The sequence below is a fragment of the Coptis chinensis genome, chromosome 2 (assembly GCF_015680905.1).
Source record: "Coptis chinensis isolate HL-2020 chromosome 2, ASM1568090v1, whole genome shotgun sequence".
NCBI lineage: Eukaryota > Viridiplantae > Streptophyta > Magnoliopsida > Ranunculales > Ranunculaceae > Coptis > Coptis chinensis.
Genome location: NC_141457.1, coordinates 75,675,429 through 75,747,517, shown reverse-complemented (window position 1 = coordinate 75,747,517; position 72,089 = coordinate 75,675,429). Strand labels below are relative to the sequence as shown.

At 36.6% G+C, this 72,089-nt stretch overlaps 1 protein-coding gene and 1 pseudogene across 1 annotated transcript; one reads left to right on the top strand and one right to left on the bottom strand.

Annotated features, from left to right (window-relative positions):
• The first annotated feature begins 61,707 nt into the window (after positions 1-61,707).
• On the top strand, positions 61,708-63,985 carry LOC147517880 (uncharacterized; annotated as a pseudogene).
• Positions 63,986-66,488: 2,503 nt separating this feature from the next.
• Positions 66,489-67,947, bottom strand: ELF4-L4 (ELF4-like 4). Its single transcript, XM_086589938.1, has 2 exons — positions 67,806-67,947; positions 66,489-67,110 (listed from the first exon to the last, which is right to left on the bottom strand). The coding sequence occupies exon 2, from the start codon at positions 67,070-67,072 to the stop codon at positions 66,725-66,727; it is 348 nt and encodes a 115-aa protein (XP_086446064.1). The 5' UTR covers positions 67,073-67,110; positions 67,806-67,947; the 3' UTR covers positions 66,489-66,724.
• Between the last annotated feature and the right edge of the window lie 4,142 nt (positions 67,948-72,089).

The window sequence follows — 72,089 nt, the reverse complement described above, 5'->3', positions numbered from 1 at the left end:
TAAAGTCAGGATCAACTTCAGCAAAATGATTTATGGCATCTTTTAACTCCAATGCAACCTTAATCATGTCACTTAGAGAGTTCCACCTTGTGACAACATCTTGAACCAACTTTCTGGGGGTGATTCTAACTTGCATACAAACGGCTTCAAATATCGATTGTCGAAGTGGTGAACGTTTGAAGAAATTGCTGCACCACGTATCTTCTCAATCTCTTATTCAATGGCTTTAAGTCCATCTTGCATAGTCAAATTTAGAATGTGTGCGCAACAACAAACTTGAAGCAACTTCCCATCAAGAAGAAGAGATCCCTTTAACTTGAGCTTTTTAGAAAGCTCCCAAACCATAACGTTGTTTGAAGAAGTGTTATCTAACATGATGGTTGTCAGCTTCCTATCAAAATTCCAGGCATACAACTTCTCCATTACCTCATTTGCAACGTTCTCTCCCATGTGTCGACCTTTGATAGTACAGAAACATATGATTCTCTTATGCAACTTCCATATATCATCAATGTAATGAACCGTGACTGCCATGTAACCAACATTTTGGTTAGAACTCCATAGGTCTGTGGTTAAGCTCACATGACATTTTAGTTTGTCGATGTTCCCATATAAAACCAATTTCCTTTTCATATATCTTTAAACAATCAGCTCTCACAATATTGCGGGATACTGTCTTAAATGTTGGATGCATCGTACGTAACACCCTATTAAACCCAACATGTTGTACCATTGAGAAAGGATACTCATGTAGAATTATCATCTCAGTAATTGCGTCATGCGTAACTTCTGGATTAATTAAAGTTCAGGAAACCCACATAACCTTGACCGTTCTTTTCTTCAACCTTCAGATGTGCTTGGTTAATCAACCTTTGCTTCTTCTTGAAAACCTTACATGCCTTGTTAATATGTTTATGCAGAGTACTAGTCCCATTAGAACTACCACCAGCAAGTTTCCTATTGCAGTATTTACATTTAGCTTTAGTTATCCCACCTACTTCAATTTGGTCAAAATGATCCCAAACATTAGAAGTTTTTGTTCCAGTTCCAGTTCGGTGCTTCGTAAAGATACCATTATCTTCTTCAGAAATAACAATAACAACCTCTTCATCATTTCCTTGAGCCATTTTGAAACTTTGAGCACTAAAAATAGCTACATATAAGAAGAAAAAAACAATTGATTTCTCTTAAGTGAAGTGATTTAGATAAATTATTTTGAAAAGATGGATCTTTGCTTCCATCAAAATTTAAAAGTGAAAAATGATATAGAAATAAATACAAAAAACGAGTGTATGGAGTGTATAAGAGTTAAATACTAAGAAAAAGAAAAGAATATTGCTCACCGTTATCGAACCATTGTCCTTTCTTTATTGATCAAGGAAGAAGAAGGATTTCTTTGTAATTTGAAATAAATGATCAAGGAAGAAAAAGCTTTTCGTAATCAATAACATTGTTAGAATTTTACTTCACATAAAATGGCTACAGGATCAAGGATGGACAAAGGACGGACGGAGTGTAGTAATGGAGTGAGACTATGTGAGTAGTTCAGTAGTGTTCTATCTCTTTCTTTTCTTTTTTCGGTAGTACCAAAGAGGCAAAGAGTATGTAAAGGTGTGTTTTAGTCACGACCTTACAATTCAAGGGAATTAGGGAAGATGGAGGTTTAGTGTTGATTTGACTGAACTTCGTTCCGTGGAGCTGAGCTGCATACGTATCGAGTTCTCTAACGAACTCGAATCAAGTCGGACGTAGTTCGTGAAGATAGTTTTAGAGATGGAGCATCTCACATGGAGAAGATGGAAAGTGGAGAAGAAATATCGAATTCTCCTCTAGTTTACTTGGTCATTCCTTTCTCATTTAAAACACATGGCCTTATTTGGTCCATCCCCTTTAATATGGAACTTCAATGAGCTTAAATGGGGGATAAATGAGTACATGGCTACTGTTACAGAATGGCTGTAACGACTATCCTTCCTTCCCTAAGTGTTACGAGACCTGGCAAGTCTTGACGTGAGCGACCTGGCAGGTCTTGACGTGAGTGACCTGGCAAGTCTTGGTATGAGTGACCTGGCAGGTCTTTGAGACCTGGTTGAGGTCTTGATATGGTTATGTGATGAGTTGTGATAGACATGTGTATAATATTCATTGGTTGTGTATATTAGTCCCTCACACAGCCCCCTCACATTAGGTCGTTCCTATTTTGTAGGATGATCTGATGAGAGATTAAGTCCACACGTGGGAAGCACACGAGTTACATAATGATTGCCGATACAAGTAATGCTACTTTGACAAGTACTGAATTGATCCTAGAAATGTAGGTCCTCAACTTAGTGAGAAAGTTGTAGCTCGATGGAACCCTGGAGCTCGAGTGAGCGTTCTACACGTTGTTGATCCTAGAAGTGTAGGTCATCAACTTAGTGAGAAAGTTGTAGCTTGATAAGAGCCCAAAACTGTATTTCTAACCCCTTAACATTATGGTTTTTTTGACTAATTATGTGATTAATAAGTAAAAGTTAGTATTGTTATCGTGCTCTTGTGTATTTCAGGCATTGGAGTCGAATATGTGAAGAAATGCGTCCCTTTTACGATATAAAGGAGCAAAAGTTGGTTGCTAAGAAGTTCTATAATTAAAAACCAAGATTTAAGGAGAAAGAGCCTTTTTAAAGCCCAGTCAAAGCTGAAAAGTCAAAGTCAACGTGGGCAGAAATAGCGCACAAAAGTTAACAGAACTTCTGCAGTCCTTATCTTTGGACTCAGACCTTGGAATTGGACCTACCATACGTCAAAACAACCGGCTCGGAACAAGCTTTCTAATGGTCTAAGTCTTGACCCAATCAGAGGAGCAGAAGTGGGAAAAAAGGCTGTTGAAGTCATTTCTAGTGGAAAACCCCTTTGTGGACTAAAGTAATAAGGTTTTGGGCTCGATTTTCCGGCCCAAAACATAGCTCCTAAACCCATGCACGAAATTGTGGATCTAGCTTCTTCTCTATAAAGAGGACTAAGACTTAACTCTTAAGTAATTAGTTTTGAGAACAAGAAAATAGTTTTTTAGACTTAGTTACTTAGTTAATTATGAAATACTTAACTTCTAATTCAATACTTAGTTAGTTTGTTAGTTTTGTCTTAATTTCATTTTATAAATTCAGTGTTAATTCAGTTTAATTCTTAGATTATTTCAATTAGATTAATAAAGTAATTGTTATTCTTTAAATAATGTCTTGTTCTTTTTGTTCTTGTTCTAGAAATGATAGTTTAATGACTAAAGGCTAAAACCTCCATTAGAGGGGTTTGAGGAAGCCTTGGTTATGACTTGATTTTGTTAGCATAGTGATAAGTGCTCAAAAAGTGCAATTTAACTCTCGATTATGTCTCTTGTTTAGCCATCTTAGTGGACTAATAGTGTTTGTAAGTTATATTTTATGATTCTACAGGTGAAAGAGAGAATTTTGTAGAATATTAGAGAAAAAGGAGTAAAACAGAGCAATTTGGAGCATTAAGGATCACATGGGAAGCCCGTCGACAATCATGGAGAAGGCCAAGGAATTGAAGCTATCAAAGATGCAACTTGGACCTATTTTAAAGCCTATTTGAAAGCCCAAGGCCAAATGATTCATTGCTTGGACCAAAGCCCGCAAAAGAGGATAGAAGGATAGAGCAGGAGAGACAAAATAGACTTTCGCGTCTGGGACACATGGATCGCGCGTCCAGACACATTGCTCGCGTCTAGGATGCATGGATCGCGCGTCCAGATGCATTGCTCGCATCTGAGACGCATGGATCGTGCGTCCAGACGCATGAAACGACACTGTAGTCAATTCCTTCTCAGTTTTGGAGACGAAGTTAGACTCTGAAAGAAGTTTATTTGTATTAGGAAACAAATGGCGGTTTGGAATGCTTCTAGAACTCATTGTAACCCCTATAAATAGAGGACCTAAGTGCCTCATGTAATTTGCCAATTCACTTATATTCTTGTCTCCAGAACTTGAGGCAGAGAGAGATTAATAATAAAAGATTCGGTTTTAACTAGCCTAGTCTTAATAAATTAGTTTTTTCTAGTCTTATGTTCTTCGACTCTTTTTCTTCTCGTTCTTCGTGTCTTCCTTCTTTATGGAAGTCTAATTTTCTCCTTAAAGGGAGAAGATGAAGCCGGTGCTTAAGGTTTGATGATTCTTCTGGTTCATGGTGTTCTTCAATCAGGTTAGTTCTTTGTGTTTTTAGTTATTAGTTTCATTGCCCAGACAAGGGGATAGAAGTATAGATTAAGGTTTTTATTTATTGCAATCGAATATCATGCTATTTTAGGGTTTTATTTATTACAATTGAATATAATGCTAGAATAGGGTTTTATTTATTGTAATTGAATATTATACTATTATTCTCTATTTTTCTTCTAGTTGTATAGTGTTTTAGAGTAAGGGAAGTATTCCTTATGTTTGCCTTAGATGGTGATTCATTGAATCGCTGTCCAAGCTCACATAAAAGGAAAGAAGATACTAGTAACATTAAACTCAGGAACAACCTTGAGTAGAGTTATTCGTTAACGATGTTTCGTACAAGAGGGCATCGGCACTCGCTCGATTGCCTAATTGTAGTCTACTTGTGAGAACAACCATGAAACAAAAGGTCATAGGTCAAAAGTATTGGTGGATTATAATCTCTTGAATTCCCTCTCTTATAAATTCTCAATAGTTTAGTTAGTTTAGTTTAGTTTAGCATTAGAATCTATAATATCTATAATCATAGTTTTTAATTCCTCAAACCCCCTTTCCAGTCCTGTCCTTCATATAAACATACACTTAAAAGTGGAACGATACCCTACTTATCCTTTACTTATTGAGGGATAATTAGGTTTTGATACGCTTTTATTTTATTCAACGATCATCATCTATCCACATCCATACACCATCTCACACACAAAAAGAGGGAAGGTCAAATGGCATCGCTGCCGGGGATATAAATAATTGTAGCCCTGGAAGAAGGTCAAATGGCACCGCTACCATTTTAAGTTGTTTTTGTTTAACTTTTTCTTTCAAGATTAGAATTTTGGATCTTGAGGTAATTTTAGCCGCATCATCCATCCTTTTGAGAAAGTGAGAAGCTTGAAGGACATCTCGAAGACAAGATCTACCATCCAAGTTATTTGAATCTTCATTCTTTTTATTTCATTCTTAGTATAGTTGCATCGTAGTTTAGTTTTATTGCTTTCTAGTATAATTGCGTTTAGGACATTTTCAACAATTGAAGTTGTAAGCTAACACAGCGAAAAATCAAACTCTAGTATATCTTGTCTGAATCTTGACAAACGGACTATCGTCTGTGGGCCGTGATACTTAAGCAATCCACGTGATTCACCATAACCCTAGAAGAGACAGCTTTAGAGAACGGGCCAGATACTAGCTGCAAAGCCCAACCCAGTTGAAGGAAAGCAGTTTTGCATATTAGTATAATTTAGAATAGTTGCATATTAGTTTAATTGCATTCAAGCATAGTACGATAGTTTTTCATCATATTCGCATAGCAAGAATACTAGACAAGATTGATACAATGGCCGCATGCAATGATGGAGGTGTTGTGAACATGAATAATCCTGAAGCTATCCCACTCATGCAAGCACAACAGAGAAAGAAGCTGAGCGAGTTCTATTCGCCAATCATTGGAGACCCACCCAGCAGTATTGTTTTTCCAGAGACAGAATCTAACCAGTTTGAACTTAGAGCATCAGTAATCTCTATGCTTCTGAAGTTCAATGGTTCAGACAATGTTCAGCCTTATGTCCACATGAACAAATTTCTATTAGTCCTTAGAACTTTTAAGAACCAGAATATCAGGGATGAGAGTATCAAGTTAATTCTTTTTCCACTCTCACTTGAAGGTAAAGCATCCGAATGGTTAACTGCACAGCCGATCAACTCAATCAACAACTGGGAGAAGTTGAGAACAAAGTTTATGAACAAGTTCTACCCACCCTGGAAAGACGGATGCCATCGCACAAGCCATCAGCAATTTCAAAGGGAAGGTGACTGAAGAATATCATCAAAGCTTGGAGAAATTCAATAATCTACTAGTCTCATGTCCACATCATGGTTATGATAATAGCACACTTGCTCATTTTTTCTAACGAGGACTCTCGATGATGAACAAGCAAATGATACAGTCAATGCACAATGGCAAGTTTACATCAATGGATGGAGAGGAAGCTTACAACTTTCTTGAGAATTTAGCTGAAGAAACACAACAGTAGACTACTAGCAACGAGGATGTAGCTAGAATGGAGAGGGAGCCAAAGCAATTTGGTTACCAAGCACATGAACAATCAGATCAAGAACTAAAGTCTACATTGGCAAGCCTGGTGACCAGCATTGAAACTCTGAGTAAGAAATTCAACCAGTTCTCTATGAATCCCTCCAAGATCAACAAGTCTCAAGCTAAATCTCTCCCAATCATGCAAGCTAGCCAATACTGTGAAGTCTGTTCGGACACTTCTCATGCAACTCTAGAATGTCCTGGTTACTATCAACATGCATCAGTTGGAGAGTACAATATAAACTCATTTCAAATGCCCAACCAAGGTGGTAATAACTTTCAAGGTAATTATTGGAGACAGAACGCTGGACCCCCAGGTTCTCAAGATCAAAGTTATATTCCACAGACAAGTCAAGCTTCACAATTGGTTCCTCAATAACAATTATACTCTCAGCAGAATTCCAATACAAGTGGAGAGTTAATGCCTGATCCTAGGAGAAATTATGCCGCACCTGCCAACTTGGAGAATGATATTACTTTGCTATCACAGAAAAATCAGAAGTTTGAAAGTGTTCTAGAGCTTATTGCACAGTCTCAGCTTAATCTCCAGCAATCTCAGGCAAGTCAATGTTCTAGAATGGAGTCTCTAGAGGCTAAGGTCGACCAACTTATAACTGCTTTGTTTGTAAAGACATAAACCATTAAACCTAGCTTATTGGAACCAATATTGAGGAGTGAAGATGTATGCCACATTGGGACAACTGCTAGTACTGATCACCTCCATGATCATGTTAGCTCAATTACTACTCTCAGATCAGGATTGAAGATAGACAATAAGGTTGACTTACTTTCTCATGATAACATTGCTACAGAGCAATCAGTCAAGATTTCAAATAAAGTTCGAAAGGAAGTGGGGGAAATCCTTTCCACTCCCATTTGTCAAGATAACCAAGACAAGATATGCAAGAATGCCAAAAAGAAAGAAGAGCAGACACATGCTGATGTGTTTGTACCGAAGGAACCTTTTCCTATGTATTTTGCTCAAAGCAAAAAAGACAAGCAATTTTTAGAGATGAAGGAGGCATTTGAGAAAGATAACATCAATATCCCATTTCTCAAAGCGATCAAGCAGTTGCCATCATATGCCAAATTCTTGAAGGATGCATGCAACATAAAAAGAAGTACTCATGTTCCAAAGCGAGCATTTCTAGCTGGACAAACAACATCTATTATCCATCAGCAAGCTCCAGTCAAGCTCAAAGATCCAGAAAGTTCTACAATATCATGCAAGATAGGAGAAAATTCATGGGTAATGCTCTTTTAGACCTTGGTGCTAGTGTTAATCTCTTGCCATATCATGTGTACCAAGCGTTGGGCCTAGAAAACCTAAAGCCTACAAAAGTCAAATTAAAGTTAGCTGACCGTTCTACCAAAATTCCCAGAGGCATAGTTGAGGATGTTCTTGTTCAAGTAGCCAATTTCTACTATCTAGTGGATTTCATTGTAATAGACACCCAGGAGGCCTTTGATAAAATTCTAATTATTCTAGGCCGACCTTTTCTCGCTACCGCAAAAGCTTTGATAAATTGTCACAACGGTGAAATGAAGATCAACTTTGGTAAGATGTCCATGGACATAAATATCTTTCACCTGTGGAGAGGTGTACTTCCTTGATAGCATGATACAAGAATCCTTCCCATTTGAAGATACAATTGAGAGTGCTCAATCTACATAAAACTGTGATGAACCTGAGAACCTCACCACAGAGGCATTGCTAGCCATGTTCTTGGAATCTCTGCAGAAAATTCATGATTTAAGTGAGCAGAATGGAAAATTGACAGAGAGAGTATCATATCTTGAGAAGATGAACTATAAGGATGAACAATAGACTTCTGCCCAAAAAAATCAGTTACTAGAGAATCAGGTTAAAGAAGTTTTGGAAAAACAACAGAATCTAGAAACTGAAATGAGTCTTCTGAAGCATAAAATGGACCATATTGATAAGAAGCATTGCACTGTTGAAGCCTTTTCTACACCATCATTGTCTGAACGAGAGAAGTATGTGAACCAGTCTACCGCCCACCCTAAGCGCAGTCAGCCAGACATCCATTATCATCACTGTGGTGGTAAAGGGCATATCAGATACTATTGTCCTATTAGAAAGAAAGATTTTCGTCAATCTTCTACACAAAGGAACCACAAGGCCTATCACACAGGAACTACAAGGCCTATCACACAATCATTAGACCTGAAATAGTTTAAGGTAGAGAAGCAACTTCACTAGCAATCTTTTCAACATACCAATGAGTATTTTGTCAGATTTGGGTAAGAAAATCTGATCTCCTCACTCCAAATTGATAATGCATGATATATAGTCTTAGGGATCTTACTTAAAAAGACCTAAAAAAATAAAATAAAAATAAAAATAAAAAATCTTGGTAAAAGGAAATGTTCTTATTTTTGGGAATTAATTTTGATATTCGACATCAATAGTAACATATTCCCTTTTTCTCATTCATTTTATTTACTTAATTTTTATACATTGAGGACAATGCATATGTTAAGTTGGGGGAGGGTGTACTTGAGAAATGAATTTCAAATATTAGTTTTCAAAAACAAAAATATTTTTATTTCTATATCAGTAGCATGAGAAAAATGAATTTTAATGACGAGTCTGGGATATATATTCTATAATGCTTAGTGTTGAGTTTGATAGATAGTTTATATTGCTGATTTCATTACCGCTTAGGCTATTTATTATGTTCGGACATAGTTCTTGTTGATAGAATTCTTTATCAAGGCACCACCATAGTACTTGGTCAGTTTTGTGTACTTTTGCTAGAAGAGAGATTTAAACCCCTATTAAACTGGAAGTAAAATTTTTAGGCTTAGCCCATGAGACTTGAGCTTTATACCCATTCTTTAGAGAGTTCTTACGAAAAATCCAGTCTTAGTGACTCAACATCTTTCAGTTCTTTATGTCGTTGTAATATAGTCTCATTATTCGTTGATTTGGTTAATCATGAAGTGACATCAACTGGGGAGATAGCCATTAGGTCTTGTAGTCTATTCGAAATAGAGTATCATACTGATAAGTCAAGTAGTGAACCCATTCAGCCTTTATCCCACCTAGTAGGACCATCATGTTAAACCTTTTTTAGCCTTATAATAAGCCATTTTTTTTCATAAAACGGACTTTATCCTTTACCCAACTCCAGACAAGGAGTATAGCCAAAAACCTTTATTAGTCATACCCATATGTTTCTGAGAATATGAGGGGAACAAGGAGGAAGAAAGAGCACAAAAGGAAGATTACAAGGAAATATCAGAGAGATACAATGAAGACCATCATTATGTTCTAAGTGAAAGAAGCTAGTGGAAAACAAACATATCCAGTACTAATCAAGGATATACTACTGAGCTAAAAAAAAAAAAAAAAAAAAAAAAAAAAAAAAAAAAAAAAAAAAAAAAAATTGAACACAATGGATGGAAAAGTTATGACAAAAGAAGAATTTTCTCTGCAATACAAAATTTGAAGAAATCTTACAAAGAAAGAAGCAAACCCTTAGTGTTTTCAGAAACAACCTTAGAATCCTTTTTACCTTTCCTTCATAAACCAATACCCAAGCCAAGTTACAACCCATGACTTATCACTACAGTATGATACGAAGTCTAGAATAGGTGAGAGGATGCTAAAGTGAAGGACCCGACACTTCATATGTGATTGACATTCTTTCCATGAGACTATTGTCATCTAGAAGTCTGTTTTTCAAGGTAGTATGTGGGATGTTCGTATTCATTATTCTTTTCCCCACATACATGAGGTAAAATAGTAAACCATCTTCTGAGTGATTCTTTTCTGAGAGTATGACCGGTAAGGATTAAAAGTCAAGATTATCTGTCTAAAGGTAAACTAGGGATTCCATTTCTTGGATAGGAGAGTATAGGAGATTGACTAAGTACACATATAAGCCTTGATTGAGAATTTTGTCAATTTTTAATATCTCCCATCATAATCTATGAGTCTTTGCAGCAATGTAGTTAGCAATGGAGACCGTCTGTTGGAGTAAGCACTAAGTGGGTAAGGAATTTCTCTCTCTGAAAAATACTATCATTCTTGAACATGCTATTGATTGATTTTGTGGGTATATCACCTGAAAACCCTCACGAGACTATAACTCGTCATTTTTGGGGAACTTAAAGGTTTAAAGCCTTGTTGCATATGGTAAATGCAATCGCGATGCCTGTGAAAATGAGTTAGGATTTTATTTTTGTTATTAGGATGTGATTTTGATCACTTATCTATTTTTTATCTTATTTGCTAAGAGACTAGCAAAAGGCTAGTTGGGAGTTGTGATAAGTGCTCAAAAAGTGCAATTTAACTCTTGATTATGTCTCTTGTTTAGCCATCTTAGTGGACTAATAGTGTTTGTAAGTTATGTTTTATGATTCTACAGGTGAAAGAGAGAGTTTTATGGAATATTAGAGAAAAAGGAGTAAAACGGAGCAATTCGGAGCATTAAGGATCACATGGGAAGCCCGTGGACAATCATGGAGAAGGTCAAGGAATTGAAGCTATTAAAGATGCGACTTGGACCTATTTTAAAGCCTATTTGGAATCCCAAGGCCAACGGATTCATTGCTTGGACCAAAGCCCGCAAAAGAGGATAGAAGGATAGAGCAGAAGAGACAAAATAGACTTTTGCGTCTGGGACGCATGGATCGCGCGTCCAAACGCATTGCTCTCATTTGGGATGCATGGATCGCGCATCCAGACGCATTGCTCGCATTTGAAACGCATGGATCATGCGTCTAGAGGCATGAAACGACACTGTAGCTAATTCCTTCTCAGTTTTGGAGACGAAGTTGGACTATAAAAGAAGTCTATTTGTATTAAGAAACAAATGGCGGTTTGAAATGCTTCTAGAACTCATTGTAATCCCTATAAATATAGGACCTAAGTGCCTCATGTAATTTGCCAATTCACTTATATTCTTGTCTCCAGAACTTGAGGCAGAGAGAGTTTAATAATAAAAGATTCGTTTTTAACTAGCCTAGTCTTAATAAATTAGTCTTTTCTAGTCTTATGTTCTTCGACTCTTTTTCTTCTCGTTCTTCGTGTTCTTCCTTCTTTATAGAAAGCTAATCTTCTCTTTCAAGGGAAAAGATGAAGCCGGTGCTTAGGGTTTGATGATTCTTCTGGTTCATGGTGTTCTTCAATCAAGTTAGTTTTTTGTGTTTTTAGTTATTAGTTCCATTGCCCAGCCTAAGGGATGGAAGTATAGATTAAGATTTTTATTTATTGCAATCGAATATCATGCTAGTTTAAGGTTTTATTTATTGCAATTGAATATTTGCTAGTGACATGCTTTTATTTATTGCAATTGAATATAATGCTAGAATAGGGTTTTATTTATTGTAATTGAATATTATACTATTATTCTCTACTTTTCTTCTAGTTGTGTAGTATTTTAGAGTAAGGGAAGTATTCCTTATGTTTGCCTTAGATGGTGATTCATTGAATAGTTGTCCAAACTCATATAAAATGAAAGAAGATACTAGTAACATAAAACTTAGGAACAACCTTGAGTAGAGTTATTCGTTAACGATGTTTCGTCCAAGAGGGCATCGACACTCGCTCAATTGCCTAATTGTAGTCTACTTGTGAGAACAACCATGAAGCAAAAGGTCATAGGTCAAAAGTATTATTGGATTCTAATCTCTTGAATTTCCTCTCTTATAAATTCTCAATAGTTTAGTTAGTTTAGTTTAGTTTAGCATTAGAATCTATAATATCTATAATCATAGTTTTTAATCCCTCAAACCCCCTTTCCAGTCCTCTCCTTCATATAAATATACACTTAAAAGTGGAACGATACCCTACTCATCCTTTACTTATTGAGGGATAATTAGGTTTTGATACACTTCTATTTTGTTCAATGACCATCGTCTATCCACATCCATACACCATCTCACACACCAAAAGAGGCAGGTCACATAGATATATTTGTAATGTTCTATTCTACTCTAGAAAGTAATTAGTTCACTATGAGAATGGGTTTGATTGCTTCACATGCTAGTTATTAGTTGGTAGAGATTACCATGAATAATTAGGGATTAGAAATACCCAACCTTTACTTGAAAACGTAAATATTAGGATTTCAATGTATTCTATGCTAGTTTATTAAGTCGAATAAAGGTGGAATCAGATTCCCCTAATTTCTTCTCATATTGTCAATTTAGTATTGAATTTCCGTAGTTTGATTTATATCATCTTGATTAGTTAATTCACCATCATAGTTAAATTCAATTCCATTACTCTCATGATTTTATTAGAATACATGAATTAGGAAATCTTCACATCTAAACGAATTAGGAGTGGAACGAATTCTCTGCTCCAAATATTACATTGATAACGAGAGTAGATAATTTTGATTATTAAGCATGAATTAGTTTTAGTTTTACTTACATTTGAGTTTAATTATTTATTCGTAGGTAAAACTATCGTTTTTCCTTTTATCAAATGGCGCCGCTGTCGGGGATCGAACCCGAGTCACCCGCGTGACAGGTGGGAATACTCACCACTATATAGAGGTAGGTTCTTTAGAGCCATTACTATACTAGTACTTCTACAAAGGTAGGTTCTTCAGTTACTACTTCGGTATCTAGTAAAATACCAAGTGTAGGGACTACTGGTGGGGTAACTACAGGCATAGTTATGGCGTTATCAACCACTCTGCCAGAACAGAGAGTGGTAATGACATTTAGCTCACCTACGTTTTCATTTTCATTACTAGTATTACCGTTTACCTCGAAGGCTGTGTTTGGTATTTTAGGATTAGGCATCGCTTGACTTGGAAACACACCTTGTGGTTGTACTTTCACTTTGGTTAACTGCTGTAAAGAAAGTTGGATGGACTATAAAATCTATTGTTGGGTTTGCATAAAGGCGTCGAAACGATCCGATTGTGGATGTGTAGTTGTTACAGGTGGTGTGACAGGAACTATCTCACGTTGATTATTAACAGGTGGGTTGTGATAGTTATGATTAACCGGAACGATATCTCTATTAGCATTAAAATTATTATTGTTATAATTATTATAATTACCTTGTCCTTGTCCTTGTCTCGGCGGAGCCTGATTGTAATTGTTTGCTGGCCTAACATTTTGATTATTATACGCTGGAGGTGTAACTTGTTGAGTATTTCTCCAACTGAAGTTGGGATTTTGTCTCTAAGGTGCGTTAGGTTCGCAATTAATGGAACAAACATTGTCCGGCTGTGCGGATGGATTTTTATAGACTAGAGGACAATAGGAGTCGGGATGCGCAGGACTCAAATAGAAATTACAGGGAATAGAGTTGACATTCATGACAGGTGTAGGCTTTTGTTGAATAGAAATAGCTTCTACCTTTTTAGTGAGGGATTCAATTAGAATTTTAAGCTCAAGATCGGATTTAACCTCAAACATACTGGCAGCCTTAACTGTTGAAGAAGAACTAGCGGAGCGGGGGATATCGTCATTACCCCCCAGTTATTATTACGCTTTGTTTGATCTTCTAAAAACCTATAAGCCTCTGAGGCTCTTTTACTGAGGAAACTATCCCCATTCATTATATCAAGGACCTCTTTGTGATGGTGTAAAAGTCCCTTGAAAAAGGCACGAACTAATGTGTCTTTCGCAAGGTTATGATGTGAACACTCTATAAGAAGATCAATGAAACAATTCTAGGCATCTGAAAAGGATTCATGAGGATTCTGGTAGAAAAAATGAATCTTAGAAAGCATTTCATTTGTCTTCAGTGGTAGGTGATAAGAGCCCAAAACTGTAGTTTTAACCCCTTAGCAGTCATACTTTTAGACCAATTATGTGAGTAATAAGTAAGAGTTAATACTGATTACGTGTTTTTATGTATTTCGGGCTTCAAAGTCAATTATGCGAGTGAATGTGCCACTTTGATGAGATAAAGGAGCAATGGTTGGTTACTAAGGAGTTAGGTGATTAAAGGCCAAGATTCAAGAAGACAAAGCCTTTGAAAAGCCTGGTCAAAAGATGAAAAGTCAAAGTCCACGCGCGGTAAACAAATTGCACAAAGGCAATGAGAACTTCGAAGACCATATCTTTGGACTCGGACCTTGAATTGAGCCTATCTTATGTCAAAACGACCGGCTCGGAAAGAGCTTTCCAATGGATGAAGCCTTGACCCAATCAGAGGAGCAGAAGTGGACGAAACATCTGTCGAAGCCAACTGCAGCTGAGGAGCCCATTTTGGACTAAAGAAATTGGGTTTTGGGCCCGATTTTCCGGCCCAAAACATGGCTCCAAGCCCATGCACGATTTTTGGATCTAGAAGTATAAAAACAAAAGCTTGACTCTTTGTTAATGGCAGTTAGGTTAGGAAGCTAATGTTAATGGAGTTTAGGGTTAGAAAAAGTTAGATCTAGAATTAAATCTTCATTTTAATTAGTTTTCATTTCCCTTGTTTTAATTTAAAGTATTAAAATATTGTTATTGCTTCATTAGATAAATCAAGTAGTTTATTATTGATCAAATTCGATTTTGTCATTTATCTATTGCTTAGATCTAATTTCATTTCTTGGTTGTTAGTCATTTCGTAGTTATTGATGTTAGATTTTAATTATTGTTTGTTAAATTTCATAAAGTTAGAATCTTTAGATTTAGTTGTCTTAAATTTATAATTATGTTTAGTTTAAACACCAAACACATCACTCTCACCATTGTTCCTTGTGTTTGAATAATTGAATTCTATTTAAGTCTTGAGGGTTTAAGAGTGGAACGAAATCCTTACTCGTTGTATTGCATGATTTTGTTTTGAGAGTAAGAATAATTGATTTAAACGTAAGAACGGTAGGATTACGTATTAGTGTTCTTGTAGCATTAATATGTAGGATTTTATTGTTTTTACGGTTATCAAATGGCGCCGCTGCCATCTTAATCTCGTTCATGACAAGAATTCAATTGCTTGAATCCAAGGGGCAATCCCCCATTCTCTACCCACCCACCCTTTTAATTTTTCATTCTTATTTCTTGATTTTCGGAACTGTTCACTGTTTCAGGCATAGGGCTCATGGATTCACTGAGAAAAAACACTGCGGTGAAGGTATTTCTAAATTTTCGAAAATTCTGAAAATTTTCATACATATTATTGAATGTGTTGTTGATTTACTGGAATATTTTCAGATTTTTCAAAGTTGGTTTACCTTGTGAAACAAATACGATCTTTACAGTGCTGCATTTCAGTTTTCACACCGTATGTTCTTGAAAAACAGACGAATAAGGTTACTTAGGGAGTTATAAAAATTCTATAATTTTTACAGGAGTATCTATCCTAAGTCAGAAGTTTTTAGTAAAAATTTGACAAGTTTTTGATTTGTTTTGACCTCCTAAATAGTAGAGTGTTTCCAGTGTGTTTCTGCAGTGTTGCAAACACTTAATATCTGAAACACCAGCCAATAAGGAGAGGTTTTAGGACTCCAATTGCTCTAAATTTTTTACAGGAACAAGTAGGATCTGTCAGGAGTCTCCAGTAAAAATTTGGCAATTTATTGTGTCCGAAAACCGTTTCGCAAACTTTGAAGGGCTGTAGAGGGACTTTCACAGCTCCGATTGATCTGAAATTTTACAGGCTACTTGATAGACGTCTTAGCAAATTACTGTAAAAATTTCAGATTTTTTGAAGTACGATAAAAGGCCTAAAACTTGAAAACTCTGGAGCGCGACCAGCGCTTCAAACCGCTGACCAGCCAAAACACTTGGACATTCGACAAAGCGAGAGGGCACTTTCAGCAACTCAACTCAGCGCCCTCAAGGGAAAATTCAGTGTGAACGGCCCAATTTTTCACAGAAAAATGCAAATTTTTATTCCTTAAAGTTATTTAGTGTTTCTAACTTGTTAAATACACTGAAATCGCTGCGATACAAGACGCTTATTCAAACGCCGTAGCAAGGAGGCATTCAGTACTCCTTCTTCCACTCCCTTTCGCCTCTTCTATCGAGGAGTTTTAATTCTAGTATAATCGGGCTTGTTTTTCGTAGAAATAAATACAACATGCCTATCTAGAATTTCACACACTACACTTGCATCAATGGCTAAAGAACAAGAGACTCCTCTCTCGATTTTTATAAAGCCCTAAACGATGGCCCTAAGTCGTGCATCGTTCTTAGACTTAGTGGGGATTTTGAATCCCCCTAATATATTTAACTTGTTACCGGTTTTCATGGTTTAGACCACGAGAAGCCTTACCAAAGACATCGTCGTAGGATAGACCAAGTTCTCACTACATTCCATCATCCTAGCGTAAGTCCGGATCAAGTTAAACTTAGGGTGTTTCCTTTCACCCTAGCCCGACAAAGCGGCGTCTTGGTTAACGCCCAAACGCCAAACTCGTGGACTCATGGGCTCAACTTGTTCAATTGTTCATGGAACAATTTTACCCACCACTAAAGATAGATGAAATGCTTCAAAAGATTCATTTCTTCCGCCAGAATCCTAATGAATCCTTTTCAGAGGCCCGGAATCGTTTCACTGATCTTCTCATTGAATGCCCACATCATAATCTTGCGAAAGACACGCTTTGTTCGTGCCTTCTTCAAGGCTTTTTTACATCGTCATAAGGAGGTTCTAGATATCATGTCTGGGAGTAGTTTTCTTAGTAAAGGAGCCTTGGAGGCTTATACATTCTTAGAAGATCAATCTAAGAGGAACAACAATTGGGGAGGTAACGATTCCTCCCCGCTCCCTCTCCTTCTTCTCGTGAGGTTAAACATGATCCCGAAGCTTAAAACTCTTATCGATGCCCTCACTAAAAGGTAGATGCCATCTCTGCTCAACAACAACCCACTCCAGTCATGAACATTAACTCTACTTTCGTTGTAATGTGCATTTGTAGTCTTGAGCATTCCGACTTCTATTGTCCTCTTGTCTATGCACAAACACCACCACAACCATCACACTTCAACCGGTTAACTCAACATCAAGGACAAGGGAACTTAGGTGACCGAATAGAGGTTTAGTACCTATAACCCGTAACTATCAACATCAAGACATGAACGCCAACAAGCTTTAATTCCAATACAACTATCTACGACAAAGTAGTAGTGACCTTGTTGGAGAAACAAAATCAAATTATGCAACAAAACTCCAACTTGATGAAAGATCAAAGATGATCAAAACTCTAATATGATGAAACAAACGATGCAAATGATGCGTCTTTTGTGCCAAAAGTTTATTGACATGTCTTCTAACCAAAATAATAACCAAACCGGGCGTGTTTCCAAGTCAAGCGATTACTTTAATCCTAAGTCAACAAACACCGCCTTTGAAATAAAAAGAGTTTTCTGGTAATGGTAATATAAACCAAGGGGACCTACTGGGCAGTCACTACCGCCGTTCAGTATGCAGTAGTTGATAACCAAGTGACTATGCCTAAAGATTACCCGCAAAACTAAAAATAATGCCATACCAAATACTATAATAGAAACCGAAGACCCTACTTTGTAGAAAGTACCCGGTTAAACCACAACCAAAAGGGAATGACATTACAAGACCCAATAATAGAAAGTGAAGACCCTACACTGTAGAGGTTCCAAGATGGACACCTAGTTGGAAAACGGCTAGAGATAAAGCAAAGACTAATAAAACTTTTATCCCTTCGCTAAAAATAGTGATAAAGCACCATATCCCCAAAGACTAGTTGTGTTTAAAAAGGCCGAGAATTTTGATGAGATTAGGGAAGTGTTTAAAAATTTGACTATAAACCTACCTTTTCTAGAAGCTATAAAAAGTCTACCTGGACACGTTAAGTTTCTAAAAGAGTTGTGCACCAAGAAAAGGAAAACCAACATACCCCACGAAGCATTCTTAACTGAATAATATCCCTCTTTATCTGAACATAACGGAATTGTTAAGTACAAGGACCCTGGTCGTCCTACTGTACAATGCACCTTAGGTGATACCTTCATAACAACTGCTTTATTAGACACGGGGGAAGTGTTAACTTACTCCCTTTTTATTTATATAAACAACTAGGTCTAACAAAACTTCAACCAACCAAAATGACTTTGCAGTTAGCCGATCGTTCTATTAAGTATCCTAAGGGTGTAGTTGAAAATATTCTCGTTAAAGTTCAGGATTTTTACTATCCAGCCGACTTTGTTATTCTTGACACAGAAGTTGCTCATGATTCCATTCCCATCATCTTAGGGCGTCCTTTCTTGGCAACCGCCAATGCCCAAATTAATTGTCGGGATGGCTCAATGACTCTTTACTTTTGGAAATCTTTCGTAGAAGTTAACATTTAACATGTTTAGACAAACACAGGGGACAACTAGGTTTGCTTGTAGAAGGGAAGTGAAGTCCATTGAGAGTTTTGTACCTCACATTAGTGCGGCTGACACTTTAGTCCCCACACTAGTAGATACCCCTCTTATGGAAGAAGACAAGGATCACAATTTCTACTCCCTAGATGTATATAACATCAAGGAGGAATTCCTTCAACTCTTTTGCAACCCTTCTTTGCCGCCTCGCGAGTTCTCTCCTATTGACATCCATTCATCTCTTGATGCCATGACGGAAGAAGAATTTTTTTAGCCTCTATCCCGATTGATTCTTCTTACCCACCTATTGAGGAATGTCTTGCATATCTCAAGGCCTCTGATGATATAGACCTAAGAACACTAGTTGAACACCATTCACCCACCTCACATCCTCATGTCACTCATTCACCTTCCATCACGCATGTCCCTCGCCCTCTACCTTTTCAAAGAACCATTGAGTTTGTACTTGACCTTGGCGTTTCCTATGCTTCATAACTATCTAAAACCAACTGGTGAAGAAGTAACACCCAAGGACAAGCCACCTGACACTTTTTCATTTTTTCCATTTTTTCCTTCTCAAAATTATCCACATCCAACGTATCTTCCACAACCATCAATTTTCTCACGTTCATTTACTTGGCATCCCGCCAGTAGGAGGACAAAGAAGAAACCGTATGCTCGATTAGGTTTTAGATCTATAAGGCTTTACTCTCATTCCACTAAGCTACATCATAGGAAATCTTGGTGCTTAATTCTGTTTGATGGTGCATTCCATGTTAATTATTTGTGGAAATACCCACAACTTTTTAGATTATTGATATATGGGAAACCTGCATGTAAATACATATATATCACTTTAAGTCTAGGGAATCGACTTTAAAAGACCCGACGTTTTAAAACAAATTTTACAAACCTGTTTTCAAAAATTTGTTTGGGGGTGGGGTGTTTGGTTTTTCCATGCTTGATCACTAAACTTCCTATTCTTACCCCCACCTCGCCCCTTGTAAAAAAAAAAAAAAAAAGCGTTTTTCCACTCCAAGTTTTACCTTCTTTTTGCTCTAAACTCGGTTTCAACTGGCGGCGTGCTGCGCCCTTTTTTACTTTTTGAAGAATTTTGTCGAGCGCCGACCGCCCATATCGGACCTAGAAGCGACCGCTTCATCATCGAGCGCGACCATACCGACTCACTGGACTCCAGAGCGACCCGCCCTCATACCAAGCGCGACTCAAGGCCAAACACCGGAATTCTAAATACACGAGCGACTTCGGCGCCCTAGTTGAAGAAGGCAGCGCCGCGACTTCCGTCGACCCGAAAAATTCCAGTTTTCAGCGGGTTGTTCCCGGTTCATTCAGAAACTGTTCTAGAGCGTAGTTCGAGATGACATCTCCTATAATAATAATACCGGAACAGTCTTTCAAAGATTTGTTTCAAAGCACTACTTATGGTGCTTGGTTTCGCGAGGTGATCACACACGTAGGGTCGGGAACCGCTTATGGTTCTTGCTAGCATTTGTTCTTGGACTTGCCATGCCATTTGAAATACAAGACCCATGATGCTATTGGGTAGATAATATGCATGTCTACACTTATGACTTTTTGCATGAGGCTTATGGGTCCGCATTTTCCGGTAGAGGACCAAGGGACATATAACGTAGCCCTTGGTAGCTTGTCCCTTAATGTGATACGTAATGTTCTTTATCATGCTAAACATATTAGGGGAGTGACATTTTTCTTTGCGAATGATGCCACTTGCAGCGTCTTCCTTGCTTTAGCCCGACGGACGTATGTGCCATGACCTTCCTTAACTTTGATGTCTAGTTTAGCTCGAGCCCATAGCATGAGGCATAAGTATCTTCTTATGCCTATATTAGTTTGCCGTATTATACTATGTTTCTTCCTGTTTTTTGTGCCCGTTTCACGGACTAGGTTGGGGTCGACATTGTGAGACCCACCAATTCTATTATTCGATCTTTATGTAATGACTTGGCAAGGGTGGAGGATACAACTCATCATCAGGTTGCACCTTACACCCCATCCGACCAAGTGGCGCTTTTAACAGGTTAGGATCCGTAGATGATAAATGGCGGCAAGCTTTGCAAATTATAATGGCATGGCGGGATGCAAAGGAACCTCACTTCTTTATAGAAGAGGAGGATGATGAGTAAATTTGGAGTGGAGGTAAATTTTAGTTTCGGTTAGTGTCCGCTTATGTCCCAAGCAATTTAATTTGTTAACCCCATAATGGGTGGAACTCTTATAGAGTTCGTCTTTTTTTATTTCCTATATTAGTATGTTCTAACCTTGTTTTGCGGATGTTCCGAAATTTCGCATTTCCATGGTATTTTTCTACCCTCTTTATTTAAATGCTTTGAGGACAAAGCATTCTTCTTGTTTGGGGGCATAGAAATACCGTAATTAAGGCATCTGTTAGGATATAGATATGTATAATATGCATTTGTTTTCAAGTTAAAAATTTCAAAAATATAAATAAATAAGTTTATGCTATACACTTAGGAATATTGGTATTGTTTTTTCTTTCTATGCTCTTAACAATCTAGAAGTCTCAATGTAGCTTTTGCATCGAATAATTGTTAGAAACTTAGGTTAATATGTAGGTAATAATCTTTGCATCTATCTATAAATATATTACATGAGTACCTATGATTGTTAGTAGTAAGTTTCTGAAATCTAGGCTAGAGTACTTATTCTACAAATCCTGTGAGAATATAGCCTAAAGCCTTATATGAGCGAAATATTTGAGAAATGACACAAGGGAGGAGTAAAATCCGGATAGAGAAATCACACGTCCACTTGCTTGATCACTATGCCATATCCTAAGCGAGAATTTAGGCCCTCTTTGGATCGATATAGCCAAAAATTCAAACCTATGAATTATTTTCGCTAAGTAAGCCCCTCTAAGCCTTTCTTTAGCCTTCCATAAACCACAATTCCTTTACCTTTACAAAACAAAACAAAATAAAAAAAAAAATTCAACTTACCCAATCTAGAATAAGTCTGAGAATAGAATGAGTGAAGAAAGAAGAAGAGAAAAAACCTGTGTAAACAAAAATTAGTTAGTTGCTTCAGAAAAAGAAAAGAAATTTCCATCCAAAGAAAAGAAAAGAAAAAGAAAAATAGAAATAAATAAAAACTCCAAAAATAGAATAAAAGGGAGTCAAAAGCCAAAGAAAAGAAAAAGAAAAATATGGCTAATGATGGAAACAAAGTATAGAAGCAAAAGAAAATAACAAGGTTTTCTCTAAGTTATATAATATGAAGACTCTATTATCTCAGACTTGTCCTTTTGTATATCCATTTCCTTCCTTCTTAAACCATCTCCTAATCCCCGCAACACCTAATAAAGACCTCTAGCTCAATTAGGAATAGGTTAGTGTGATAGTAATTGGCAGTTGTGTTTGATCGACTCCGGCTTCCGTGTGTGTCATTGAGATTGTAAGGTAAAGTGTGCCCCATCGCGATTAACCGGAGTAAGTAAAACTTGAGCGGAAAAATCGAGTGATTTTTGTCTTGACTTTTATGTGAGGACCTACTTAAGGACGCTTATTCGAAGTTTTCAGAAACGGACTGCTAAGCATTTCATAGCATTACTCATTGTATATATGTTTATTAAGTAGATGATTGATTATTATGCATATATTAGCTTAGGTTTCGACATGATTATTCTGTATTCAATTGCTAGTGAGATGTATAGATAGTTGAGACATAAATGAGGAAACAATAGTTTATTTCTTAGTCGTTGTAGTATAGATGAAGTTTGTGAGTACCTTCATCGGAAAACTCTCACGAGGCTATAACTTCGTCCACTAGGGAATTCCTAGTGGTTTAAGGCCTTGTTGCATGTGGTCAATGCAATCGCGACTCAAAAAACGAGTAGTTAGAACTCCATTTTTGGTCACTTATTCTAATTTCTCATCTTTGCTTGAGGACAAGCAAAATGCTGTTTGGGGGTGGTTGATAAGAGCCCAAAACTGTAGTTTTAACCCCTTAGCAGTCATACTTTTAGACCAATTATGTGAGTAATAAGTAAGAGTTAATACCGACACGTGTTTTATGTATTTCGAGGCTTCAAAGTTAATTATAATGCAGGAATGTGCCACTTTGATGAGATAAAGGAGCAATGGTTGGTTACTAAGGAGTTCGGTGATTAAAGGCCAAGATTCAAGAAGACAAAGCCTTTGAAAAGCCTGGTCAAAAGATGAAAAGTCAAAGTCCACGCAGTAAAACAAATGCACAAAGACAATGAGAACTTCGAAGACCATATCTTTGGACTCAGACCTTGGAATTGGGCCTATCTTATGTCAAAACGACCGACTCGGAAAGAGCTTTCCAATGGACCAAGCCTTGACCCAATCAGAGGAGCAGAAGTGGACGAAACATCTGTCGAAGCCAACTGCAGCTGAGGAGCCCATTTTGGACTAAAGAAATTGGGTTTTGGGCCCGATTTTCCGGCCCAAAACATGGCTCCAAGCCCATGCACGATTTTTGGATCTAGAAGTATAAAAACAAAAGCTTGACTCTTTGTTAATGGCAGTTAGGTTAGGAAGCTAATGTTAATGGAGTTTAGGGTTAGAAAAAGTTAGATCTAGAATTAAATCTTCATTTTAATTAGTTTTCATTTCCCTTGTTTTAATTTAAAGTATTAAAATATTGTTATTGCTTCATTAGATAAATCAAGTAGTTTATTATTGATCAAATTCGATTTTGTCATTTATCTATTGCTTAGATCTAATTTCATTTCTTGGTTGTTAGTCATTTCGTAGTTATTGATGTTAGATTTTAATTATTGTTTGTTAAATTTCATAAAGTTAGAATCTTTAGATTTAGTTGTCTTAAATTTATAATTAGGTTTAGTTTAAACACCAAACACATCACTCTCACCATTGTTCCTTGTGTTTGAATAATTGAATTCTATTTAAGTCTTGAGGGTTTAAGAGTGGAACGAAATCCTTACTCGTTGTATTGCATGATTATGTTTTGAGAGTAAGAAGAATTGATTTAAACGTAAGAACGGTAGGATTACGAATTAGTGTTCTTGTAGCATTAATATTTAGGATTCTATTATTTTTATGTTTATCAGTAGGTAAAAATGTTCCATAAACAATTGAACAAGTTTGGTCCATGAGTCCACAGAATTAGGCGCTTGGGCAGTTAACCAAGACGCCGCCTTATCGGCTAGGGTGAAAAGAAACACCCTCAGTTTAATTTGTTCCGCACCTACCGTAGGATGATGGAATGTGGTAAGAACTTGTTCAATCCTATGCATATGCTGATAAGGTTTTTCATGGTCTAACCTATGAAAAACTGGTAACAAATTAAATATATTCGGGGGGATTCGGAAATCCCCCACTGGGTCTGCAAGAACGATGCAAGATTTTGGGCTATCGTTCAGGGCTTTGTAAAAGTCCGAGAGAGGAGTCTCTCTTTCTTCAGCCATTATTTCAGGTATAGTGCGTTGTATACTAGATAGGTTTGTGTGTTGATGTTCACGATAGATTACGTTAGTCGTTTTTTCTCTACCTGACCTTAATCTCATATAAGGCTAAGTCCAATATTAAAGAAACATGACAACAGTCAAAACAACCCTGATATGCTAATATAAATCCTCTAACAAGAGATGCGAGGAGTGGAAGAAAGAAGTACCTGAATGCCCCTTTGCTTCGCCTATGAATATCGTCTTGTATATGTGAGCTCAGTGTATTTAACAAGTTAGAAACACTAAATAACTTGAAGAAATGGAAGTTTGTACTAACCTGTGAAAATCGGGCTGTTCAGAAGAGGGCGCATGGCGCGCTCAAATTTTTCTTTACAATGGCGTCGAGCTCTTGCCTGACTCGAAGTCCAGGCACTTTAGCGTAGGGTGCGCTTCAATTTTACCTAACAAGGGCACGGGGTGCGCTCGTGCCTTGGACGATGTCCAAGCACTTTGGCGCGTGGCGCGCTCGGATTTTGGCTTACCAAGGCGTGAGGCACGCTCAGTGTATTCCTGCAAAAAAAAATTAGTTTCTGAGCCAGACAAACACAGTAAGAACCAAATAAGGGTGGGTGGGTTTAATGGGATTTTGGTAGGATTAACACTACTAAAGGAATTGAATCTAAACAAAACTAAGATGGCAACGGTGCCATTTGATAAAAGGAAATGCTAACTTACAGAAGACTGTGGAGACAAATGTCCAATGCGAGGATGAGCATTGGGTAGAGATGAGGGAATTTATGGAGGGACAATGGCAGTTCCGAGATGAAGTTCTAAGACGCTTGCCACCTTATCAGAGTTCTATTTCTGACGACTCTGAGAGGCATGAGTGTCGTCGACGTAGGACTGACAACGCTGGACCATCTTCCTCTCATGGCAAGTAGTTTAGTTGTTTGGTGTTTAGGAAATTTCCCTGTTTTAATAGAATTTTATTTCGAGTTGTTTAGTTTATTAGTTAGATTTGGATTATATAATCGTTTTCGACTATTTGATTGTTAGTTGAATTTTTAATTTAATTTGGTTTTTTTCCAAGCATGCGATGTTTTTTTTCACGAATCCCACCTTCCCGAATTGTTTGGGGATGATATTATTAATTTTTGCATTGCTTTTATCTTATCCACCGTTTTAGAAGTTAAATTTTGCAAACTGTGAAAATACGAGTTGTTGAGAATATTGCCAATATTGGTGTGGCTAAGATTATATATTATTGTAGTGATGGAATTTTAATGAATAGAATTAGGAAGTTGCTATTTTTAAATTCAACCAAAAAGCTATTGGTTTATATTTGGAATATGCACCTAACTTGTTTTCGTTTTGGTTTTAGAATATTCTATTTCTAGCAATTGCCTTAATAATTTTGGCAACTTGTGGATGTTGGTTTTAGAAAATAAACCTCTATAAATACTTGATTCACTCTACACTTACAAACCACACCTCTCACCTTTCACTCCTCACTTTTATCTTAGTTTTTCACTGCAGAGCACTCAAGGTATACGGAGCGCACCCCGCGCCCTTCACAACCCAATTGTGAGCGCACCCTGCACTGTAATGCCTGGAACTCGAGTTAGGCAAGAGCGCGACCCGCGCCCTTGAAAGGCAAAATCTGAGCGCACCCTGCGCTATAGTGCCTGGACCTCGAGCAAGACCCTGTGCCCTTCACAGGCCAATTCTGAGCGCACCCCGCGCCTTAACCTTCGCAGCTACTTAAATTTCTGATTTTTTGTGAGTTTTTCCAAGGTTGTTTCCAGCAGCTCTAGAGTGTGTTGTTTGATATGAAGTCTCCTACACTCATACCAGAGCAGTCTTTCAAAGATTTGTTCTCAAGCGACACGTACGGATCTTGGTTTCGCAAAGTGATCATACAGGCAGGATGGCAGTCGCTAATGGTAGGTTCTGATGAACTTTACTCTCCTGCATTTACTTTGTATTTTTATGAACATTGTAAATTCTTTTATCGGATGGATGGAGAACACGTGTTCTCCATCACCATTGATGACGAAACAATGGACATAACCAAGTTCTTGTTGGCTTTTGTTGTTGAGCTTCCTATGCCTGTTAAGATTCAAGACTCATGGGGCTATATAGTTGATAATTTCTCTGCCTACAACTATGAGCTTTTGCATGAGACTTATGGGGCCAAAATTTTCCGTGTAAAGGACCAAGGGACATATAACGTAGCCCTTGGTAGCTTGTCCTTTAACGTGGGCACGGTAATGTTCTTTATCATGTTAAACATATTAGGGGAGTGGCGTTTTTCTTCTGCGAATGACTCCACTTGCGATGTTTTTCTTGCTCTAGCTGAGGGACGTTTGCTATATAACCTTCCCAAGACATTAATATCTAGTTTAGCAAGAGCCCAGAGTATGAGGCATAAGTACCTTCTTATGCCTGTTTTAGTTTGTCGTATCATGCTATGTTTCTTTCCCGCTTTTTGTGCCCGTTTCACTGATTGGGTTGGGGTCGACATTGTATGACCCACCAACTTCATTATTCATTCTTTTCGTGTAATGACTTGGCTGGGTGGAGGCTACAAACTCATTGGGTTGCCCCCTACACCCCATCCGACCAAGTGGCGCTAAACAGGCTAGCGGTTGTAGATGATAAATGGCGTGAGGCCTGGGAAATCATCATGGCGTGGCAGGATGCGAAGGAACCTCATTTCTTTATAGAAGAGGTTGATGATGCCTAAATGCTGGATAGGAGGTAAGTTTTTATTTTTGTTCATGTCTGTTTATGTCCCAAACAATTTACTTCTTGTAACCCCATAACGGGTGGAACTCATATAGAGTTGCGTCTGTTTTTATTTATCTATATTAGTATGTTTTAACTTTGTTTTGCAGATGTTCCAAAATTTTACGCGTTTCCATGGTATTTTTCTACCCTTCTTATGTCTATACTTTGAGGACAAAACATGTTTTTATGTTTGGGGGTGGCATAGAAACACGCATAATTTAAGGCACCTGTTAGGATATAGATATGTACAATATGCAGTTGTTTTCTAGTAAAAAAATCAAAAATTCAAAAATATAAATAAAAAATTTATACTATACACTTAGGAATATTGACATTGTTTTCTTTCTATGCTCTTAATAATCTAAAAGTTTCACATTAGCGGTTGCAATAGAATAGTTTTTGGAAACTTAGGTTAATATGTAGGTAATAATATTTGCATCTTTCTATAAATATATTGCATGAGTATCTATGTTTGTATTGACTATAAGTTTCTGAAATCTAGGCTAGAGTACTTATTCTACAAATCCTGTGAGAATATAGCCTAAAGTCTTATATGAGTGAATTATTTAAGAAATGACATAAGGGAGAAGTAAATTCCGAATAGAGAAATGACACGTCCACTTGCTTGATTACTATGTCATATCCTAAGCGAGAATTTAGGCCCTCTTTGGATCGATATAGCCAGAAATTCAAATCTTATGAAATTATTTTCTGCTAGTCGCCCCTCTGAGCCTTTCTTTAGCCTTTCATAAACCGCAAATCCTTTACCTTTTTACAAAACAAAATAAAAATAAAAATCAGCCTATCCATTTTTGAATGAGTCTGGGAATAGAGATGAAATGAAGAATAGGAAAGAGAAAGACTTGTGAAACCAAGAATTTGTTAGTTGTTTCAAATAAGAAAATGAAGTTTCCATCCAAAAAAAATAAAAATAAAATAAAAAATAAAAAGTTAGAACTCCAAAAACATAATCAAAGGAGTTAAAAGCCAAAAGAAAAAGGAAAAAATGGCTAAGGATGGAAACAAAGTGTAAAAGCAAAGTAAATAACAAGGTTTTCTCTGGTTACATAATATGAATACTCTATTATCTCAGACTGGTTCTTTTTTAATATCCATTTCCTTTATTCTTAAACCATCGCCTAATCCCCGCAACACCTAATAAAGACCTCTAGCTCAATTAGGAATAGGTTAGTGTGATAGTAAGTGGTAGATGTGTTTGATCGACTTTGGCTTCCTTGTGTGTCATTGAGATTGTAAGGTAAAGTGTGCCCACTGCACACTAGAGTAGCAAAACTTGAGCAGAAAAATCAGAGTGTTTTTGTTTTGACATTTATGTGAGGACCTACTTAAGGACGTTATTCCAAAGTTTCAGAAACGGACCTGTTACTGCATTTCATAGCATTACTCATTGTATATATGTTTATTCGTAGATGATTGATTATTATGCACATATTAGCTTAGGTTTCTACTTGATTATTCTGTATTCATTACTAGTGAGATGTATAGATATTTGAGAATAAATAAGGAAACAATAGTTTTATTTCTTAGTCGTTGTAGTATAGATGAAGTTTGTGATTACCTTCACTGGAAAACTCTCACGAGGCTAAAACTCATCCACTAGGGAATTCCTAGTGGTTTAATGCCTTATTGCATATGGTCAATGCAATTGCACTTGGCGAAACGAGATTAGTTAGAACTCCATTTTTTGTCACTTATTCTAATTTCTCATATTTTCTTGAGGACAAGCAAAATGCTGTTTGGGGTGGTTTTATAAGAGCCTAAAACTGTAGTTTTAACCCCTTAACAATATGGCTTTTTGATCAATTATGTGATTAATAAATAAGAGTTAGTACTGTTATCATGTTCTTGTGTATTTCAGGCATTGGAGTCAAATATATCAAGAATTTGGTGTTTTTTCAACTTCAGGAGAGCTACATGTTGATGAAAACACCAAACCAAACACCAAATCGATCATTGGTTCCAGGTTTGGTGTTGTATCAAATCAGTTACGCGGTTTTGGCAAAACCGCGTGGGCTTGGGCTGCTAAATGGGCTTCTATGACGCGGTTTTGCCAAAACTGCGCGGTTTTCCTAAAACCGCGTGCTCTCAATTATAACAACGGGCAAAAAACGGCCAAAAAACGGCTATATCTTTCTAACCCTATAAATTGAAACACTCACCCCATATTTTTACACTCACTTCTTTTCTCTACTCTCTACTCTTTATTCTCTACTCTTTACTCTCTATTCTTAAAAACAACAATGAGTCAAGAACCAAAATCAAAATCAAGAGGGGCTTCATGGATACAAGAAGAAGATATTGCTCTCACCAATAGTTGGCTACAAGTTAGTCAAGATGGTGTAGTAGGAAATGAGCAAAGGTCGAACGATTTTTAGGCTAGAATTCTAAATGCATTTCAATTCATGCAAATTTAGGAAGAATGACCGAACGCAACTTGACGGGTATGAAACACCGTTGGTCTATTATTCAAGCTAATATCAACAAGTTTCATCCTATTCTTTCTAAAATTCAAGCATCTCCTCCAAGTGGCTATAATGACAATATGATGGTAAGTATTTACTTTTTATTTGTTATTTTGATTAACAAATACATTTTTCAATTCTAATTTAGTTTTTGCTTAATTGGTAGGTTGAGGAAGCAATAAGTGCATATGCGATGCATAATGGGGTTTGGAAGTGGATGCAATGCTATAATATGGTGAAAAACTCGCCCAAATGGAAGAGGCTACAGTTGAGAAATGATTTGCATCCCACCAAAAAGTCGAAGTCAAACAGTGGGGAAGGAGGTTCATCAATTCCAATATCAACTGTGACAACTCAATCAATGGATTATGATCCACACCAAGTTCATGGGCTTGAGGATAGACCTCTTGGAAAAAAAGAAGACAAAAAAAGAAGGCAAAAAGAGAAAGAAGAAGGTGATTCTAAAGTGGAGGAATCCGCTAAGAAACTTGATGCTTTTCTGATGGAACTTTCTAAAACCACCAAAGAAGTCTATGAATTAGAAGCTCAAAGACAGTTGAAGAAAGATGAGATGGAATTCAAAAAACTTCAATTGAAGAAAAGTTCGATGGATTGGAAGCTTCAAATCCAAAAAGAAAAACTTCAATTGAAGAAAGATGCGCTCCGAGTTCGAGAAGATGAAAATGATGCGAAAATATTAGGAATGAAATTAGAAGGATTACCCGAAGACGAGCGCAAAATTTGGCAACTCAAAAGGCCAGAAATTTTACAAAAAATGAATAATCGACTTGGCAATATCACTGGTAGTAGTCAAAGTAGTGCATAGTCTAAATTTGAGTTTATATGTCTTTCAATTTGAGTTTGTATGTTTTTTAATTTGAGTATTTTAATTTGTCTTTTAATTTATGTCTTTTAATTAATGACGTACTTTAATTTAAGCTTATATTTTAATTTTAATTAGAATGTACTTTAATTGAATATTTTCTTTTAATTTAAAGTTGATACTTTTTATCATTCTAAAAAAAATTTGTATTTTCAAAATTCTCATATACAGAAATCCTTTCATAAAACCACAAATACATAGAAATAAACTTGGAATACAAATACATAGAAATTGAAACGATAAATAAACACTAAGTCTAAATGAAGTGCAAATAAAAATAGAAATCAAGTCCGCCCATGCCTACTCCACAAATGCTCGACCAAGTCATTCTTCAATCTATCATGAACAACTTTTGAATGAACCCTCTCGACGCCAGATGCCCAACGAGATAGAACAAAGTGGCGTTCATCTTCAGGAGCACCTTCTCTACTTGGTATTTCCAAATCAGGAATATACTGCGGGATATCTATTTCGCGTTCATCTTCCACAATCATATTGTGTAAAATAATGCAAGCCCTCATAACAGTAGCCATGTTCTCCAAATACCATAACCTGCACGGATTCGCTAAAATAGCTCAACACGACTGTAATATATCAAACGCCCGCTCTATGTCTTTTCTAGCAGCTTCTTGCTTCTTTGCAAAATGTTTGTCTTGTGCAATAGTCGGTTTAGCAATCGTTTGAATCAAGGTGGCATAATTAATATAAATACCGTCAGCCAAGTAATAGCCCATATCATAATGATGGTCATTCACAGTGTAGTTACAAGGAATAGCTTCATCATTGACTATATCATCAAATATTGGTGAGCGGTCAAGCACATTAAGATCATTGTGAGAACCCGCCATTCCAAAAAAAACATGCCAAATCCATGCGTCATGATCGGCAACTGCCTCCAAAATCACTGTTGGTTTATGCTTATGGCCAGTGTGAGACCCTTGCCACGCGGATGGGCAATTCTTCCATTGCCAGTGCATGCAATCAATGCTTTCTAGCATTCCAGACCATCCGCGTTCCTCAGACTCTTTAAGCAAACGTTGAATATCTGCAGCATTTGGTTTGCGCAAGTATTTACCTCCAAAAATTCTAATAATTCCATCACAAAAATAGCGCATGCATTCATGAACAGTTGGCTCAGCAACATGTAACATATCATCTACTAGATCAGCGACAGTCCCATAAGCAAGCATTTGTATAGCAGCAATTACTTTTATTTTTGGGTTAATCCCAAACTTACCCGCACAATTAACTTTTTGTTGAAAATATAGTACATTATGATTAAGATGATTGAAAATACGAGTAAATAATGACTGACCCTTACGAAATCGGCGTCGAAAGTCGTGGTCACAAAATATAGGATTTGCAACGAAGTAGTTAGCATTTACATGAGCTAGTGTTGCCTCGTACTGACGAGGCTTATATTTTTTTCCTTTTTTCGAACCACCATGTGGTCTATAAGAAGACTCCACTTCTTGCTGACGCAATAAACTCAAACGATGTCGAACCAAAGGTAGAGCAATAGCCACTAATTTGCGAGTTTTAACTGGAGTGTTATCATTTGAAGAGCTCGAGCTCGAACTCGAGCTCGATGAAGAATCAGAAGAAGATGAATGATCCATTGAAAAAATCTTCAAGAGTTTTGGTAGTGTTTTTTTTTTTAAGGAGATGAGTTTATATGAGAGGGAACATGAAAAATGAAGAGAACATCGCAAAACCGAGAGTTAAATGGTTATAGCATGCGGTTTCTGGAAAACCGCGCGGTTTTGGCAAAATTGTGTGGGCTTGGACCTGTAAGATGGGCTTCTATGGAGCGGTTTTGGCAAAACCGCATGGGCTATATGGCGCGGTTTTGGCAAAACCGCGTAGTTGCTTGGTGTTTTTTTGGTTTGGTATTTTTTTGGTTCAAAATTTTGGTGTTTTTTTGGTTGCTCTGCTAAAGATGCTCTAAGGGAGCAAAAGTTGGTTGCTAAGAAGTTCTATGATTAAATGCCAAAATTTAAGGAGAAAGACCCTTTTTAAGCCCGGTCAAAGCTGAAAAGTCAAAGTCAATGCAGGCAGAAATAGCGCACAAAAATCAATAGAACTTCCATAGGCTGTATCTTTGGACTCAGACCTCAGAATTGGACCTACCATACGTCAAAACGACCAGCTCGGAACCAGCTTTCTAATGGTCCAAGCCTTGAACAAATCAGAGGAGCATAAGTGGATGAAAAGGCTGTTTAAGTCATTTACAGTTGAAAACATCTTTGTGGACTGAAGTAATGAGGTTTTGGGCTCGATTTTCCGGCCCAAAACATGGCTCCTAAGCCCATGCACGAAATTGTGGATCTAGCCTCTTCTCTATAAAGAGGACTAAGACTTAACTCTTAAGTAATTAGTTTTGAGAACAAGAAATTAGTTTTTTAAACTTAGTTACTTAGTTAATTATGAAATACTTAGTTTCTAATTCAATACTAAGTTAGTTTGTTAGTTTTGTCTTAATTTAATTTCATAAATTCAGTGTTAATTCAATTTAATTCTTAGACTCTTTCAATTAGATTAATAAAGTAATTGTTATTCATTAAATAATGTCTTGTTCTTATTGTTCTTGTTCTAGAAATGATAGTTTAACGACTAAAGGCTAAAACCTCCATTAGAGGGGTTTGAGGAAGTCTTGATGATGACTTGATTTTGTTAGCATAGATATAGTTGTAATGTTCTATTCTACTCTAGAAAGTAATTAGTTCACCATGAGAATGGATTTGATTGCTTCATATGCTAGTTATTAGTTGGTAGAGATTACCATGAATAATTAGGGATTAGAAATACCCAACCTTTATGTGAAAACGTAAATATTATGATTACAACGTATTCTATGCTAGTTTATTAAGTCGAATAAAGGTGGAATCAAATTCCCCTAATTCCTTCTCATATTGTCAATTTAGTATTGAATTTCCATAGTTTGATTTATATCATCTTGATTAGTTAATTTACCATAGTAGTTAAATTCAATTCCATTACTCTCACAATTTTGTTAGAATACATGAATTAGGAAATCCTCACATCTAAACGAACTAGGAGTGGAACGAATTCTCTGCTCCAAATATTACATTGATAACAAGAGTAGATAATTTTGATATTAAACATGAATTAGTTTTAGTTTTACTTACATTTGAGTTTAATTACTTATTCGTTGGTAAAACTATCATTTTTCCTTCTATCATAGCTCGATAGAGCCTTGGAGCTCAAGTGAGCACTAGAGCTCGAGTGAGCGTTCTGCACGTTATTGATCCTAGAAGTGTAGGTCCTCAACTTAGTGAGAAAGTTGTAGCTTGAGAGAGCCTTCGAGCTCGAGTGAGTTGGATGCTCTAGTGAGCGTTCTGCACTGAGTTGATCATAGAAGCATAGGTCCTCAACTAGTGAGAAGTGGTGGGCCTTTGAGCTCGAGTGAGCATTTTACTCTTAGAGAGGGTTATGCACTAAATTGATCCTTAAAGTGTAGGTCCTTAATTAGCGAGAAGTGGTAGGCTATGTAGCATTTGAGCTCAAGTGAGCGTTTTGCTCTTAGAGAGTGTTCTATACTGAATTGATCCTAGAAGTGTAGGTCCTCAATTAATGAGAAGTGTTTGAGCTATGTAGCTCTTGATCTCGAGTGAGCGTTTTGATTTGGAGATGCAATTGATAGCTAGCCTTGAATTGGTGTGACTATAGTTAAATCGAACTTGATCCTTATTAGCAGGGCATTGAGTTGATTGATGGATAGCTAGCCTTTTGGGGGCATTACTATGGTTGATAGTTAGCCTTGAATTGGCGTGATTGTAGATAGCCCCAGTTTTGGAGCTTGATTGACCTGTGAAAAATGTGGGCTAACACCAAAGAGTTAGTACAAACTAACAGTAGTAATTTTGGAGATGTATGGAGCATAATAACATAATTGAACATGTTTAGATGGTAATAATAAGCTCCAGTCTGGAGATGGTTGTAGCTAGCCCCCAGTTTGGATTGTAACTTGAGTAACCTGTGTACTCACTTTGATGGTAACAATTTTCGATAAATCAAATTTGACTGTAATAAATTACGCAGGTCGATCATTTGGAACTGTGGAAGCGACCTACAATGGGTAGAGCACGCGATGACCTGCATGCATCATTAATTATAGCAATCTATCATGGGAAGATCGTTAGTAAATGCAGTGAAGGGTATATTTCTTTTTTTTTTTTTTGATATGCAAGGGTATATTTCTTAAGCATTGTTAAGTCATAGCCATAGCCCCAAAGTCGATGTCGAATCAACCTGTGACAAATTCGGCTACACCATAAAGCAACAGTAGATGTCAAGTATTCTGAGCTTGCAATGTGTAAGGATTAAATTGATTAATTCCTTTCTTGATTGCCTGTAAGCTTAGTGGCCACATGAATTGAGTTGGTATAGCGGTAGCAGTCACGAACTAGAATGCTCATTCCTGAACACAAAAATGGTAGACTCCCAACTAGTTAGTGTGAGTCACTTGCAATCACATGTTGGATGCCTGAACCAATGGTGAGTTGGTATGCAATGGCTACTCAAAGCGTAGAGCTTGTCGATTCCATGAGCGAGTTGAACTTTTGTTTGATTAACTGACCATAATTGATTTCTTCAGAGCGACAATGGAATTAGTAGTTCCTGTAGATATGCATGAATATATGTATGCATGGTCCGACATTTAAAGGGTCGTTAAAGACCTGCGATCTGGAGTTGAAATAAACTACCAATTGAGGGGGCGGTCATAGCAGATAAATTGAAATTAATATGGTTTACGTTACATAAAAAAATGTAGGGTCACCATTATCAACTTGACCTCCAACGACATAGTAGAGATCTACTGGACTCAATCTTTACTTAAAAGCGATAAAGAAATATGAATGATCTGTTGCTTCAATTGGAAATACAACGCATGTATAACCAAAAAGCTAGTTGTAAAAAAATAGAAGTCAAAACATTCATCTATGCATACCACCACTTACAGAATTAGTAGATTAAGTGCAACTAGCATGTTGCAACGGTATAACCAAAAAGCTAGTTGTAAAAAAATAGAAGTCAAAACATTCATCTATGCATACCACCACTTACAGATCGAATTAGTAGATTAAGTGCAACTAGCATGTTGCAATGGTAAATAAATTTTTTCTAGACCTGGTGAGGTCACATGATGGATAATGGTAGGAAGCAGCAACGACCTTTGTCCTTTATACAAGACAATAGAATGGGAAATGATCCCAGGACGGGGAATACAGATCTTGAGTTCTGTCGATTGCTACTGACATGTTCTAATATCCGATATTATACGTACAATTTGAGCAATATATTAAATTGAAAGTAAAAAAAGTTAAAGTAACTTATCGAACTAGCATCCAGCGGGAACTTCAATGTCTTTTGATAGCAAACTTGTTATTTTCCAACAACATCAAAAATTGAGTAGTTGACTTGCAACTTTTCAACCATGCTTTGTGGGCTTGAGAGACACAAGTGAAAATTGTAGTTTTTCTCAAGATGTTCGACCCGCAGACGGCGCCAATGTAAAGGTGCGTTTTAGTCATGACTTTACAATTCAAGGGAATTAGGAAAGATGGAGGTTTAGTGTTGATTTGACTAAACTCCGTTCCGTGGAGCTGCCTACGTATCTAGTTCTCTAACGAACTTGAATCAAATCGGACATAGTTCGTGAAGATAGTTTTTGGAGATGGAGCATCTCACATGGAGAAGATGGAAAGTGGAGAAGAAGTATCAAATTCTCCTCCCGTTTTCTTGGCCATTCCCTTCTCATTTATAGCACATGACCTTATTTGGTCCATCCCCTTTAATGTGGGACTTGAATGAGCTTAAATGGGGGATAAATGAGTGCATGGCTACTGTTAGAGAATGGCTGTAACGACTGTACGTCCTTCCTTCTCTGAGCGTTACAAGACCTGGCAAGTCTTGATATGATTGACCTGGCAAGTCTTGCCGTGAGCGACCTGACAGGTCTTGGTATGAGCGACCTAGCAGGTCTTGATGTGAGTGACCTGGCAGGTCTTGGTATGAGCGACCTGGCAGGTCTTTGAGACCTGGCTGAGGTCTTGATATGGTTATGTTGTGAGTTGTGTTGGACACGTATATAATATACATTGGTTGTGTATATTAGTCCATCACAGAATAGTTGAAAATATCTATAGAAACACCCCTTCTTGGTCACATGGGTGAAGGAGCACCACACAAGTTTATGGAATTAAATGCCTAGCAACTTTGATTTGGAGCAAGAATCATCTATTTTGGTAGGACTTAGGACTATATGGTTACTGAAAGTTTGAAATACTTGATAAACCATAATGTAAATCAGTTTTGGCTTTTGATTTACATTTTTATAGCATATTGTAAACCATAATGCTCTAATAATTTTATTAAAATTATATAATTTCTACAGTTTCGGTTTTGGTCCTGGGTACCCACCGGTTAATAACTATTTGGTTCCGGTTCTATATGGTCCGGTTTTTTTAGTACCCATTTTTAAACGGTTCTTAAAAATAGAAACCAGAAAAAATAGAAACCGGAATCATGATTTTTTCTACGGTTCCGGTTAAATGGGTACCCATTGACACCCTTAATCAAAACTATCACTATCATTGCACTATTTATATCACAACCAAATACCCGACCATACTTCATTACAACACCTACAGAACTATTGTTCTTACATAAACAAAAGCTAGACCTTTTTCTAACCAACAAAACAAAACAAACGGGATGCAAAGCAAAAACCAGTGACAAAGATCAAGAAACCACCTTTTTTACAAAGACTCCCCTCCTCGCACGCTTTTACAGACGGTCAGTGATTGAGAACAACAACACAATTCTTCTTACAGCACTCCGTAAGCCTGTGGGCTGTAGCACTTCAATAGATGAGACAAAATAAACTTTTTTTCCTAACTACTTTGACTTATATACTCCCATCATAAAAAGCCTAGTCGTTGGATGGAAAACCGTCATTTCCTCACCAACGATCCACAAGCCACGACAGTTCGTCTAACCATTTTGTGCGCCAACTTTCAATCTCAAAAACCCATATCAATGACTCTCAGAAAACCCATCCAACGGCCCACCATCAATATTGCGCATGTATAACCCAACCAGCGCGATGACCACCAACGTACCCACCTTAAGCTCCACAACCGTCTCTTCAAACAAAAAGCAATCATAACCACAGCAGTTATTGTTCCAACTGTTCACCACTACTTCACGTAATAGTCCCATCTAGGGATGTCCATTCTGCCCGAAACCCGAAAACAAAACCCGCACTGAACCCTACCCGAACCCAAACCAAAATATATAGGGTAGGGTTTGGTCACACTATCTAAACCCGGACCGACCCGAACCCGAACCCAAAACCCGATTAGAAAGGGTAAAAATGCCCGACCAAAACCCGAACCCGAACCAAACCATAATTCCCAACAGCTCTATTTTCATTTATTATCTATTTATCTTCAACAACTTTTGGTCTTTTGACTTTTGCTGATTACTATTGTTCTCCCTCTTCCCTCCAACAACTCTCTAAGAACAAGACAACCCAATCACACATTCCTGATGAAGAGATTGGTGGGTTTTATGGTGCTGCTAAGTTTGCATTCACTCAGAAAATTTGCAGCACCTACTCAACTCCTTATATATCTCTTTCTAAATGTGTTCACCAAGGCTGAGCAAATCAACAGGTCAGATTCGCACCACCACAAGAAGCCGAAACTCCCAAAAAGCCATCAATCTTATTGTCTTGGAATTGCTTGGTCTACTTTTGTCTTCTTCTACTTTTCAAAAAAAGCAATGGTGTGTGCTTTGATGACTGTTAGCGAGTGTTGGGTGGCTTTACGATATGATGTTAAAGTTAAACAGATCAAATCCAATAAAATAAGATGACTTTTGATTAATAATTAATTAGATGAAAAAGAGGTTTTTCTTGAGATCTTGAGATCTAATAGCTGAAAATGTCGCCGATTTAGAGAGAATTGATATTCTTTCTGTTTGTTATATTTCGGGTTTTATCATACCTAAAACCCGAACCCGAGCCCGACGGGTACCCGAAATATAGGATTAGGATAGGGTTTAGTCACATGTATCCAACAAATATCCGAACCCGAACCCAACCCGCAAAGAACAGGGCCGGTCCTGGGTAACCTGATACCCGTTCAAAACCCAAAAAATTGGGTTCGGGCCGGGTCGGGTACCCGTTTGGACATCCCTAGTCCCATCACGTGATTCAGTTTCTAGATTTCTCGTCAGCACACCCTTTTCAACGACGTATTAACGAGAGAAGGCTATGTAAGGGACATCCTATCAAGCACGTGATGTGCACACATTCCACACACAACGACTCCAAGAACACGGGCACTCGCTCACTCCTCAAAGTATCAATGACTCGATCGACATTAAATCAACATCGATAACTCATCACTCGACTCCATCTTGTGACATCATCACCTACTACTCTCATCATTGCTAACATTAGCATTAGGCCTCCACCCGTCGTAATATCCAAATTATTACAGCAATTTACCATCATTACAGTGTCCGATCCTCACCATCATTACGCCCTATGCTAGCTTAATTAACCTAACACCTAGAGCTACTACACATGTGCTCATCTCAACCGCACATCTATTCAGACCACCACACGTGTCCTACCAGATGAAGACTCTCAATGCCTTTAAAAGCCACCCTCAAAACTATGTTAGCTTGATTCCAGCACGTACTTCTGATTCTACTCTCACACACAGTGTTAGATGCGTAGGCATGCATCTTCTTACTCATTTCTATCAACCATTTCTATCAACCAAAGCCATCTCCTTCTTTCATTTAAACTAGAGCTAAGTCTTAAATCATTGGTGTAATGTCCTATTGATTCCATAGGATAAAATTATACATTTACAATAATCAAATCAACCAAAAATTTATTGTATGGTCAAAAAGAAAATTTAAATTTAAGGATAGAGTTGGTGACCTAACTAAAACCATGTTATTCAGTCGTATTGTTTAAGTACTAGCTAGTTTACGAGTCTAAGGATCACAGACTTTAGTTCCCTGACCTATTTATTTGCTGGAAATGGATAGAACATGCATAAGTTAATGGAAAAGTAGATTCCCCATCACATGTTAATTGTAGGATTATGGTTGTCTTTATTTGTCTATATGCCTATATCTTGCTGATCTAATCATTACCTTAAACAAAGCTGAATTTGTCTAATTAACATAATCTGATTCATCTTTCTTGTGTGAGCAGTAACTACTACTATATATATTTAATAATCTGCTACAATTTTTTGGCATGATTTGCTGGATTCTGATTACAACTATTTCTCCAACCAAGAAGATCTAGCATTGTTTTACACTCCAATTACAAGAAGTCAAGTTTATTAATCATTGAAGCATAAACTAACCAAGATTTAGTAATATTCTTGTTAATGGATTTGTATTATGGTGGGTTGCGGCCGAGACACTGCAGGACTTTATATCCTCGACCCGATCCAACAAGTGGGAGATGTTACGGCGCGGATACTTGGATAGCATAGAGTTTCATGCTGTCTAAATGACAAAGTGTAAATCCAATATTCCAATCTAAAAGACTTTTGACGTATACAATAATAGATAACATATACAACAAATTGGGTTTGCATGTACTGGGGCGAGGTTGTTTTCAAGACTATGTAGTTGTATATTCATATAGCAACTCAATGGCACGACGGAATTTCCATTGTTTTTCAGTTGATTCGAAGTTCGATGGAATCTTGCTCATTATTTCGTTTTCTATAGCCATGAAACATCATGCTTTGGAATCTTTTGGATGCTTGTTAGTGGATTGAGAGGCCAGATTTTCTATGTCGGGGTGGAAAAGTTAAGGTTTTACGCCTTACAAAAATGTATTGACATTTGTCCACTTATTTCACACTCAAAATTAATATAATTAATGGTGTTAGATAGAGATAACAAAAGAATCAAAACAAAATCGCTACAAATTAGAAAGATATTCCTTGCGTGAAGGGGTGCCACTTTTTTCGGAAAACCTAATTTTTTCAAATTTCGATCAGATATTTTTTCAAATTTGGCAATGATATTTGTGTTCCGATATCCAATTTTTCTGAAAAATAATTGGATTGGAATTGGATGTGTTTTCAAAATCTAATCCGATTCGATTTCCGATTAAGTTATGAATTTTTAACATATAGCGGCCTATTTCATATAGTTACTAAATTAAAACTATAGATATCTACTATCTATATACTAAAGGAGAGACCTTTAAAGAAGGATTTTCTCTCTCCAATGTGGCACTCTAATATGAGAGTTAGCTTTTTTTTCTATCTTATGTGATACTCTAATATGAAAGATCTTTGAAGAGTTTGAGTGTATTTCTAATTCTTATATTTGGAGAGTTTGAGTGTATTTCCAATTCTTATATATTTGATCAAATAAAAAAATATTACTAAAAAAATAGGTGATTTGTAGAAATACTAAAAAAAATTACTAAAAAAATAGGTGATTTGGAGAGTTTGAGTGTATTTCTAATTCTTATATTTGGAGAGTTTTAGTGTTCCAATTCTTATATATTTGATCAAATAAAAAAAAATTGCTAAAAAATAGGTGATTAGTAAAAACTAATTTATATTTAATCAAATAAAAAAAATTGCTAAAAAATAGGTGATTTGTATAAACTAATTTCCTATTACAAATCATACAATTTTAGTATCTATAATAAAACACCGACTTATTTCGAATATATCCTTAACATGACTTCAAAATATAGTTAAAAATAATTATACAAAATATATAATAGAAAATGAAAAAATAATAATAACGCAAAGCAATAATGACAAATATTTTTTAAAATATATATAATATTTAATGAAATTAACAACAAAAACAATTAATGGAGAGCGAAAACTGGATGCAAATGCATCGAACTAACCTCAAATAATATTTAACGGAAAATCGGAAACTGGATGCAAATACAAGCATTAAACTAATCTTAAAAAGTAATTAATATAAAATCAGAATATGGATACAACTGCATTAAACTAATCTCAAAGAATAATTAACAGAAAATCAAAACTTAGATACAAATACATCAAACTAACATAAAAAATAATTGTCGAAAAATCGAAACTGGATGCAAAATGCATTGAGCTAACCCTCAAAGATTAAATTAATGGGAAATCGAAAAACTGGATGCAAATCAGTATTGAGCTAACCTCAAAGAAAAATTAATTATAAATTGAGAACATAATGCAAATCGTGGAACTAATCTTAAAAATAATTAACGGAAAATCGAAAACCGGATCAACCGTGCATTGAACTAATCTCAAAAAATATACTGGATGCAAAACCTCAAGAAATAATTAACGGGAAATCGGAAACTAGATGCAAACTCATTGAACTAACCTCAAACAATAATTAACGGAAAATCGGAAACTAGATGCAAATGCAACTTTTATCGATAATAAACATGAGAAATCGAAAACTTGATGCAAATACATCAAACTAATCTCACAGAATAATTAACGGGAAATCAGAAACTGGATGCAAATGCATTGAACTGACCTCAAAAAACAATTAATAGAAAATTGGGAATTTGATGCAAATGTATTGAACTAACCGAAAAGAATAATTAACGATCAATCAGAAACTGGATGCAACTGCATTAAACTGATCTCAAAAAATAAATAATGGGAATTGGAAATTGGATGCAACTGCATTGAATTAACCTCAAAATATAAATAACGAAAAATCAGAAACTAAATACAAATACATTAAACTAACCTCAAAACATAGTTGGGTTATATGTTGTGGGAATGTCTCGATAAGTATAGTTTTGCATTTAAAATGATGTTTATCTTATCTCTTTCCGTATGATTGGGAACTCCTTGCTATTCAAGTAGCTTCAATATATATGAACTTCCCCTTATTAGGCAATCTCACAAAAATTCAATCAAACTTCTATTATTAAACAAAAAAATGAAGTTGAAGAATTTTATCAAAGGTGAGTTATTTTTTTTAATGGAGAGTGAGGTTTTCACGTTATAAGAAATTTGGTTGAGTGATCAATATAATATTAATATATAATAGTTATGCATATTTGCAAATATTTTTTAGAATAATTAATATAACAACACCCATTTGTAGATAATCTTTGAAGATTCCACATAGTGAGTCATGCATAATTTAAAGAATAATTAACGAGAAATCGAAAACTAGATAATCTTCGATGATCCCACATAGTAAATTAAGTATAATTTACTTTTTATGTCCTGTTTTCAATGACACTACAGATGGATCAGTAGAAGTTGGTATTACACACCACATTGGATAATTATAAGGAAATTGGAAACTAGATTCAAATACATAACTGAGCTCAAGGAGTAATTAATGGGAAATCATAACCTTTATGCAAATTGCATTAAACTAATGACAGAGAGTAACTAACGGATAATTAGAAATTGAATGCAAATCCTTGAATAATATTTATTGGAAAATCGGAAATAGTATGCAAATACATCAAACAAACCTCAAATAATAATTAATGGGAAATCGAAAACTGAATGCGAATGCATTGAACTTAACTCAAAAAATAATTAACATAAAATCAAAAAACGAATGCAACTGCATTGAACTAACCTCATAAAATAATTGGTGGGAAATTGAAAACTAAATACAAATGCATTGAAATAACCTCAAAGAATAGTTAACGGAAAATAAAAAACTGGATATAATTATATCGAACTAACCTCAAAGCATAAATAATCAGAAACTAGATGCAGATGTATTGAACTAACCTTAAAGAGTTATTAACAGGAAATCGGAAACTGGATCCAAATGCAATGAACTAATCTCAAAGACTAATTAATGAAACATTAAAAAATGGATGAAACTACACTGAACTGACCTAAATGAATAATTAACGGAAAATTATAAATTTGATGTAACTGCATTGAACTAACCTCAAAAAATAATTAACCGGAAATCAGAAACTTGATGCAAATGCATTGAACTAACCTCAAATAACAATTAACATAAAATCTAAAATTATATGCAACTGCATTGAACTAACCTCAAAGAATAATTAATGGAAAACTAAAAACTGGATGCAACTGCATTAAACTAAAATCAGAGATTAACTAACGGGAAATCAAAAATTGGATGCAAATGCATTGAAATAACATAAAAAAATGGTTAACTAGAAATCGGAAGTCGGATGTAACTGCATCGCACTGACCTCAAGGCATAAATATCCACTTTTTTAGCCTTCTCATATGAGTAATTACAAGTAATTATGAACCCAAAACGAAAGTGAGTTTATAAAAATAGACTCTTACATGTATGCAAACTGTATAGAAATTGTAAACTATCGAACTAACCTAGAAAAATAATTAATGGGAAATCAGAAACTGGATGCAAATATATTGAACTAACCTCAAAGAGTAATTAACGGAGATTGGAACACGGATGCAAATACAATGAACTAATCTCAAAGACTAATTAATGAAACATAAAAACTGGATGCAATCAGTATGCGTCTTGAATTAACTTTAATTAATAACTAACGGGAAATCATAAAGTGGATGTAATTGCACTGTACTAACCTCAAATAATAATTAACGGAAAATCGAAAACTTGATGCAACTGCATTGTACTAACTTCAAAGAATAATTAATGAGAAATTAGAAACGGGATGCAACATACTATATTAAACTAACCTCAAAGAATAATTAATGGAAAATCATAAACTTGGTGCAAATGCATTGAACTAATAACCCTAAAACATATTTGTATTTTATGTAGAGGGGATAAATGTCTCGACAAATATAGTTTTGCATTTTAAGTATTGTTTATTATAATTCTTTTTATTGTGATTGGGAATACCTTGCTATTCAAGTATCTTCAATATTATCTTCGCCGCATTGGGCATTCTCACAAAACTTTAATTATTAAACCTAACAATAAAAAAAAAAAAAAAAAAAAGTCGATTAGTTTTATCAAGATTTGGTGCTTCATTTTTATAGAGAGTGGTGCAAGAAATTTAAATGAGTAATTAATATAATTTTCATATCTCATAACTATGCATAGTTGCTAATATTTTTTAGAATAATTTAATATAACGGCACCCGTTCGTAGGACACGTTCATATGATAAATCTTTTCAAGTGGGAGTAGTGTATTATTTGAGGATATGAAAACAATCAATCTGTTTTAGTGATTTGTACACATTAGTACGTAAGCCGAACGGTGATGATTTACCGCTAAATCACCATAAATCTAATAAAACTATTATACAAGCTAGATCGAGTTTAAAATAATTTTATTTGAAAATTACAGATTAATATTCTAAACCACAAAGTGAATAGAATATCTCAATTTGATCCCTTAGTTTCCAAGTACTTATGCACCATAATTGTTGTTCATTAACGTATTTCGGTTTATTTTCAATAAAAATATATTCTGATTAAAAAATTTGCAGCTAAATCACCATAAATCTAAGAAAACTATTATACAAGCTAGATCGAGTTTAATATAATTCTATTTGAAAATTATAGATTAATATCCTAAACCACAAAGTGAATAGGCTATCTCAATTTGATCCCTTGGTTTCCAAGTACTTATGCATCATAATCATTTGCTCATTAACGTATTTGGTTTATTTTCAATAAAAATATATTCTGATTCGAAAATTTGCCGCTAAATGACCATAAATATAATAAAACTATTATACAAGATAGATCGAGTTTAAGATAATTTTATCTGAAAATTACGGATTAATATCCTAAACCACAAAGTGATGAGGCTATCTCAATTTGATCTCTTAATTAGTTTCCAAATACTTATGCACCATAATCGTTGGTCATTAATGTATTTCGGTTTATTTTCAATAAAAATATATTCTGATTCAAAAATGTGTGTGAGACATTTTGTAAAGCATTTTCAGCCCACAAAATATTTAATAGATCCCGGGCGTATGTCCGGGTCCAAAATCTAGTTTACAAACTAAATAAAAGCCCTAGAGAAGTAGAACATTGTCTGTCTCACAACTTCAATAAATCAATATTGTCATTCTAATTCATGTCTCAATTTTTTTCATCTTTTTATTTACTGAATTAATGCATTAACATGAAGAAAAAGCTTGTTGAATGAACGTGTTAAAAGGTCTAAGTTGTTTACTGAATTAATACATTTCAAAATGATTGTTAAATAAATATATTAACTGGATAAAAAAAAAATATCCTAAAAGAGAATCCAATTATATAATTCAAATTTCCAATTTACTTCCGTATTTTGTGCATTCCGAAATTTTTGAAAATTTTCCGATTTTCCAAACTTTCCAAATTCAGAAAAAAAAATTGTCATCAGAAAAATAATTGGATCGGATTTGGAAAGGATATTGTCATCCTAAAAAAAATTAGAATTTTTTTCAAAAACCCTTTATCCGATTCGATCTGAAGTCACCCCTAAGTGCGTGGGTACATAAAACAAAAAAAAACAAGAATAGCAAGGAAAAGAAACTCAAATGCATTACTCTACGATTTTGAGTCTTTGGTATGTTACTTGAAACACTCAATACCCTGCAATAGGGGGGGGGGGCCAAAACGACGCTATAATGTATAAGAAAAACATGTTATCAGCTAACGGTTCCAAAAGAACTTCGTCAGATCAATAGTTGTCTAAGATCCAATGCATTTAACAGACAAAAGTATATGCATGCATTACAAGAACCTGAATTGTAAGTAACAATGATAATGGAACTACCATCTCTGTGGTGAGATATATATACGAGTACTGCAAGAGCTATAGAAATAGCTGAAAATTTATATAAGCATGAAAACAAATTGAAAACTATTCCCCGGCCAACTAGGCTGAGTAATGCATGCCAGTTTCCTTTCTTTGCTACTCTTTTCTTTTTCGGTTTTATCAACCCATGCACAGAATCTTTCTAATTTGTAGCTATTTTTTATTTTATTTTTGTTTTATCTAACACCGTTTGTTGCATTAATTTGGGGGTTAAATGAGTGGATGTATATGTATCGATTTATTTTTGTAAGGTGTAAAACCTTTACTTTTCCACCCGGGCAGAAAAGATCTGGCCTCATGGATTAATTATCTTAAACTTTACTAGATTCTAGATTTTGCTCTACAATCTTTTGGTGTGGATCACCGCGTATGAGCTGAGTTATATGATTGGAGATCATAAAAAAAGTAAAAAGTATGGTACCCAATTCAAAAGAACTTTTTTCAAGTAGTTTATATGCTTATGCATAATACCATATATGTTTGATTATCTTTAAAACTCATACCAAATATCTTAAAAACTGGGTCGAGATTTCCAAGTTTTTTTTTTTTGCCAGGTCTAATTAGGGAAGGGAACGGTCGGATATGCCAATGTACGAATTCAAATTTTTTGCAAATATTTCTACCAAATCCTAACCCCCAAAACAGATAAGGTAACACTAAAAATGTGAAAAATTACCCAAAACATGTAACTGAATCCGTATCTGACCCAAATTTAAATACGGTTATAGAAATGTATTCGAACCTGACATATTTAGGTTCGGGTCAAGTCAGGTCAGGTTTAATTCCATGCCCTTTGTCCAGTAATGTTCAAGTTGTTCCTATACCGACATTATTTGCAAATGATAATTTATGTACTATAAAGTAGGGGTGTGCATGGATTATCCGAAATCGAAATTGTTTATAGCGGTTTTGGGTCTTAAAATGTTAGACCCATTAAAAGTGGGTCTTCAAGAACTGGGCTGATAAAGAACCGAACCCGTTAGAACCGAATAGTAAAAAATCGGTGGGTATCAGAACCGAAACTGAAACCGATTAGTATTATATTACACTAAATAAATTGATAAGAGCCCAAAACTGTAGTTTTAACCCCTTAATAATCATACTGTTAGACCAATTATGTGAATAATAAGTAAGAGTTAATACTGATTACGCGTTTTTATGCATTTCAGGCTTCAAAGTCCATTATGTGCGAGAAATGTGCCACTTTAGCGAGATAAAGGAGCAAAAGTCAGCAGAACTTCCAAATGCCATATCTTTGGACTCAGACCTCGGAATGAGGCCTACCTTATGTCAAAACGACCGGCTCGGAAAGAGCTTTGCAATGGTCCAAGCCTTGACCCAATCAAAGGAGCAGAAGTAGACGAAAAGTCTGTGGAAGGCAACTGCAGCTGAAGAGGCCTTTTTGGACTGAAAGAATTGGGTTTTGGGCCTGATTCTCTGGCCCAAAACATGGCTCCAAGCCCATGCACGATTTTTGGATCTGGATGTATAAAAACAAAAGCTTGACTCAGTGTTAATGGCAGTTAATGGCAGATTAGGTTAGGTAGATAGCTTAGAATAGAAAGTAGCCATTAAAATAGCTTCTAGATCTAGATTTAATTGTTTTATTTTATTAGTTTCAAATCCTTTATTAGATTAAACCTTGGATCTTGTTCTTCATTTGATTAGATCAATAAAGTAGTGTCCTTTATCAATTTCGTTTTTGTCATTTACAATTTATTAGATCTAAATTCAATTCTTGTTACCATTCAATTCTTAGTTATTAATTAGATTCCATTATTGTTTAATTTAGTAAATTTCAATGCTTTATATTATGTTTAGTTTAAATTTAAATGGAAATGATTGCGGAATGGTTCAAGGCTAAACCTCCATTAGAGGGGGTTGAGAAGCCTTGATGAAAGCTTGATTCCGTTTAACGTAGAGTCATCGTAATTTCTATTCCACGCCAGAAATAATTAGTTCACCATGAGAATGGGTTTAATTGTTCACATGCTAGTTATAAATTGGTAGAAATGCCATGTGTAATTAGGGATTAGGAAGAACCGATTGTTACGTGTAGCAGTTCAATTCGGATTACTGACGACTTCGTCGCTAGTGGATTAAGTTGAGTTAAGGTGGAATCAATCCCCTCTAACTCCTTATCATCGAATCAACGTAGCATTCCCTTAGTATTACGATAACCGACTAGTGCATTTAGGTGGGTAATTGCATCGTAGTCTAGTCCCCTTTTCGTAAAGCTCTCATTGACTTTAAGTAGAGTATTGAGACTAGAAAACAAGCATACGGAAGGACTAAGAGTGGAACGAATCACTCTACTCCACTATATCGTACTATTGATCGAGAGTGGAAGCTTTGATAATTGTTAGTAAAAGATTAGTTGTTAGTTTACTTACGTTGTGAAGTCATCACTCATTTCGTAGGTAGACTACCCATTATTAAATTATCAAATGGCGCCGCTACCGTCTTAGTTTCACTTTCGTATTGTTTTCGTAGTGTTAGTACTGTTTTTAAAGTCCCATTTCACCCACCCACCCTTGTTGAATCATACTGTGCTTGTCCATTTTATAGTTGAAAAATTGGGGCAATTTTTTACACCTTGTGTAGCGCCTCCTCCTTAATGTTGACCGCCCTATGTTATCTTGGACAACGAAGCGACCCCCCCATATGGATGGACCCGCCCTAAAAACACTGTAATTTGAAAATTACTTTCGGGCCTTGGCCTTCCCTATGTTAAATTTTTCGGTTTTCGGTTTTGATTCGAACTTTGCTCTTTCATATTTTTCGGTGTTCTAACTCGCTATATACACCGAACAACAAGCGTAAACAAGACGCTATTATTCATAAGCGAAGCAAGGGCCGAATCAGGTATTCCTTTCTTCCACACCTCGCGATCTCTCGTTAGAGTTTTATACTAGTATATCGAATTGTTTGGAGTGTTGCATGTTTAGTTAAGCTCGACTTAGTCTTGCATGAGATTAAGGTATGGTAGAACAAAACACCAAGCGTAAATACACAACAACAAACAACAAACAAGTCTATCTAGTATACCACACACTACACCTCTAGCTACTATTTCACACACACACCACCGATATAATGGGGAAGAAAGAGAGACTCTCTCTCGGACTTCTACAAAGCCTTGGCGATAGCCCCAAATCTTGCATCGTTCTAGCAGACCGGTGAGGATTTGAGAATCCCTCCAAATATTTTTAATTTGTTACCCGCTTTTCATGGTTTAGACCATGAAAAACCTTATCCATTATCGCGTAGGATTGAACAAGTCTTAACAACATTCCACCATCCTACGGTTGGTGCGGAACAAATTAAATTAAGGGTATTCCCTTTCACCTTAGCCGATAAAGGCGTCTTGGTTAACTGCCCAAAAGCCCTAATTGTGGACTCGTGGGCTAAACTTGTTCAAATTTGTTTATGGAACATTTTTACCCACCCCTAAAGACGGATGAGATGCTTTCCAAGATTCATTTCTTTCGACAAAATCCTCATGAATCATTTTGAGGCTTGGAATCGTTTCACCGATCGCTTATAGAGTGTCCACACCATAACCTAGCAAAAGACACGTTAGTTCGTGCCTTTTCAAAGGACTTCAACATCACCATAAAGAAGTCCTTGACATTATGAATGGGGGTAGTTTCTTAAGTAAAGGAGCCTCGGAGGCTTATAAATTTTTAGAAGACCAAACTAAGCGAAATAATAATTGGGGGGGTAGTGATGATATCCCCGCCTAGTTCTTCTTCAACCAGTTAAAGGCCGCCGGTATGTTTGAAATAAAACACGATTCCGAGCTTAAAACTCTAATCGAATCACTCACTAAAAAGGTAGAGGCCATTTATGTACAACAAAAGCCTATCCCCGTCATGAATATAAATTCAAACCCATGTAGTTTCATTTGGAGTCCACGAGCATCCCGACTCCCAATCGTCCCTATAGCCTATGAACAGGCTTGTTCCATTAATAGTGAACCTAACGCCCTTGGAGACAAAATCCCAACCGGTTGGAGGAATAACCAACAAGTCACACCTCGAGGGTACAATAATCAATATGTTAGGCCAACGCACGGCTTTAACCAAGCTCCACTCACGACAAGGATAGAGTGGGGCTAATTTTAATAATTATAACAACCAAGTGCAACCTCGACAAGGTCAAGCACAAGGTCAAGGTAATTATAATAATTATAATGCTAATAGAGGTATCGTTAGGTAAATAATAACTATCAAAATCCACCCATAAATAATTCACGGAAATAGTTCAAAGAACACCACCCGTGAACACTACACCCACCCAACCGGATCGTCTTGACACCTTCATACAAGTGAGCCAAAACTTTTCCAAACCATGGCTCAATCTAACCAACGGCTTTCTACAATCCGTTAATAATTTAACCCAACGGTTGGCTCAAGATAAAGCCCAACCCAAAGGTGTGTTTCAGTAACGCAATACCTAATCCTAAAACAACAAACACGACCTTTGAGGTAACCGATAATACTAGTAATGAATATGAAAATGTAGGTGAGATAAATGCCATCACCACTTTCCGTTCGGGCAGAGTGGTTGATAACAAGGTAACTATGCCTATAGTTACCCCACCAATAACCCACCTACACCTACTATTTTACTAGATACCGAAATAGAAAACTGAAGAGCCTACCATTTGTAGAGGTACCGGTTACAACACAACCTAAGAAACATAAAGCCACGGTTAAACATCCGGTGATACCATTGCTAAATATAGGCGAAACCACCGTTTCCACAAAAATTAGCCATGTTAACTAGGGATACAAATTACGAGGAGATTAGGGACGTTTTCAAGAATCTAACTATAAACCTTCCCTTCCTCGAAGCTATTAAAAGCTACCATATCATGCTAAGTTTCTTAAGGAATTGTGTACTACTAGGCGTAAGACAAAATATACAAAAGGCGCTTTTTTAACATAACAATTCCCAACCTTATCGAACATAATGGAATTGTTAAGTACAAGGACCCCGGTCGCCCTCTTTGTCAATGCACCTTAGGAGATTCCTATCACGACCCAGCGTTATTAGACCTGGGGGCTAGTGTTAACTTACTCCCATTTTATTTGTATAGACAAATAGGTCTAGACAAGATGCAACCCACTAAAATGACGTTGCAATTAGCTGATCGGTCTATTAAGTATCCTAAGGGTGTAGTCGAAAATGTGTTGGTAAAAGTTCGGGATTTCTACTATCCGGCTGATTTTGTAGTCCTCGATACAGAAGTCGCTAACGACTCTGTCCCGATCATTCTAGGGCGTCCTTTCTTGGCAACTGCCAATGCGCTCATTAATTGCCGTGATGGTTCAATGTCCATGTCTTTTGGCCATCTTGCTGTTGAAGTCAATGTTTTTAAAACAAGAACACGAGTTACCCGATTCGATCATGGATGGAGAGGTTAGCATGATCGAGAGCTTTGCTCGAGATTATTTCAACAACACGTTCCACGATAATCATATGCCAAACATTCTTTCCTTTGGAAAGTCGGACTCAACATTTCCATTCCTACACTAGTCAATACACATATTAGTGATGAGGGCCGGGATAGATGACTTTCTCAAAGATGTAGAGGACTACCATAGTAATGTGGATATGACCAATCTTGATGAGGAATTTGATGAGTTTCTTCGAGTAGGTGACAATTTACCCTATCAAGAACTAACTTGCACAACATCCACCTCGATTCCCCTCCTTCCACCCTTTCAAAGGAATCTCGAGTTTGCACTCGATCCTTTTGTTTTCTCCCTGTGCTTCATAATTTTTTAAATCATCCTAGCAAAAAGCGGATACTTGAGGAAGGACAAACTACTTGACACCTTCATTTTCAGAATTGAGGCGGTCCACACACACACAATGAATGAGTTCGGTGCTAAAACCACATCCCTCGATTATTATGCAGGCTGTCTTTCTACAACTTATCCATATCCACCATATTCTCCACACCCATTCACTTTTCCACACTTATTTACTAGAACACCCACTCATTCAAAAAATAAAAAGAAGGTGCATGATAGGTTACACAATAGGGTAATCCGACTTCCCTTTCATATCACTAGGTTGAGTCATAGGGAAAATTGGTGTTTGATTGTGTTTGGATATGTTTTGGGATATTTATTTATGGAATGATCCACAACTATTTAGGTTGTTGATATATGATCAACTGCATGTTCATACATATGTTTTAGATAAAGTCTTGAGTATCGACTATAAACAACTCAAATTTCTGTGTTGGTGCATTCCCTTTCATTCCAATATATTGGTGAGTGCACCATTAAGGTAACGGGCCCTCCCTATGGGTGTGTGGCTGTAAGTACGGATCCTAAGTCCACGGTTCACATAGTTCACGTTTTCCACTCTTGCATGTTTTTCTCGGATTTTTGAGTCATGTTTCTCTATGGTGTGAATTATGTCTTTATTGCTTATTGTTTTTCTTTCTAAAATAAATAAAAATAAAAAATAAAAATAAACATAGTAATCTAGGAAGTCTCGAAATCGACTCTAAAAAGACCATTGCTAAAAACAAATTTTCTAAGCTTCGTTGTAAAAATTTGTTTGGGGTCAAGGGGTGTTCGTGTTCCGTACTAAAATGTTTATGTGTCATTAGAGTTGCTTAGGCGTTTTATTGTATTACGATTTAGATTGACATAATCTATTAATTTAGATTTCATTCGTTCAAGATAACTTACGTCATGCCGCGACTTCGAGGCATTTTCCACTATCTCGTATGTCACCCGAAGTCGGAATAGAGTGTTTTATGGATCATTGGATAGGAAATTCTCTCCTGATCATTTCCATATCTCATTCGCAAAAAATCGGACATGTAACGGCGGCGGGAATTTTGATTTGAAATTAGCGAAAAAATCGAAAAAATCAAAAATTTTGATTTTGGGCTTGGGCCCAACCAGCCCACCCGCCCATGGAGCTGGCGCGGCGCTCTTACATTCTCCTGAACAGTTCATCGTTTTTTTCATCTTCCGCCATTAACACCAAGCTTAAAGCTTAAACCTAAAACAAAAATCAAAATAAAAAGAAAACTAAAACAACCCACAAAAAATCAAATCCCAACCCCAATCGACTTCAAACACCAATCAAAACAAACTCCACCAATTTAACCCAAGAAAAACCACCGAAAAAAAAAAAAAAAAATTGGTCCGGCCGCCACCACACCGCCACCACCATCGTTTCTTTCATCAAGCTAAACCACCACCACCACATCATATTTAAACCCCTCACTCCATTCCAAACACTAGATGGCTCAACGCCGAATTATACCGAGCAAGTTTTCGCTTTGAGACCATTTCGCTACCGCTTTTTTACGGTGACGAAATGGCTAGTAGAGACTGGAATAGTCTCGGTACTTTCGACCGAAGCCTTCTACCACGAAGACTTGGTCCGACGCGTTTCTACAACACCGGGGAGTTGGAGGGAGTAGGATTTTGTGATGGTAAGGGAAGAAGAGAAGGGAGTTGACTCATCGGGTTGTTATCGAGATTCTAGGCATTCCGCCTAGAATCCATCCGAGGCCACCTTACGGGGAGCCCCGTTTGTGACGGGTGGAGCCATTGATGGGCGTTCGCGTCATCATCGGGAGCTACAATACAAACTCCCATTGTGTTAGCGCCGGGCATCCTCAGGGACCAACCGGTGGCTTCTGACCCGGTGGATTGGTCGGAATGTCCTAGGGAAGGACAAGGTCGGCGACATCGGTCGACTGCTTCCATCGTCTATGGATACTCCAGAGCGAATCACGATTTCGTATCCCGGAGTTTTTGCTTGAAGCATGATTAGGGGGTCGGAAGGTCTTTGGCACCTCTTCTTCCGTGTTAATCACCAAGATCATCTTTGAAGATGAAAGCGACTCCGGCGACGAGGAGGATTTACATTACCCCGCACGGAACACGCAGCGTATCTATAGGGAGTGTGTCCAACAAGTTTGGAGGAGGGAGGAGGGAGAGAGGAAGAAGAAGAGGATGGTGGGGCTGGGAATGAAGAGGAGGAGGATGAGGATGCCTCCGGGATGAGGGAGGGCGTGACTGCTTTGATCACGGATGCCTTCGAGAGGTGTTGGTACGATGCGAACGCATGGCTATGCTTCATAGGGGCATCGTTCACTAAACACTATCTGCCACAGACCTCCGGACTCGACAGCGACTATTCATCACAACCGAGATCCCGCACCCGAGGAGGAGGATGAGATGGGGAGCGAGGGCTGAGATGGAAGCCCAGCCGCCAATTTAGAGTGGATATGCTAGCACGCTTCCCACCTCATCTGGACTCGCGCCTCGAGGACGCCATTTACGAGACATGGCGTCGTCGGCCGAAGGACGATCTGCTGGACCTTCACGGAGCCCAGGGAGCCACCACTAGAGAGTGTGCCCTCCGCCACTGATGGCAAGTGTTTAGAGAGGATGAGGAGTGATAGTCGTAGTTATTTTTGTTTTATAAGTTGTTGTTTTATTTATTTTTGTTGTTTTTATTGTAATGTAATTTTTATATTCGTAATTTGAATTTTGTAAGTGAAAGGACCTCGAATGAAAAAATTATAATATAAGGGGTTATTTTCAGTATGTGTGCTTGTTTCATATTGATCCCACCTTCCCAACTTGTTTGGGGGTGGTTTTATCATTTCAAAAGTCTGTATTTTTATAAAACCCTAGTGTTAGAATTTCATCTTGCGGAGTAAGGGAAAAAAATATGGAGTTTAGGCCTATCTATGATTGAGAATCATTGTAGGATGAAATCTAGATTAAATAGGTACATTCAATCATAAAATCCAAATAAGAGATCTTTGGGTTTGAATCGAGAATCCGGGATATGAGTTGTTTCCGTTTTGAGTTTGGAAATTTTAGGATTTCTAAACTGCCGTAATTAGTTTTGGCAACTTTCCGATCCATTCTAGCAACTTTAAACCTATATAAACTTGATACAATCTACCCCTCACAACTCACACTACACCTAAACCCCATCACTCACCCCTTCACCCCGCGATTCCCGCGTTTCGTCTCCATTTTCACAAAGCGCTCGGGCTTCTGAGGCCGCCATGCGCTCTACACTTCGCGCCTTACACTTCGAGAAAAATTTGCTTTCGAGAATTGGCGCCGCTTCAATCAAAAAGCGACCAGCTTAAGTTACTAGAATTCTAAAATACAAAGCTGGCATTTCTATTTATTCGAGCCCGCATGCTCGACTTCTCCGGACCATAAAAATTCCGGTTTTGCGCGTTGCCCCGGTCGTTTTGCAACTATTCGAGCGTAGTTTTGAGATGACATCTCCCATAATAATACCGAACAGTCTTTTGAAGATTTGTTCCAAAGCACTACTTACGGTGCTTGGTTTCATGAGGTGATCACATCGTTGGTGGGAACCTCTTATGGTAAGACCGGGTGAACTTTATTCTCCAAAGACTTGCATCTTATTTTTATAATAACTGCATTTTTCTTTGAGAGACCGGATGGAGAACAAGTGTTCTCCATCACCATTGACGATGAACCAATGGAAATTACCGTGTTCTTGCTAGCATTTGTTCTTGGACTTGCTATATGCCCGAGATACAAGACCCATGGTGCTATTAGGGTCGATAATATGCATGTCTATACTTATGAGTCTTTGCACGAGGCTTATGGGGCAGGCATTTTCGTATTGAGGACCAAGGGGACTATAACGCGTTGCCCCTTGGTAGCCCGGGGTCCATGAACATAGGAACTGTTATGTTTTGGATTATGCTAAACATTTTAGGGGAATGGCGTTTTTCTTCTGTGAATGACGCCACTTGCAGCGTTTTCCTTGCTTTAGCCAATGGACGCCGGTTCTATGACCTTCCCAGGACTTTGATGTCTAGTTTAGCACGAGAGCCCATACCATGAGGCATAAGTACCTTCTTATGCTGTTCTAATTTCACGTATTATGCTATGTTTCTTTCCTGTTTTTTGTACACGTTTCACGGATTGGATTAAGGTAGACACGGTGCGACCCACCAATAGTATTATTCGATCTTTCCGTGCAATGACTTGGCATGGGTGGCGGATACAACCTCACCAGGTTGCACCCTACACCCCATCAGACCAAGTGGCACTTAATAGGTTAGCAACCATAAATGATAAATGGCGTGAAGCCTGGCAAATTATCATAGCATGGCAGGACGCGAAGGAACCTCACTTCTTTATAGAAGTAAAGGATGATGAAGATGACGAATAACAACGGGAGTGGAGGTAAGTTTTAGTTCTGTTAGTGTCTGCTTATGTCCCAAGCAATTTAATTATGTTAACCCCATAATGGGTGGAACTCTTATAGAGTTCGTCGGTTTTATTTCCTATATTAGTACGTTCTAACCTTGTTTTGCAGATGTTTCTGAATTTCACGCGCTTCAATGGTATTTTTCCTACCCTCTTTATTTACAATGCTTTGAGGACAAAGCATGCTTTTTGTTTGGGGGGGGGGGGCATAGAAACACGGGTAATTAAGACATCTGCTAGGATATAAATATATAATATGCATTCGTTTTCTAGTTAAAATTTCAAAAATTTAAAAATATAAATAAATAAGTCATGCTATACACTTAGGAATATTGGTATTGTTTCTTTCTACATGCTCTTAACAGTCTAGAAGTCTCACATAGCTTTTGCATCAGAATAATTGTTAGAAACTTAGGTTAATACGTAGGTAATAATCTTTGCATCTATCTATAAATATATTACATGAGTATCTATGATTGTTAGCGATGAAGTTTCTGAAATCTAGGCTAGAGTACTTATTCTACAAATCTGTGAGAATATAGCCTAAAGCCTTATATGAAGCGAAACATTTGAGAAATGACACAAGGGAGAAGTAAAATCCGGATAGAGAAATCACACGTCCACTTGCTTGATCACTAAACCATATCCTAAGTGAGAATTTAGGCCGCTCTTTGGATCGATATAGCCAGAAATTCAAACCTATGAATTATTTTCCGCTAGTCGCCACTCTGAGCCTTTCATTAGCCCTTCCATAAACCACAATTCCTTTACCCTGTTACAAAAACAAAAACAAAATAAAAAAAAATATATATATATATATAATAAATCAACCTACCCAATGAAGATAAGTCTGAGAATAAAATGAGTGAAGAAAGAAGAAGAGAAAAACCTGTGTAAACAAAAATTAGTTAGTTGCTTCAGAAAAAGAAAAGAAGTTTCCATCCAAGGAAAAGAAAAAAAAAAAAAGAAATAAAATAAAAACTCCAAAAATAGAATAAAAGGGAGTCAAAAGCCAAAGAAAAGAAAAAGAAAAATATGGCTAAGGATGGAAACAAAGTGTAGAAGCAAAAGTAAATAACAAGGTTTTCTCTAGTTACATAATATGAAGACTCTATTATCTCAGACTTGTCCTTTAGAATATCCATTTCCTTCCTTCTTAAACCATCTCCTAATCCCGTAACACCTAATAAAGACCTCTAGCTCAATTAGGAATAGGTTAGTGTGATAGTAAAGTGGCGGAGATGTGTTTGATCGACCCGCTTCCTTGTTGTCATTGAGATTGTAAGGTAAAGTGTGCCCCACCGCATTAATCGGAGTAGCTTAAACTTGAGTGGAAAAATCAGTGTTGTTTCTTGACTATTATTGTGAGAACTACTTAAGGACGCTATTCCGAAGTTCTCGAAAACAAACCCGCTAAACATTTGATAGTACTACTCATTGTATATATGTTTATTGTAGATGATTGATTATTATGCATATATTAACTTAGGGTTTTATTTGGTTATTCTTATGTAATTGCTAGAGAGATGTATAGATAGTTGAGCATGAATAAGGAAACAATAGTTTTATTTTCTTAGTCGTTTTGTAGTATAGATGAAGTTTGTGAGTACCTTCATCGGAAAACTCTCACGAGGCTATAACTCGTCCACTAGGGAATTCCTAGTGGTTTAAGGCCTTGTTGCATATGGTCAATGCAATCGCGACTCGATTGAAACGAGAGTAGTTAGAACTCCATTTTTGGTCACTTATTCTAATTTCTTCTCATCTTTGCTTGAGGACAAGCAAAAAATTTGTTTTAAGGGGGTGGTTTGATAAGAGCCCAAAACTGTAGTTTTAACCCCTTAATAATCATCTTGTTAGACCAATTATGTGAATAATAAGTAAGAGTTAATACCGATTACGCGTTTTTATGCATTTTCGGGCTTCAAAGTCCATTATGTGCGTAAATGTGCCACTTTAGCGAGATAAAGGAGCAAAAGTCATGAGAACTTCGAATGCCATATCTTTGGACTCAGACCTCGGAATGAGGCCTACGTTATGTCAAAACGACCGGCTCGGAAAGAGCTTTGTAATAGTCCAAGCCTTGACCCAATCAAAGGAGCAGAAGTGGACGAAAAGTCTGTGGAAGCCAACTGCAGCTGAAGAGGCCTTTTTGGATTTGAAGAATTGGGTTTTGGGCGATTCTCACGGCCCAAAACATGGCTCCAAGCCCATGCACGATTTTTGGATCTGGATGTATAAAAACAAAAGCTTGACTCAGTGTTAATGGCAGTTAATGGCAGATTAGGTTAGGTAGATAGCTTAGAATAGAAAGTAGCCATTAAAATAGCTTCTAGATCTAGATTTAATTGTTTTATTTTATTAGTTTCAAATCCTTTATTAGATTAAACCTTGGATCTTGTTCTTCATTTGATTAGATCAATAAAGTAGTGTCCTTTATCAATTTCGTTTTTTGTCATTTACAATTTATTAGATCTAAATTCAATTCTTGTTACCATTCAATTCTTAGTTATTAATTAGATTCCATTATTGTTTAATTTAGTAAATTTCAATGCTTTATATTATGTTTAGTTTAAATTTAAATGGAAATGATTTGGAATGATTCAAGGCTAAACCTCCATTAGAGGGGTTGAGAAGCCTTGATGAAAGATTTGATTCCGCTTTTAACGTAAAGTCGTCGTAATTTCTATTCCTTGAGAAATAATTAGTTCACCATGAGAATGGGTTTAATTGTTCACATGCTAGTTATAAATTGGTAGAAATGCCATGTGTAATTAGGGATTAGGAAGAACCGATTGTTCTGTGTAGCAGTTCAATTCGGATTACGACGACTCGTCGCTAGTGGATTAAGTTGAGTTAAGGTGGAATCAATCCCCCTCTAACTCCTTATCATCGAATCAACGTAGCATTCCCTTAGTATTCTGATAACCGACTAGTGCATTTCGTGGGTAATTGCATCGTAGTCTAGTCCCCTTTTCGTAAAGCTCTCATTGACTTTAAGTAGAGTATTGAGACTAGAAAACAAGCATACGGAAGGACTAAGAGTGGAACGAATCACTCTACTCCACTATATCGTACTATTGATCGAGAGTGGAAGCTTTGATAATTGTTAGTAAAAGATTAGTTGTTAGTTTACTTACGTTGTGAATTCATCACTCATTTCGTAGGTAGACTACCCATTATTAAATTATCATAAATGCAAACCCAATCATTATAATATATAGTTTTTTTTTAGGTGTAAAAATTTACTAAATATATAAAGGTAGCATAATAGTATAATAGTAAATGTATTATGTATGCTATTAAATAAATATTTTATAATATTACATTGAACATGTTATTAATAATAATGTCAACGACTACACACACGTATACTATGAATTAATTAATACATTGTATATATTAACTAATAAACGTGTACATAATAATAATATTTATATAAGTGTACATGCTTTATATATTACACTTGTATACGTGTGTGTGTGTGTGTGTGTGTGTGTATATATATATATATATGATAATGAATGCGTGCAATGCTAACAACTATAGTACATGTTGTAGCTTATTCTACATATTAAAATTTAGTGTGTGATATATATTTATATAAGACGTCTGTATATATGTACGTATAGTAATGTACACGTGTTCGATTTGAAATGGAAGTTAGTACACGCATACGTACAATTTATGAGATGTATTTAAAGTTTTTAGAAAACTTTTAAAGATTATTGAATTTAGGACCATTACAAGTGTTATTGTCGCACTAAAAACCAACTTTTATATCAGTTACGTAATTAAAAACATAATTTTTGTAATAATAATCTATAACCCGAGAAGGAACCAAAATCCAAACTAGAACCGACTTAATTACTGGGTATGGTTTCGGATTTTCTAAATATTAGGAAAAAAAAACCAAAAGAATCGAACCCGGTAGGAACCGTCAACCCGATAAAAACCATTAAAAATATAACTGAACCCACCCATGAACACCCCTGCTATATAGTTTCGCTATATATGTATTTTATTTGCATTCTCCACATATCAATGAGGTTTTTCAACCTACAATTAAGGGTTTTCATATAGACACCACTGATTTTGCCAAGGGCACACACACTAACCACATAACAAACATATCATAAAATTAGGACTGAAAAGAATAATATTTTAAAATATTTTATTAATAATCAAAACACTTTTTTTTTTTTTTACGAAAGTTTTTAATATTCAAAATCAAACAAGAAATATTTAGAAAGTTTATCCCTAATTGAAGATATTGATTGATTTATTATTTATCAAAGTTTGGAGGAACCCCAACATGAAAACAAATAAGCAGTCTCATAATAATTTATGAATCAAATCCATAATATTTTCTCCACATTATTACAATTGAAATCAAAACAAAAAATTTAACGAAATTATTCAATCACACCCATTTGATATACTCATTTGTTCAATTTTATAGAAGATGATTAAAATTTTGAATTTTGTCAACATTGAGAAGGCACATTGATTCAAACTAATTAAAATTAAATATTTTTTTTTATGAAAAAATAAAAATCTTAACTGGTGTCTATTCAATTTTAAAGTAATGCCCATTTGGTCTTAAGATTCGTTTGGTTTTGTTTTGGGTGTGGACAGCCCTTGGCAAAATAAATTAGTGCCTTTAGAGCAAGTCCAATGGGAGGCTATATGGGTTGCTGAAGGCAAATATAGCACCCCAACCACAAAAATGTTATTCCAATGGGGCTGCTAAGCTAAAAGGGTCTTAAATTTGGAAAGAGCCAAAAACCCAGCCAAAGTTAAGACCTTCGCTAGCAGCTACCATAATAAGTTCCGGGAGACGGACGACATAGTTTCTGCCATCTGTTGGTTATTTGTTTCTGCCGTCTCTCTCCCACTTTAATTAAATGGACAAACGGCAGACAATGTGTTGTTTGTACCTTCAAGATAGTCGACACGATTTAGACTTATCCAAATTCAACCAATTTTTCACTCACATGCATTTACTTGTCATCAAAGCCTCAACCCTTAACTTTTCAACCATCAACTCTTCAACCACCAAACTCATTTATTGTGTCAACTTTATAGACCACAAATTTCTCAACTTTGCCTTCACTCACACTTTTTGCATTACTATTTTCAACTTTGTAACCTTTCTTCTCACATTCATTCTCAACTTTGCAACTTTTCTTCTCACATTCAAAATGGCTTCTTCTTCTCGCTATGTTGAATCAAGTTCCTCATCCGAAGATGAGAACATAATGAATGACAATGAGAACATGTTCGTACCTATTTTCTCGTTGTTGCAAGACATGCACGAAGCTACTCGGCATGATCATCGAGGCTCAATCCCCGGTAGAAAGTTATTTATCGTGATCAAATTGACGCTCACAATAGGATTATGAGGGATTATTTTGTGCAATACCCGAAGTATCCCCTTGATATCTTCCGTAGGAAGTTTAGGATGCACCGCCATCTCTTCCTTCGAATCTTGAAAGCCGTCTCCGACCATGACAAGTACTTCACATACAAGGTTGATGACATTGGAAAGGTATGTTTGACGGGTATGCAAAAGGTGGTTGCTTGCATTCGTTTGCTTGCATATGGTTGTGGTGCGGATGCGTGGGATGAATACATTCAAATCGCAAAGAGCACTCTTTTCAAAAGCTTGAGGCATTTTTGTGATGTCATGTTGGCGGTCTTCGAGGAAAAATATTTGAGGGCTCCAAACGAAGAAGACATTCAACGTTTACTTGCACAAGGTGAAAATCGTGGCTTCCCGGGTATGCTTGGAAGTTTGGAGTGTATGCATTGGCAATGGGAAATGTGTCCTACGGCATGGCCAGGTACACATGTAAGACATAAGAAGAAACCTACAATCATTTTGAAAGCCATTACCAATAAAGACTTGTGGATTTGGCACGCTTTTTTTGGTATGGCGGGTTCAAACAACGACGTCAACGTGCTTCAACGTTCTCACCTTTTTGACAATCTTATGCGTGGTGATGCTCCTTGTTGCAATTACACCGTGAATGGTCACCAATACAAAATGGGTTACTATCTAGCCGATGAGATTTATCCTAAATGGGCTACATGATAGGGTTATATACTAAAAGCATTATTTTTGTATTAACTCTAATTTTTTATATTTTGAATGAGAATCATATAGGCAAATGTTATGCATATTATATATGTTATTAGTTATATGCATGTGTCTAATACTTTATGTTGTAGATGATATGGTGTGTGGTGACACACAGAAGATCATATCATCAGTACCTTATAAAGTATAAATAAACGTTCACAACTTAGATGGATTTGGACAAACCATTGGTACGGTTGTAGTATAATCTGGTATTAGTCTATCTTGACTATAGCATTATACTAGTACACTTTGTGTGTATTGAACTAGATCAAGTGAGGTTGTTTTTCTTTATACTGATTATATAAGAGAACAAACACCTATGTTATTATGGATGTTTGTCCTCTTAATCCGGATATAATAACGGGCATTTACGTGCATTGTACATTGCTTTAAATCATCAATGAGTGAGATTCATTTGTAAATCAACAAACTCGATGGATTGGGTAATGATATTGTATGTAAGGTGTGCTGTTGATTATAGAAGGAATCCATGACCCGTAAGAAGTCGGGTTGATGATGTCCCCTTAAGGAGCTCATAAGGATTGTCGTGTAAACCCTGCAGGTGGATTTAATCCGACATGACAATGAGGTTGAGTGGTACTACTCAAGGATATAAGAAGTTGATTAATGTAGTTGTTAGTAACTTGACTTAATCATCGGACATTCGATATCTTAAACACAGGGAGATCAACGAGCATATAATATGAAACCCATAAACGTAACACGTAATTTGGGATTAGGGAGGTAGTGCAACAATGGCCTTTAGTGGAATAAGTCATTTGTTGACGGACTTGGGCCGTGTGTTATGGGCAAACACGGGAAGCCCAAGCCCGTCAGGAGGCCCAACCCTAATTTCTCATCATGGTCCCGGTTATAGCCTATAAATAGAAACTCTTCTCTCCTGGCCGAATTCACTATTCATATTGATTGAAAAAGAGAGTCAAGGAAAAAGAGAAAGAAAGGGTTGGTAGATCGTTGCCCACACAATGTCCAATCTAAGGATATGAATACAACAGAAAATCAAGAGGTTGTAGAATCGTAAAGCTTGGATTCTCAGAGTTATCACAGATGATCTAAAGGTATGAATTTCTAGACCAAACCGTGGACACCCCTTATTACGCTGTGCGTGGGTGTTCACGGTTCGTAAATCATTCGGTGCTACAATAATGGTTCCTACACTACACTTGTACAAACAATCCCTCACCCAACAACTCAAATAGAGGGATTCTTTCCTAAGATGCAAGAAGCGTATCGCAAAGATATGGAGCGTGCATTTGGTATCTTACAAGCTAGATAGGGGATAATCAAGAGACCGGCGCGAATGTGGAGTACGGATAACATTAATCGGATAATGAAGATGTGTATAATTTTACATAATATGATTGTTGAGGATGAACGAGAGATTGATATCAAAGATTGGCAAATTGACATGGATTGGGAGCCACCAGTCGCATTTCATGTTGTCAAGAATCAAAATGAGGAAATTGCAAGAAGACTCAACACACTTCGTCACATTCCGAGCAGAGAAACTAATGTTCAACTAAGAGTTGACCTCATCAATCACCTTTGGCAATTTCGTGCGGATCAAGGAATGTAGTATGAGTATTTTTATTTTTATAGTTTGAGTATTATCTATGTTAGTTCTATAGTTTGAGTATTATCTATGTTTGACTTTATGTTGTTTCAAGACAGTTCAAATTAAAATTGAAATTATAATATTGGATATGAACTAACAACAACAATGGAAATGAAATAACTAAAACAATATTGAAATTAATCTAAATAGTAGAATCACCACCACCACTAGAAGCACCACCACCACTAGAAGCACCACTTGGAGTTTCAAACGTTCCACTCTCTCTCCTTTGACGAATTATCTCCATTTTCATCGTCTTGAAGTATTCGGCAACTTCCGGCTCAAGAGTAGAAGTATCTTGTGCTAATATTTTGTTGTCTTCTTTCCACTTCTTGAGCTTCATCATCTTCACCCTATCGGCGGCAGTATTCGTCATTTGTACCAAATACTTTCCCATCATCTTGTAATTCTCTCCTTTTTTCTTCATCCTTTCTCTCTCACCCTTTGTTCCTGGTGGTCGTTTTTTCTTGGTTCCACTTCCACTTGCATTTTCACTTCCACTTGCATTTCCACTTTCACTTTCACCTCCACCTCCACTTCCATCCCCAACTTGTGTAGTAAATAGATCAATTGGAACGCCACTAAGAGTTGCCAACGGAGTTGTGGGTGTTGAAAGTACGACTTTGTCATCTACATCGAGAATGACGTTGGTTCGTCTCCTCGATGTAGTTGTGGACCGACTCTCCAATTCTTCATTCCATTTTCGGCTATCCTTGAAGAGGGCTCAACAATGCGATAATTGAAAGTGTGTGTTATGAGCCAACATATATATTGTTTTTGCCTCGGCCAACCGATCTTGGATTGTTGTGCCACTTTTTGCGGTCCTCTCTAAAGAAGAGATAATTCCCGCCCACCAGTTGCAAGCTTTTTGGATGTGTCCAAATCGAGTGGACACCGAATCCTTGCTTCTCTTGTTGTTTTCGCCAACTCTCTCTCGAAATTTCTCTAATATTCTCTCCTAATATTGTGTGACTCGTTGCCCCGCACCAACAATTGGATCTTCATTAACATATATCTACGCTTTGCAAAGAGTCTCGTTTTCTTGAATTGAAAAATTGGTAGACCTTGTAGATTTCTTTTCTTTTGATGTGGTTGCATGTTCATTTGGATCCATTGTTGTACTTAGAGTAGTGATTGTTGTAGTTGGAGTAGATAGAAATTGTATGAAAATTGGGAGCAATGGTGAGAGAGTTATGTGAAGTAGTTGCTATAAATTTGCAATTTCAAAAAAACTAGTTGTTTCTAGCCGTTGGGATATCTGGACTAGACAGACGGCAGAGTTTATGCCGTCCGTTGCAATTTTACGTACAGACGACAGAGTTTATGCCGTCTATATCCCGAACTTAACAACTGCTAAAAGTCCTCATTGGACTAGTTTTTCGAATTTGGGCTGCCAAATTTGGCTGGGACTGCTAAATGGCATATGTGACACTTTTTAGCAACCCATTATAGCTTCTCTCCATTCGACTTGCTCTTATGAAAACCCACAAATAACCATCAAATGTAAACACACGTAACCATATCAGTGGTTGGAAAAGTACCAAAATAATTGAACGGAACAAATTAAAAAACAGCCCTCTCTAGCAATCATCCATGGCGAGAAAAATGTTTAAAAAAAAAAAAAAAAAAAAAAAAAAATAGAAATTCAAATCAGAACTAAAAACTTATGCGGAAGAAAGGATAAGCATGATGAAGTCCAGTTTCCATCTCTAAAAAGAACCATTGGAGTTTGTCCTGTTGCTGGGGAATTGGGGGTCCCTGGTCTATGGTTATCTATCTGGCTCTTGGAATCTCATGCTTTGTTTTAGAGTGACCAATAATCTTATCTGCTTCATATAATAAATAGACTCTAATAAATATCTCTTTTTACTCCAATTAAGTTGATTATACAAACTACAAAGAAGTGGTCAAAAAGATCTGTTCTTTGATCTGAACTCGTATACAATCCAAAGCTACTTTTCCCTTCTTCCATTTGCCCCAAAGCATCTTCAGAAAAATCCCACTATCTTTGCAGGTGTAAAACAGTAAACATACGTACTAAAATGTCTATATCCTTCCCCACACAAATTGAGGGAATCATGTACAGTAGTTTTTCCAGAACAAAAGGCGTATGAGTTTTAGAAGGACTTAAAACAGTGCCTACTCCCTCTTCATTCTTGGTCTAGAAAGTGAATCAAAGACTTTACACAGACGGGAAAAGAATAAAGATGTGAAATACTTTCCATCTAAAGTAGAGGTGAAAATCCATCAAAAGAGAATGATGAAGATAAAAATGGATGAAGTCCCATATAAGATCTCAAACCTTTTGACAAATCCAAAAGTGAAGTAAATGAAAAGTTCTGAATCACTCTTGTCATTGGAAACGCATACTTCCTAACAAGCTTAATTAACTAATTAATTCATTAATGAGTAAAGTCACAAAAAATAAACAAAAGTCGTTGAAGAAGGCCGGGAAACAAGAAAATTAGACAACAAAACATCTTCATTTCTATGGAAACTAACACAGGTACATAGAATTACAATGCGGGCGAGGACGATATCAAACAATTATTTCTAATTAGAACTGAGGCAGTGTTCTTCTACTCATACAGAGGAGATACAGAATTGAGTTCCATTCACCCAGTGTCCATATATTTTCCTCTTGCCTCATAAAAGAATGGATACAGATTTTCGATTACGCACTCATTTCGGCTTCTCCAACTACTGCCCAGACCTGATTCTTTTCTGACCAGCCTTTCCATCGGATCTCATCGTTCCACCAGAATCACCCTCGGAAGAAGTTTCCATTGACTTGGTGAAAGAACATGAAAGATCACCATAAAGATCCACCACCCTCCTAATATTGTTATTCAGCTCTCTAATCAAACCCACATTTCGACTCAAGTTATCGGGGATTTTCGACTCATGGTTCTGGTTAATCTCATTGATTAACAACCTATTCTGATCTAATATGTTTTGAACTTGAGCAAAACTCTTTTGGAATGTCTGTAACACCTTGTTATCTATTTGATTACCATTTCCAATGCTTGAAAATGCATCTCCCTCCATTTACAATCAAAATTGAATCCACTCAAAACTGGTCCTGTCTACACAAACAAAAGAGAAATGTTCAGAATAGAACAACAGATACACATTATCTTCATATAAAATAAAAAAATAGGATAAAAAAGAAAGAAAAGGGTATCTTGTGCATGAAGAGGCAAATCATGGGTTACATGGTTTAAAAGATCAGGTGGGACAAAAATGGGATCCTTTTTTATTTCTTGAAAAAAAAAGAGATGTTAAAAAAGCAAACCAAAGTTTCCATAAAAAGGGGTCCTTGGTTTTCCGCTTAAGATCAGATTGCCAATGCAGAATCTCAATGTCCACAGTGGAAATAAAAAAGTTGTACTAATACAGTAATAATACTCGCCCAAATATTAAAATACATAAATTACAACAATTCAAGAACCCCCCATTACTCAAAATCAGTATTAATATATATATACTTTAATTTTAGATGTTGGGGTTCTAAGAATTAATGAGCAGTCGATATCAAAAAAATAATAAGAAATTTATTTGAAGAAGTTATCCAAAATCTAAAGTCTGGGGTATTCATTAAACTGCCAAAATCTATATCAAATTGCAAAAATTAAAAAAAAAAAAAAAAAAAAAAAAAAAAAAAAAACAAGATATATGATCTATATTCTTTAGTAAAGAATTGAAATTGCTTCATTTATCTATCTAATAAAAGAACAGAGAGAGAGAGAGAGAGAGAGAGAGGAAGCGAGAGGGAGCTTACCAATAGCAGAGAAGGACGGAGACAACAAGAGAGAGATCAGGTTTGAGGAGTTTACAGTTTTTTGCAGGGAAAAATGGATTGAGTAAACGTTTTTGTATGAGAAGTTTTTTTTTCTTGTTTGAGTATTTTGGAACTACCAAACAAACAACACTTGGATTCAACATAAGAAAAAGATCTGATAAAAAGGAATCATGAAATAATAATTCCTTATTTGTGTTTTTGATGATTTGATAGGAAAAGCCAATTTATGTGGTTAAAGTATTGAGTTAATCTAATAAGGAACATTTTGCATCACCTTTCACATTAATGCTTCACATCTCTTACATGCAATTGGTTCGTTTTTGATTTAAATTGATGTTGACCCTAGATTAAACTGGGACCTTAGTTGGTCACATAAAAATATTCACAATTGCTTTTTGGGTAATAACATGTCTTTAAAACTTTTACTCACACTATTCAAAACTACCATATTTACGCTAGACGTGTAATTAAGATTCAGTTGTGAATAAAACAAAATGTTAATGATGATTCTAGCAATGGAATGGATTGCGTCATTTTTGTGCAAGGGACAGAAAATTAATCAAGTTATTTTAGCACAAAATCACTGCATTATTTCCTCTTTAATGTCCAAAACAAGAATTGGCCAAAATTGTGAAAGTCTTCTTTATAGAATTTTCAAGCAAAGGAGAGAGTCATCACTCATCAGACCCATCACTAGCTCATTCTGAAGGCCCTAGATATTCTCGCATTCAAAGTTGTGTGAAGCTAGTATAATTTGAATGTCATAACTAAGACAAAAAAAAATGTCACAACTAAAACAAAGTGGCATAGACCCTCCAATATGCTTTGGCGAACTAACAATTAGTGTGAGAGTGACATGCATAACCAAGTCACAATTGGTTGCACGTTAGTTCCAACTTTCCAGGCTTGACCAGTAGACCACTTCCTCATCGCTAAGGTGTAAAAAAAGCCCTAAGCACTCAGTCTGTCCTGCACGGCCCGACTCATAGGTTGAAAAAGCCCTTAGGAATTTGAGGATCGGGCTAGGCCGGTCTTCACGTTTTGAAGGGAGGGTAAGGGACTAGGCTTTGAACCATGAGGGTAGCCTTCAGCTTGACCTACAAAAGCCCTTCGCATTAAGGCCCTTGATGGTAGTTTATCTTTAAAAAAACAACACGTTTCTCATTCATTCACCAAACGACTTGTGCCCCTGAATTGGTTGGACGTTGACCAAAGAGATTTTCTTTAGGGCTAGTACACGTTTTGTCCGCGACACTAGCATAATGACTAGGTTTCAAGGGGTGATTCGCCAGGGCGTGGCCCAAAGAGGGATAAGATGGAAAGGCACATAGCTAAGGTTGGGTGACGGTTGCATCATAATGTGATCCCACTTTGCTTAGACAATTATCTAAAAATTCTGACTATGAGTAATTAATCCTCCAAATTCTAATATTGAAACCATTTCAAACACAATTGGCTAAGGAATTGGTGAGAACTTCACAGTTAAGCGTGCTCAGGCGGAAGTAATTTCAAAATAGATGACCCCTGGGAAGTCCCGTCTGGACAAAACTCCACACTGTTAGAGGTCCGCAGTGGCTAAATGGAGATAGTATCATCATGTTAAGACGAGGCAGTGATAAATATAGATTTGATGTATGAATGAATACAAGACACAAACACATAACACTAAACCTACACTTGTGTAAAGTACCTTACTCTCAAATTGTTTCAATGTACAAATCGAGTAAGGGAATCGCTCCATATCTAGACCTTGGGCATAAATCAATTTGTTGGACTACTCAATTAGAGAACTTACTAGTGAGAGAAGGATTTTTTGGTTTGTTTTAAACTAAACTTAAAACTACTATACTTTACTTAAATTACAAATTACATGCAATACTTAATTAACTTACTTACTAAAGAATGAGAGATGGTGAGAGAGATGTGGAGAGTCAAATCCACTCATGAAGGATTACACTACACTGGTTTCAACTTTCAACACATAAAAACCGCATCTCTAATCTTGTCTGGGTTCATAGACAAACCCAAATACAGACTCGAGTTCTTGATCTCTAACAGGATGAACTTTTATGTGAGAACACACTGCATGTTAGCATAAAGAATTAAACTAGTACTTCATCTCTGAAATACCCGTTCAACTCCTGACTAGAATTTACACCAGCCACAACCAAAATTCAAAGTCTGATGATTCCAGATAGTCACACGCGACTAACCCCAGTGTCACTTGGGTCGCAAGCGCGACATTGTCCTGAGATCCAGACTTCAAACTTGGTCGAACGACACTGTCATTTTGTGGCACGATGAAAATCCAAATCTATTTATCCTAAGCAAATGACTATGACATCTAAAAATGAACCTTGTTCCTCACATGAGCTTCATTAACCCTCCACTGAGAAAGGTTTAGCTCATGATCATGGGAGATCAGGAACTAGAGAAGAAAATCAAAAGAAGGAGAAGAAGAATATATAACTGAAATTGAGAAGAATAATTTTATTACAATTATGGAATTAATCTCATCCATTAAAATATATTACAAGCTTACAAAACTAAAAACTAGAAAACTAAAAATGGGATTAATGGAAACTAACTACTTCCTACTCCTACAACATGAGAATGCTCTCTTTTCTTGCAAATGCAAGAATGAAAATCCCTGAATACAACATCTTCAACATTTTTATATAATGGAGACTTTATCTCCATTATTTTTCTTAATTTCAAAACCTACTCTAAATAATCCAACTACTCCCATTTACTTCAACATATTAACATGGCACCTTGTCTTGTGTAAACTTGGTCATTGACTTCTTCATGGACTTTGATAATTGAGAAGCCCAATACATGGTGGGCCCACGGGCTTTGAACAACGATTAATCCGAAAGTTTACTTTTTACAAAGTCATGTCTTTGTATAAAGTTCGTTGCACTGGTTGTTTTTCCAGGTTACTTGCCGAATTTTGAGTCTAGAGTCAGAAGATTTCACGTCAAAAGTTTGTTAACTTTTCTGTACGGTTGACCGACCTGTTTTGAGTCAATGGGCTTTAGTTGGGCCTTTTTGAGTTTCAAATGGGCTAAGAAGGAAGACTTCACACGTTCAATCACCATTTGATCCTAATTTCACGCTAAAAATGCCGATTTCGCTGGAATTTATCGTTGAGTGCCGAAACCTGTAAAAGCTTGAAAACAAAATTATTTCACATTTATTAAACATATAATTAACCAAAATGCAATCTCTCTACGCAGTTTATATTACAGTTTTGGATGTTTATTAGGCAAATCGTTATAAAGTGGTATTGGAGCCGAGGATGGCTCTCTCCTAAGGTAGTGGGATTGTGATACCATAAGTTGGTTTAGTCCTACATTTGAAGCCGTCTTGGATCCTGGATATATATATTGAATTGCTTCCCATTTACTAATGTCGAGGCCTTTTGAGTGAAAACCTTACACCCATGTATGAGAAGGCTTTGGACCTGGGCGGCGTAAGTGGGAATAATATCAACACGTGGTGAGTGGTGAGGCGTTACACAAGGCCACAAGGGGTGAATGAGAATATCTAGCCTAGAGTTCTCTTGGCAAGAGTATAATGAATGAGAAAACATTGCACGTATGGTGCATTATTCAAGTAGATTAGAATATTGATTATCAAGAAATGAATGATCCACATTTGCATATACAGGTTAGTCATAAAAATGTGCAACACATTGCACGTAATGTATGAGCTGCATGGCTTACTCAGTTACTTGTAAGTTTGTTATACACAACATTCTCAATTGTTTCACCAAATCGTTCTATAGAGAATGAATGATATGATATAGTCACATTAGCTTGTATTTCTTTAAAACTGGGCATTATGCATACTATCTAACTCGTTCCACCTTGATTCTTTTGTTGGGTGTGTGGACCGAATGTGAATATTTTCACATCAGATAGCAGTGAACGAAGCTACACTAGCTCCCATTAATTGATATAAAGTGGACTCTCACCCCTAAGACTGAGTCCAATGGTGCATCCACCCTCTATCTCCATTCCACCAAAAAAAAAACAGTGTTTTGAGGATGGGGAGTCAATTTTGGTGTCAAATGGTTCGGACCATACCACTCCACTTCAAGTGGCACCGTTTGGGCTGGTGGGCACACAAAACAATTTTGGTCATAATTAGTTTTTGACTTGGTGGGGACACAAAATAATTGACTTCATTCCACACCACTTCAAGTGGCACCATTTAGGTTTTTACAAACCACGCCATTTCAAGTGGCGTGGAGTGTGT

What these genes read in the sequence shown, in the direction of transcription:
- ELF4-L4 (XM_086589938.1), bottom strand. Translation starts at nt 67,072, where the DNA reads ATGGAGGGAGATGCATTTTCAAGCATTGGAAATGGTAATCAAATAGAT.